At 41.6% G+C, this 72,089-nt stretch overlaps 1 protein-coding gene across 1 annotated transcript; it reads left to right on the top strand.

Moving 5' to 3' along the window:
* Nucleotides 1–27,526: 27,526 nt before the first annotated feature.
* TMEM47 (transmembrane protein 47) lies at nucleotides 27,527–61,235 on the top strand. The gene is made up of 3 exons (XM_073358061.1): nucleotides 27,527–27,955; nucleotides 45,030–45,170; nucleotides 59,530–61,235. The coding sequence occupies exons 1-3, from the start codon at nucleotides 27,730–27,732 to the stop codon at nucleotides 59,706–59,708; spliced, it is 546 nt and encodes a 181-aa protein (XP_073214162.1). The 5' UTR covers nucleotides 27,527–27,729; the 3' UTR covers nucleotides 59,709–61,235.
* Nucleotides 61,236–72,089: the final 10,854 nt, after the last annotated feature.

The raw sequence follows: 72,089 nt of genomic DNA, 5'->3' as shown, positions 1-72,089 counted from the left end.
TTTCAAAGGTGATTAGTAAGTTTGGATGCCCAACTTAAGACACCTTAAAAGGCCCTGATATTCATAGGGCGAATGCTCCCCTTCACTGTGTCACATGACAGACACTCCAAAATTGATGGCTGTGCCCCCAAATCATCAGTCACTGTAGAAAATCTTGGCTGTAACCTCACTAAGACTGTCTAGACTAGGGGTGTGATTCCCAGGACACACCAGCACACTCCTGCTACCTTGAACCAAGCTAGCACACTAAAAATAATAGTGCAGCCATGGTAGTACAGGCAGTGATGAGCAGAGGCCTGGCCTAGCTACCTTAAGTACAAACGTACCAGGCCTCTGTGGGTATGTACTTGGGGCAGCTAGTCCATGCCATTGCCCATGGTACTATGGCATTATTATTTTTTCAGGTGCTAGCTCAATGAGAGCTATTGAGAATGTCCTATTCTCCTATTCCCATCCTAATGAGAGCTATTGAGAATATGTTTATGCAAGCTGGGAAACACACCCCCTACCTCCAAGTGTAGACATAGCCTTATGAGACCAACTAGCTAACCAGAGCTTAAAGCTTTGGATGGGGAACAAGTTCAGCACTGCTGTTCTCGATGCCAATCTTCTGTTGAAGCCAAGGGTTACATTTGGTCTTCAACAGGGCTGAGTTAATTCTTCCAAAACAGGTGGTTTTTTTCAAATATTCAAATTTTTAAACAAAATATTCTATTTTCTTCTAACAAACATACTAATGAACTAGTTTCATTTCAGCTTGAATGTTACCCAAGAGCACATTTCACAAAAGCAGGAATTTCAAATTGCATAACTATCAGTTCAAATGCTGAACTGCAGATTTGAATATGCAATGTGAAATGTGTGCTGCATATGATTAGTTGCAGCAGACATCCAGTCAGGGAACAATAACTGTCTGTCTGACTTGATCATGGGGTGAGTTCAAACTTTCGCAACAAACTCATTGAACAGTTGGCAGAACATTAAAGTTTGTTTGCTGAAGAACTTGGGAAATAGTTCTGAACAAGTACATATGAAAACTTAACAAAAAATTAGTTAATTATACTGGTGACAGGACAAGATCCTGCCCGTCTTCTGTCCGGTCTACACAGACTAGTCAGAGACCTTCCGTTGTTAAACACCACAGTGTAGTTTATTTGCACTGTTCTTCCCACCACCTTATCCAAGCTCCATATCATTTACAGCATCCATTGCTCCTCAGCCCTCCACCAAGGATCAGAAAGGGAAGACATCTCTTGGTTCTGGCTTTGCTAGCCTGCCTCTCCCACTAGCACTTCCTTCCTGTGCTGTCTTCTAACCTCTGTGTTGATGTGCTAATTAGCTCCTTTGTCCTCCACAGCCCATTCTAATCTGCTAATTAGGCACAGTCAGGTCCATGGGAGGGAGTAAATTAATTGGTGTTTAAATGATCAGAGGGCTGGCTTAGCTGATGGTTCCCAGCCCTTGGCACAGTTCACCCCTCTCCCCAACACCTGCCCCTTTTGTGGTATGAGGGAGACTCTGGTGCATGTTTATCTCGAGTGCACCAGGTTGCAGCCCCTTTTTCAGCTCCTCCAGAACCTTCTCCTTAGGTTCTAGCTGCACTTTCACCTGCACCTTCTAATTTATGATACCCTCTTCAGGAACCTCTTACTGGTGCTGGCCAAGGTGGTCATCTATTCCACCAGGAGGAGGATGCTGGATGAGGAGCTCTGCAACTGTGGGTACTATTTTCATTCCTCCCATCAATCATGTGTCTGGGCAGAGTCCCTCTGGGCTGCATCCACTGGCTCCCTACACACCTTTGAGCAGCAGTGGGCACTATTCAAGGTTCTCTGCTTGGTGTCCCCTTCTGGCTCCCTGATTTTGAACCTGTAACCCTCACTCCTAGTCCTGTTTTTCATTTGTTGACCCCGGAATTATTTAATTCCTGTGTTCCGTAGCTCCTCCCCTTAGGATGGGGAATGGGCTTCTATCACAATACTCCACCAAGCTCTTCTCCTCAGCCTCAGAATCATGTTTCACTACACCATGCTTATTTGTATCAATCGGTTTTTAAATGTATCAATAAATCACAACAGCTTTTCCACCAACTGTCTGGCCTCTCAAATCATAGATTCCACACCTCCCAGATTTCAGATGACACTAAACTGGGAGGAGTGGTAGATATGCTGGATGGTAGGGATAGGATACAGAGGGACCTAGACAAATTGGAGGATTGGGCCAAAATAAATTTGATGAGGTTCAAGAAGGACAAGTGCAGAGTCCTGCACTTAGGACGGAAGAATCCCATGCACTGCTACAGACTAGGAACCGAGTGGCTAGGCAGCAGTTCTGCAGAAAAGGACCTAGGGGTTACGGTGGACGGATATGAGTCAACAGTGTGCCTTTGTTGCCAAGAAGGCTAATGGCATTTTGGGCTGTATAAGTAGGAGCATTGCCAGCAGATTGAGGAACATGATTATTCCCCTCTATTTGACATTGGTGAGGCCTCATTTGGAGTACTGTGTCCAGTTTTGGGCCCCACACTACAAGAAGGATGTGGAAAAATTGGAAAGAGTCCAGCGGAGGGCAACAAAAAATATTAGGGGGCTGGAGCACATGACTTATGATGAGAGGCTGAGGAAACTGGGATTATTTATTCTGCAGAAGAGAAGAATGAGGAGAGATTTGATAGCTGCTTCCAAAGAAGATGGATCTAGACTGTTCTCAGTGGTAGCAGATGACAGAACAAGGAGTAATGGTCTCAAGTTGCAGTGGGGGAGGTTTAGGTTGGATATTAGGAAAAACTTTTTCACTAGGAGAGTGGTAAAGCACTGGAATGTGTTACCTAGGGAGGTGGTGGAATCTCCTTCCTTAAACGTTTTTAAGGTCAGGCTTGACAAAGCCCTGGCTGGGGTGATTTAGTTGGGATTGGTCCTGCTTTGAGCAGAGGATTGGACTATATGATCTCCTGAGGTCCCTTCTAACCCTGATATTCTATGATTCTAACTTTTGCTGCTTTAACTGATGTCACATAGATTTTAAATTAACTGCATTCCATTCTGTTAATGTAGCAAAGAAGAAAATGCCTCGTTTGGTCTGCGAATAATGTCTCCTTTTTGGTCTTCTGATGTTCAGAAGAAAATAGAAACACTTGAAATAGACATCAAAACTGTGAGCAATAATACCTAAGCCACCTGAGCTAGGGTTGAGAGTTTAAAAGCTCTTTCTAGTGTTCAGATAAAGGACAATTCTTGGTTACATAGCAAGATTGAAATTTCAGCAAATAATAATAAAAGTTGCAATCTAAGAATACTGGGATTTACTGAAAGAACACGAAGTGGATACACTTTTGAAAAATATTCCATTATTTTTGGATAGTCTCTTGAATTTTAAACAATTCCCTCCTTTAAAAGTGGTGAAATTACTACATAGTCCCATGATGGGGGTAGATTGTGTGATTCTTAAGCCATTTCAGTGACACTGATGTGATTGCTTGTTTAAGTGCTCACCAGTGTGACTGAGGGTAGCATCATAGAATTGTAGGACTGGAAGGAACCTTGAGAGGTCCTCTAGTTCAGTCCCCTGCTCTCAAGTCAGGACTAAGTATTCTTAGGAAATTCTGTGAGGCACAGCACAGAATCGAATGCAGAAGGGGCAGCCTCGGCAAGGTCAAAGATGGATTTATGCCACCTTTGTGTCCACCAAATTTTGTGCCAGGCTACAGCTGGCTCCTCAGCCACCAATGCGACTTAGAGCATCTCGAGGGGTTGCTGTATGTTACTGCAGCCTTCTGTGGCTTGCTATGGACTGTTCCATTCTGTAGTACACTCTGACTACGTTCCCTCTCTCCTGCCTCCCTCCCCCCCCAAAAGACCATACCCAGCATGCTCTGGGCTGCTCAGGAAGTTGGAATAGGGCTCCTCCGTCCATAGGGGACCCTCTTAAGATAAGGCTTGTTCCTGAGCAGCTCCCTTTGCAGCTTCTTTGCACCACCAGGGGAAGAACTGGAGCACTCTTCGTCTGTCTGTGTAGGGATTACACCGTCAGAATCCGGTTATCTTTTTGATCAGCTGAGGGACAGGGATACAACAGGTCATTATAGACATTCAGGAAAAGAGAGTGCCACTTTTCCAGGAATAATAGGTTCTTATATTGCTGGAGTGTACACCGCCATCTTAGGTTTGAAGATGTACACTTAAGTATGTTAGAACATAATTTAACACGGAAACTGAAATACCAGCTGTGATTCCAACTAGGATGTGGATGATTGTTCTGAAAGGGCAAAAATAAAAATGCATTTTGCCAAAGATGATGCTAAATGGATGTGTTCTAGACATACACTGACAACTGCATTTTAGTGATGGATGAGGTGATTCGTGTGTGTGTGTACACACCTGTAAAGCCATTCAGTCCTGATCCTTCTTCCACTGAAATTATTTGGGGTTTTGCCATTGTTTAGTTACAGCAGGCTTAGGCCCTTAGTTACCATAGGCTAGATCCACAAAGGGAACCTTGGCTCAGCACTGCACCACCTAATTTTTAGGCACCATCCATTAGGTGCCCAGGCTCTTTATATAGTAGCTGGGATTCATAGCCATGCATCCTCTCCTAGAGTTAGATATCTATGGCAGATCACCATTTCCTTGCAAAAACGGTGGTGATGGCAGTGTCCCTGCTTATGTCCAGTGACTAGAGCACTCATCCAGTTCAACTTCCCACTCTGCCTGATATGGAGCAGGGACTTGAATCCAGGTATCTGCCTCTGGGGTGGGTGCCTTGATCCCTGGGTTACAGAGTATTTGGGGCTTGTTTTTTGTCAGTGTCTCCTGTTGAAAAACTTCCACTTTGTATATATAATTACATATTCATTGGGCCACAGAGACTGTGGATAGCATACTGACATGGGAGAGCTACCACTGTGTTTTGTGTAGGCCCCAATCCACTAGATGTGCTCCAAGGTTCTCAGAGCTCATCTACTGGATTAGGCCCTGCAGGTGATATAGGAAGGAGAATGCCTAGTTTGAAAATCCTGCCAGGGTTTAGGCATGAATTAGGCCCTGGGTGTCAGGATGTACATGGCTATGTGCCTGGCCAACAGCAGAAATTTAGGTGTCTATGGGATGCTGGAAGCAGTAATGTAGGTGCTTAGGGAATTTAGGCACATTCAGGGGTAAGCGGCAGCTGAGCATGAGTTATGAGGATCCACATTTGGGATTTAGGTGCCTAAATTCCTTTGTGCATCTTGGTCAAAGTCTAATTGTACAGGTCTCAGAGGGAGAGAGAAATATTGCTGATGTTTTTTTAACTCTAAAAATTACCTAAACTAGCTTTTCTATACCGAACAATGTGATTTTAATGTACAAGATTTTGGGACCTCCCAAAGCAAGAAGCAAGGGCTATTGATCTGTTTGGAAACTAGAAGTCACCTCTTTCCACTAGTATAAATCTCCCACTTAGACTTCAGACCTGCCACTGGTGTAGGACTCACTATTGCCTACTCTGGGCCTCAGATAAGAGAAATGTTACAGGTGATACTTGTGATGAAAGAAAAAGATTTTTCTAGTGTTCGGGTTTTGTTTTTGTTTTTAATGGCAGCTGTTTGCATCTGCTCACAGATTTAGAATGTTATAACAAACCTTGGGGAAATGGATGAAAATAGGCTTACTGATGAGCTAGGTAGTTTCACCAAGAAATTTACACATCTACAGGTATTGCCACCAAGAAAAAAAAACCCTAATGCTGATGCCAACACAGAGGCCTCATTCCCACAAATGCTGGCTTTTTTAAAGGGGATACTTACTTTACTTGGATTCCAAATGTGGGACACTGAGCCTTCTAAAATTGTTCATTTTTAGAGACATAAATAATAGCGGAAGAAACCTAAAATGAAAGGGGACCCATTTTTCTAATGTTTAATGTCATGCCTAAGCATTTCTGATGCAATCACTGACCATAATAAATTTATGGCGGATATCAGTGCATTGAAGTTAAGCTCAAGTTAACGTTAGCAACAACCTTTGTAATAAGTGTTAATTTGCAGGAATAGCTTGAAGTGGTGTATAATATTAGGACTCCTTGACATTAACTATACTAGTACTGAGGTTAAGCTTTGTGTGGTCCTCAAAAAAAGTATTCTAATAATTGCCCATTTAAGGCACAGCAACTGTCTTCAGTGACATACAATTGCTCCCTTATTAGATCCAGTTCACATTCTTCAAATGAGTAGGTATGATAGCAACCCACTGTTACTGCCACTCACAGGGACTAGAGATGGGTGAATTTTTTTTGCCAGATTCAGGTAATCCAAAACACTACATGAATTCATGTCAACTTTGGTAGTATCCTCCCCACTGAACACCCTGGTGATTAGGCGCTCTCGTGGGATGTGGGGGACCCAGGTACAAGTCCCTTCTTTAGATCAGGGACTTTAACCCAAATCTCCCATCTTAGGTGAGTGCCCAGACCACCAGTACAGGGTGTTCGGGGGTTGGTGTCTCTTTGTCTTTCCTGTTAAAGCTGTTCCACTTTGAATAAATAATTAAATATTTATTGGAGCAGGGACTGGAACCCAGCTGCCCCTCCCCTTCTGTGAGTGACCTAGACACCAGATCAGAGTCATTTTTCACTCACGTGCTCTCTCTCTCTCTCTCTCTGGCCCAATGGATATTTAAATACTTAGTACAAAATGGAACAGCTTCAACAGGAGAAATTGAGAGCCCCTCACTGTAGCCTGGGAGTTAGGGTACTTACCCAGCATGTACAAGAGCTAGGTTCAAATCCCTGTTTCAGAGTGGGGATCTGAATCCAGCTGTCTCATCTCCCAGCTGAGTCCCCTAATCACCAGCCAATTGGCAGTAACAGAATTCCCATGTGCTTTGACTGTAAATCTATCCTGAACTATCATTTGCTTAAAAAAAAATCCAAAATTGAAATGCAATGTTTTTGGTCAAGCAAAACTTTTCCTTTGACCCAAGAGGAAATGTTTCCCAACTTTGATTTGCCAAAAATTCCCAGAAGATTGAGATGACCTGAAATGAGAATTTTTCCCCCAGAATTGTCAGCATACCAAAAACAGTAATTCACACACAGAGCTCAAACAGGGACACTGAGATTCCAATCAATAAGTTCACTCATTTTTCATTATTTTCACATTTCAGTCTGCCTAAGCTATTTTGTTTAGTTTCCTTTATGTGTTCCAAATTAACAAATCAAATAATATTTGTATTCAAACAAACAATTTTGCACTGTAGACACGTTCCTATATCTTCTAATTTATTTATCCTGAACTGTATCAAGGTTAATACAGTTATGTTAAATTCCATTGCCTGTGGATGTAATTATGAAAAAATTAACTTCAGACATGCACTGTTTAACAGGAGCCTCCAGCAGGTGCTGCAGCTGGATACATGTTGTCATATTAGAGTTGTCCCACTCAGGTATAGCCATTAATCTTTACCAGACTGAAAATGAAACCTATGCTTGATGCTGCAATACAGCAGGGCTCACTGAAGGGGGAAAGGATGGAAATATTATTAATATTATTTAGCTCCATAGCACTACACATGTGCATGGTACTTTACAAAGAAATACAGATGCAGTGAGTTTCTTACCAAAAAAGCATACATTCTAAGTTAAGACAAGACCAAGAAGAAGAGAAACTCCCTTGATATCCATGGCATTCCACAACAAATAGGCAAGTGATGGGGTGCTTTAAAAACATAACTCAACAGACTGCTGCTTTTGTAACCCACACACACTGCGTGTAAGAGAGAGAGCGAGCGTGCTCTGCAGCCTTAGCTAACAACAGTATGGCTTGTAGCTTAGTCAGTAGAGACTCGTGCACTCAGCTCCGAAGGTTCGATCCCACCCACTGACAACTGGGGTTTGTTGGTGTTACACTTTGTCTAAACTAATGTCTGTCTTCCTGAGTGAATAAGATTCCCTTCTTTAAAAGGATGAAGATCTTAGCCTTGTGACCCAGCTAATCATATCCTATTATTGAAGAAAGCCATATCAGGAACTAATTTATTGAGTGTAATTATTCAATACACATGTAGAAAACAAACATGAGCTTCCTAAAGGGTATAGTCAATAAAGGAAATGCCTGATTAACTGTGAGTTTATAGACATCTCCGTTAGAGACCCAGAATCAAGAGCTAGCACTCAGGAACAATGAGAATTTGTGCTCCTCTGTGGAGAAAAGTTTGGGTCCACAAACCAACAGGGTATGTGTCCTTTTACTTGTGTAACAATGGTAATATGGGCAACAGAACAATGCAACGTCGGTGCTATGCTTTTAGGAGGGAAACCTCTTAACCTGGTTCCTCCCCTCTTATCCCTGACTTTAGGATATTTTATGCATCTAAAACTGAACCAGTGTAGAATCATATTGGGTCTTTGCACATCACCAGCCTTGGAGTATTTTTTTTAATAATAGTGACAGCTGTTTCAGTGGCAGTTTCATCCATTTAGATTAATTTATGTGTACTGCCCCTCTTTTTTTCCTGCTTTTTTGAAGATATCTACCCAAGAAATATGGGGTTCTCAGTGATCTGCAGGCTATTACAAAATGAACTTTTTTTGTTGCATATCCTACACTTTGTCCCTTTCACTTTACAATGTGTCCAGGTGTGGTTGGGTGTCTTGCCGCATCTTCCACAGTAGTTTTGGTGTTTGTTTATTTGACTTTCCCTCCAGGAAATACTTTGTCCTCCCACTTTTTAGTTCTAGACGATTCTTATGTTAGGAGGTTAGTCTCATTGCTTGTTTCATTTGTTTTTCTCATCTTTACTGTATCAGTGTTATCTGATATGGTGCCTCCTGCTGCTAGAATATAAATTGTAGTACTCTTTCTCTATGGTTTCTTGTGCTCTGACTTGAGTTATAGCTTTCACTAGTATCAGATATGGGTTTATTGAAGATGTTCTGACAACTTATTATCCCTTACGTGTACAGCTATCCTATCTTTTGTTAGTTCTTCTTTTAAGGCTCCCTATTCTCAATGTTCAGCAAGACTGTGAACTGCTGTTATGAAAACGTCAGCTGTTTCCTCTCATTCCTGCAACCTCCTATTAAATTTGCCCTTTTCCTATATAATATTATGCCTACCTATAAATCAGGGATCAAATGCCTCATTCACTGGGGGTAATCTATCTTTTCCACATCAGTGAGGAGTAACAAATGTAACAAATCATCTGCAGCCCGGCCAAAGGCCAGTATTAGGGCATTTAACTGGGATTCTTCTGACTTTTCTATTAAACCATCTAGAATTTTTCAAATCTTTGGATCCAGTTAACCCAGCCATATGAGTTTTGACAATTGAATACTCTGGTGCAGTCTTTTGGACTATGGGTTCCATTGTTGCTATTTTTTTTGAAGCACTAGCAGCTTCTGTGCCTTTAAGTTTGCTGCTATCTTTAGTATGTTATGGAGATAGGTCTTGCCCTTATTTTTTGACTTTGTAGGCAGTCTTGAAGTTGTATTTATTTCTCTATACAGCTTCTGTTCAGGCTCCTTCTTCATCCTTTAGACTTGATATCTGGCTTTCCTTTCCTTTCAGTTCCCACAGTTGAGCATCTTTCTCTTCTTTTTGCTGTAGTTCTCCCTGTTACCTTCCCTGACTTTCAAACTTTCCCCATCAGCGTACCCAGTTGGCAGTGAGGACTGTTCTTTCTTTCTCCATGCTCTCCTTTTAGAGAGAGGGATTCAGTCACTCCTGACACCATGTTGCTGAAGAAGAGAATACTCACACAAATAGCATACTTCTAGGAGAGAAACATCCCCTTGCCCCAGAAGTTCCCCAAATCTTTACTGAAAGTTTCCCTTATTTCCTAGTCCTTTCCACTATTTAGATGCCAAGATCTTTGTGGTTCCAGGATTGGGTCAGTATCCATTTACCATAGTGGCTACTCTTATGCATTCCCTTATTTTACTTATATAGCAAACAGTGCCGGTGCTAGGCATAAGCAGACTAAACAATTGCTTAAGGCCCCAAGCATCACAAGGGGGCCTCTGTTCACTTTTTAATATAAAAACTTGCCTATTTTTGTACTGGGGGGATATTTTTGCTTAGGGCCCCAAATGGGCTAGCATCGGTTCAAATATCAAATGCAAATAAAACATAATATCAACCAAACACAAATGAACACAGCCAAGTAAAACACACAAGTGGAAATGTCTAGAGTGGAAGTCACAGACATTTGGGATAGATGGGAGGATTATTTTGCTGTTTCTTAGATGTCTGTCAGCAGTCACCTCTGAATCTCATTGCCACTTCCAATCCTCACAACAGTCCCATCTCACATGGGAAGCATTGTTCTAGTTCTTTCTTTCTCAAAAGAACTGAGTGAGTTTCCCTACCAGATAAAAGGATGGGAATTAAACTGAGGTCTCCTTCATATCAGTGCAAAGTACTGTCACCAGGCCAGCTCCTTCTACTGTTTTAAGTAAAATTAATAACTACAGTTACAAAATTAAGAGCTTTTTCTAAATAAGAAATCATTCTGAAAAAAAAATAAATACATTTGGAAACACACTGTCTTTTGCTTCAGCTGGAGTGGGCACAGCAAATAAATTTAAAATGACAAACTTTAATTTACATAGTTTTGGAGCCAAGGACATGGAGTGACTCCAGGTAAATATGAAGTTGCTAGTTTATTATGTCCATTTACCTTTGTTCATACATAGCACCATCTGATGTGCTAAACAGAAATATCGGCACTAAGGTAAAGTCTCACAGCTCAATGAGGCTTTAAGATAATTATGGCACAGCCAGCTTGGATTTGATCCATCCCAAGCCTCACAGGATAACACAGGGTTATTCATTTTTTATAAAATGAAATTTTAAAAGTTTACAAAACTTCATAAATTAAAAACTTGATCGCTTTAGATCTCCATATTAGATACAGTGTCATTCTTAAGAATGTTAATCAAGAATTATGGAAAACAACTTTGAAATTCATGCTTATTTTCATTGGTGATGATAAAGCTATATTCTGAAGTTCTAAAATGTTTCTGTTCTTTGCTAATGTATATTTTTGTACTCTATTGGTTGGTTCCCACAGTGTTCTCTAGAAACTTTATATTTGTTCAACCAGGGTAACCTGCACTTGGTTCACCAAGGCATTTAAGATTGTCAAACTTTAAGCAGTCCCACTAATTTCCCTGGGATTACTTGTACTTAATTTAGGCACGTTCTTATAAATACCTTGGTGAATGGAGGTATACATTTTCAGTCGTTTCCTACTAGCTGTGGTAACTATAAAAATCTTTCCCCCAAAGCCAAAAGGGGCTATCATTCACTGGAGACTCTGGATTTGATTCTCATTTCTACTAAGGCCATGGCGGTGGCAAGTAGGGTATGTGTAGCTTCATGCCACAGTGAAAAGCAGGCTGTGTTCACACTGTGGTGTGTCGCTACATGAGGCAGTGAAAAGTTCTGGCCGGGGGAAGGCAGTGGGGAAAGGCTTGAGCAGCGTGGAGACAGTGGGATGCTACACTGCTATGTGGGAGGCACTGCTCGGGTGTGCAGAGAGACATGTAGGTTACATACCTAAAGTTTTGGCATGTCTTTTCTCTACTCACATAGGTAGTACCTCACCATCTACACTGCTATTTATACCCTTGCTGGGGGCAGGGTGTAGCATCTAAACGCTGCTGTAGGTGTAGGTTTCAGAGTAGCAGCCGTGTTAGTCTGTATTTGCAAAAAGAAAAGGAGGACTTGCGGCACCTTAGAGACTAACCAATTTATTTGAGCATAAGTGTAGACATAGCCTCAGGCACCTTGACGCCACTGTAAGCTGCCAGAGTGGTGCAAAGATACTTGGATGTAAATAAGAATGTAGCTCTGTCTTCCTTTAAGATCTTTGATATCTGTGCAGAAATAGAACTCCATTATCTATTACTTAGTAACACTGAAGGGCCCCATATAAAATGGCTTGTACTTTCCCACCATACTCTCTTGTACTGCAGACAGCTTTTAAACAAAGTAGTGTGGTTGCACTGAAGCACAGAACACAAGATCAATAACCAGGGTTAATTTCAAAATGAACAGATTACCTTAGGCTTCTGTTCTTAGCATGCCTTTGGATACACTGCCTCCGGTCAGGACTCGAGAGAGAGAGTGCAAAACAAGCAACACTGGTGCCAACAGTTGGCCATGGTCCCAGTGCAGTCCCATAAGGATATAAAGTTTTAAGGATTAAAAATATATTATTTCTGTAAGTGATAAAGGAAAGGGAACAAACTCAATGCAGACTGGAAATTAAAGAGAATATTTGATTCCTTCTATATTAAAAAAAATACCAGTCATTTGGAGTCAAAAGTAAAAAATGCAATGATACGGTAGAAATCTTTTCATATTCTCTTCATGCTGTGCTATGAGCCTGATCCTGTATTCCTTGCATGCTCAGAACTATTTAAATGAATAAGAGTTTATGATGTGAAAGGAATGCAGGGCCCTATCTATGTCCTTTAATTTCCATGCTAGTCATAGTGATTTTTCTTCAATCTATCATATATTCTATGTATCTATAATTTTCTCTCAGTCAATGACTGCCATAAACTTAGTATATCCAGTGACACCTTTGAAAGCAGATTAGTTACATGGCCCTGGTCTTGTGATACATGTGTGCACTGGAGCATAGCAATTTCCCCTTTTAAATTGGTTTGTACTAAAATTAGTCATTTAATTTCAGATTCTTTGCTAATTGTGTGTTCTGGCTCTGTAAAAGCCAGCTAACTGTTCACCTTGACAAATGTACAATGATGGAGAAGATATCCAAGGGTGCTTTGAATTCTCTCAGTAGACAGGGACTGTGCCTGGCCCCTTTGTTCCTCTATCTGGGGAAGAAAATGAAGGAAAAAGGAAATATTCCAAGTTGCACTCAGGGTTTTCTTCTAACTTCTGTACTGGGAGGCATGCAGCTTGAACATCCACATACTGCAGGGAGTTTAGCCCCCCCAGGCCAGAGAGACCCGAATAGTCAGAGGGGAGAGAAAAGACTTCTGACTGAAGGCTCTTGCATCCACATAGCTGCTCTCTGACAGCAAGGCTTCCAGAAGAGCTGTGTTGTGAGGCATGGGCTCTCCCAGATATTACTGCTTTTCAGTACCTCCTGTTTGTCATTGCTTGGACTGCTTTTCCCTGCAGATTTGGGATGGCACTAACTGGCCCCCAATTCCAGGCTCTCCTCTTCTGCTCTGTCCTCAACAGTGGAACTGGAACTCTGCAGAGCCCTGGTTGAAGGTTTTTGGCAAACTGTGGTGGAAGGAGGAGCATGGGACAAAAATGAACCTCCCTTCTCCTCCGCACTTCCCAGCTGGGATCTGGACTTGGATCCCAGCCTCTCCCAGAAACGGAAGCACAGGGTTCACTATTACTCAAGTTCTCTTACTTTCTTTCTTTTGTTGGGATTGCAGATTAAAAACTAGTGTGATAATACACTGGCAGTTTTAGATTTGGCAGGTGGGGGAAAGTATGTTGGGCTGGATTGATCACTGCATTAATCCAGTTTTATGTTAGTGCAACTTGGTTGCCTTCAGTGGAGTACATGAGCATGGTACAACTGAAGCAGTGCAGCAGTGAATGAATCCCTTTATTTCTTGGGTTCATTGTGACAGTTCTTGAGGTACCCAGGACTGTGTTGACTTGTTACTCCCTGGCTCCAGCATGAGGAAGTCTTGCTTGTGGTAACTGGGTGTCAGCTTCCTAACATCAGCCTTTTAGCCACTCAAGCACGCTCCTCTGGGCTATGCAAGCCCTGTATTTGCCTTGCAGGTTAATAATAGGTGCACCAGAGTCCCCGAGTCTCCTTGAATCATTCCCGTCTGATATCCAGCCCCTGACACTGGCTACTCAAAGGAGCAGTCTATCCCAGTTTACCAGTTTTACCTTAAATCACTGCTCCTTTACAACACACAGCATATGTGAGCACTTATAAAAAAACAAAGTAGGTTTATTTAAGAAAGAATTAAGGTTCAACTTGAAATGAGAGTGTGCTGGAAAAAATGGTTACAATACCAAAAAAATCATAAAACATCACCTAGGGCCTATACCTTATTAAGTTATCTTTCTTAACTAATAAAGTAGGTTTGTCCCTCTCCCTTCTCTCCCCCCGCCCCACCCCCCCAAAATCAGTTTGTTGCAGATCTAGCTGGCTTCCCAGGAACCAGTGTACGTTCTTTCACACTCTAGAAGATGTTTACTCAGTGAAGGGATACAGAGTGCCTCTTCCCACTCTGTATTACGCTGAAACAGTCTTTTGTCTGTATTCATAAACAGGGCAATTAATGTTCTAATGTTTGTTTGTTTACATCCAAGTGGTTTTGATTGTTTGCAGTTGTCTCTGATGGTTTTCCACTGATAGTCTTGGGACTGAGCACAGCTAGACAATTGAACCTTGCATTATATCACTGGCTAACCAGGACAGGGTGACAACTCTCTCCTGCTTGAATGGACCATCACTGAGACATAGGCCCTGTGGCTAATTTTTACATCCAACACCATAAAACATATTTTTTCAGTGTAGCTGTAGTATTCCTTAAATATTACTCATACCCACATCTTGCAATGATTGAGTCTTGACAAGTTACACGCTTTCTGTAGATACCTTACTGTGACACTCTGTATCTCGGGGGAACACCCTCCACCCCCATGTTCATCCTTATAATATGATTGTGTGGTATCCAATGCAAAGTTTGTCGTGTCGGGTGTCTTCAGCGGGCTCATGATGCACTGAGCATTGTTGTTATAGTAAAGTTATAGGTTATAATTCCATGTATATAGTTAGGAGGCTGAAAATGTGTCCTCGTGGCTTAAAACAAGCCCAGGTAAAACTCTCCAGGAACAGTGGGGCAATTCACACCTCATCAGGGCATGTATGGGACAAACCCAGCCCAGTCTCATAGGAACAAAGGACCCTGGCCTAGGCAGCAACAAAGAATCTTTTGGACTCTCCAGTGAGTCACTCCCCTTCCCTTGGTCATTCAGGGACTACAATGAGGTAATGCTTACCTGACCCTGAAAGGGGGGCCAAAGCCAAGAGGAAGAAAGAACATGATAAAAGGGAGAGACATTTGCCATGCTCTTTCTCTCTCTTCCACCTCCATGTACTGACATCACCACCAAGTGACTGAAGTGCTGATCAAAGGGGAGAGCCTGGCTGAAGGGCAACCAGCCAGCCTGTGGTGAGATGCATCTAAGTTTGTAAGGGCACTGAAAGTGTTAAGATCAGCTTAGAATGCATTTTGCTTTTATTTCATTTGACCAAATTTTACTTGTTGTGCTTTGACTTATAATCACTTAAAATCTATCTTTTGTAGTTAATAAATTTGTTTGTTTATTCTACTGAAGCAGTGTGTTTGGTTTGAAGCATGTCAGAGACTCCCCTTGGGATAACAAGCCTGGTACATATCAATTTCCTTGTTAAATTGATGAACTCATATAAGCTTGCAGCATCCAGTGGGCATAACTGGACACTGCAAGACAGAGATTCCTGGGGTTGTGTCTGAGACTGGAGATATTGGCTAGTGTCATTCGGTTGCACAATCCAAGCAGCTCACATGCTAGAGGCTGTGCGTAAACAGCCCAGGAGTAGGGGTTCTCACAGCAGAGCAGGGTAAGGCTGGCTCCCAGAGTCAAGGATTGGAGTGATCTAGCAGATCGCTGGTCCAGATAACATCAGGGGAACGACACACTTACATGTTATCTTTTATGTGTAAATACACTGCAAGATATGTTTGGTGTAGTGATTTTGACAGGTCTCAGATGAGAGTTGTTTGCAAAGAACAGGGGACCCTTTGCCAAGGGGTCTCTGGCTTACACTTGCATCTTAAGGGGTTTGGAAAGGTGATCACTTCAAGGAACTAAAATGATTAAAATGCATTTCTAAATGGAACAAGTTGACAACTGCCATCAGTTTCATTTTCAGTGCATGTTCCCTCATATTGCTTCATTCAAAGTCTATGCTAATTTTTAAACAATAATATTTACATATAACACATGGCTATGACTGCTAGAGGGGAATAAGTTTGGCAACATGTTCCACCAAACTTACTTTCCCTACCTAATCCCCTCTTTAAAATAATAATTACAGGATTAATGAATTTCCCCTTCTCGTCTTTGGCATTTTTGATGTGGCTGTTCCATTGATACAACACAGGGATAGATCCTCATTGATGATAGATCAAATGTATCTTTGCTTTATTGATGATACTAGGGGATTCTCCATGGCCAGCTGGAGTCCTAATGGTCCATCTCCTAATGGCTGGAGATTTGAGCTACATGCCTAAATGGACAGTGGAGAACTCTGTTCAGTAAACAACACAAATAAGTTGAGTAGCTAGCTACATGGAAAATGACTCATACTCATTTAATTTCTGGTTTAAAACCAATTTTGAAATTTGAATTTTGTTGGTAATGTTTAACCCTGAAAATAGAGCCCTTTCTAAAAGACTGATGAGTAATAAAGCTCTTAAAAAGTAGATAGAGATGAAAAAGCATTTTTGTGATCTCATTTCCCTAAAGACAATACTTGCTGAAACTTTGTATTTGATTCTATTTGAAATTTTTCAGGATCTTACAATTTTATCACCATAGATTTTTAGCCACTGTACTGATGATTGCAAATTTCCCTTTACTTTTATTTTTACCACTTCTTATATGACTGAGAGAATCCAGTGGAATCTTGTTTATTAGTAGCCTTACTATGAACAGGATAGCAATTAGTGATGCAATTTACCGTTTGTGGACTCTGTCAAAAACATTTGATGACTGTCATGTGGAAGAGGAAGGAGTCAGAAAATAGAGTTGTAGGACTCTTTGCACATTCGGAATAAGATAACTATGTGTGCAGAAGTGAACTTGATTGATGGGGAATGTAGGAAGACACTGAGAGGAAGACTGACAAGAGGAAAAGTACTCTAAAAAGAAACCTAAGTGCTGCTTTCCCTTCCAACCATTCAGTACAGAATTATAGAATCATTGATTCTTAGGGCTGGAAAGGACCTTGAGAGGTCATCTAATCCAGTCCCCTGCACTCAGGTCAGGACTAACTATTATCTAGACCATTCCTGATAGATGTTTGTTTAACCTGCTCTTAACAATCTCCCAGGATGGAGATTGCACAACCTATTTAGGCAATTTATTCCAGTGCTTAACACCCCTGCTAGTCAGGAAGTTTTTCCTAACATCCAACCTAAACTGCCCTGGCTGAAATTTAAGACCATTGCTTCTTGTCCTATCCTCAAAGGTTAAGGAGAATATTTTTTCTCTCTCCTCCTTGCAACAACCTTTTATGTACGTGAAAACAGTTATCATGTCCCCTTTCAGTCTTCTCTTCTCCAGACTAAACAAACTCAATTTTTTCAATCTTCCCTCATAGGATATGTTTTCTAGACCTTTCATCATTTATGTTGTTCTCCTCTGGACTTTCTCCAGTTTGTCCACATCTTTCCTGAAATGTGGCATCCAGAACTGGACACAACACTCCAGCTGAGGCCTAATTAGTGCAGGGTAGAGCAGAACAATTACTTCATATTTAGTTTGTGATTCACTATGACCCGCAGATCCCTTTCTGCAGTACTCCTTCCTAGGCGGTCACTTGCCATTTTGTATATGTGCAACTGATTGTTTCTTCCCAAGTGGAGTGCTTTGCATTTGTCTTTATTGAATTTCATCATTTTCATCATTTTACTTCAGACCATTTCTCCAGTTTGTACAGATAATTTTGAATGTTAATCCTATCCTCCAAAGCACTTGCAACCCTTCCCCGTTTGGTATCATCCGCAAACTTTATAAGAGTACTCTGTATGCCATTATCTAAATCATTGATGAAGATATTGACCAGAACTGATCCTTGCAGGACCCCACTCGATATACCCTTCCAGCTTGAATGTGAACCACTGATAACTCTCTGGGAATGGTTTTCCAACCAGTCATGCACCCACCTTATAGTAGCTCTATCTTGTATTTCCCCAGTTTTTTAATGAGACAGTCAGATGACTTTGTGACTTTGTGCTTACCCATAACTATTTCACATTTGGGGACAATGTATACCTTCAGGTCAGCGGCACTGCTATGGGTACCCGCATGGCCCCACAGTATGCCAAAATTTTTATGGCTGATTTAGAACAACGCTTCCTCAGCTCTCGTCCCCTAAAGCCCCTACTCTACTTGCGCTATATTGATGACATCTTCATCATCTGGACCCATGGAAAAGAAGCCCTTGAGGAATTCCACCATGATTTCAACAATTTCCATCCCACCACCAACCTCAGCCTGGTCCAGTCCACACAAGAGATCCACTTCCTGGACACTACAGTGCTAATAAACAATGGTCACATAAACACCACCCTATACCGGAAACCTACTGACCGCTATTCCTACCTGCATGCCTCCAGCTTTCACCCTGACCACACCACACGATCCATCGTCTACAGCCAAGCTCTGCGATACAACCGCATTTGCTCCAACCCCTCAGACAGAGACAAACACCTACAAGATCTCTGTCAAGCTTTCTTACAACTACAATACCCACCTGCTGAAGTAAAGAAACAGATTGATAGAGCCAGAAGAGTTCCCAGAAGTTACCTACTACAGGACAGGCCTAACAAAGAAAATAACAGAACACCACTAGCCGTCACCTTCAGCCCCCAACTAAAACCCCTCCAACGCATTATTAAGGATCTACAACCTATCCTAAAGGATGACCCAACACTCTCACAAATCTTGGGAGACAGGCCAGTCCTTGCCTACAGACAGCCCCGCAACCTGAAGCAAATACTCACCAACAACCACATACCACACAACAGAACCACTAACCCAGGAACTTATCCTTGCAACAAAGCCCGTTGCCAATTGTGCCCACATATCTATTCAGGAGACACCATCACAGGGCCTAATAACATCAGCCACACTATCAGAGGCTCGTATACCTGCACATCCACCAATGTGATATATGCCATCATGTGCCAGCAATGCCCCTCTGCCATGTACATTGGTCAAACTGGACAGTCTCTACGTAAAAGAATAAATGGACACAAATCTGATGTCAAGAATTATAACATTCATAAACCAGTTGGAGAACACTTCAATCTCTCTGGTCACGCAATCACAGACATGAAGGTCGCTATCTTAAAACAAAAAAACTTCAAATCCAGACTCCAGCGAGAAACTGCTGAATTGGAATTCATTTGCAAATTGGATACTATTAATTTAGGCTTAAATAGAGACTGGGAGTGGCTAAGTCATTATGCAAGGTAGCCTATTTCCTCTTGTTTTTTCCTACCCCCCCCCCCCCCCAGATGTTCTGGTTTAACTTGGATTTAAACTTGGAGAGTGGTCAATTTGGATGAGCTATTACCAGCAGGAGAGTGAGTTTGTGTGTGTATGGGGGTGGGGGGGATGTGAGAAAACCTGGAATTGTGCTGGAAATGGCCCTCCTTAATTATGCACATTGTAGGGAGAATGGTCACTTTGGATGAGCTATTACCAGCAGGATAGTGAGTTTGTGTGTGTGGTTTTTGGGAGGGGGGTGAGAGAACCTGGATTTGTGCAGGAAATGGCCCAACTTTATTATCATGCACATTGTGTAAAGAGTTGTCACTTTGGATGGGCTATCACCAGCAGGAGAGTGAATTTGTGTGGGGGGGGTGGAGGGTGAGAAAACCTGGATTTGTGCTGGAAATGGCCCACCTGATGATCACTTTAGATAAGCTATTACCAGCAGGACAGTGGGGTGGGAGGAGGTATTTTTTCATATTCTCTGTGTATAAATAAAGTCTGCTGCAGTTTCCACGGCATGCATCCGATGAAGTGAGCTTTAACTCACGAAAGCTCATGCTCAAATAAATTGGTTAGTCTCTAAGGTGCCACAAGTACTCATTTTCTTTTTGCGAATACAGACTAACACAGCTGTTACTCTGAAACCTGTCAGATGAGACAGTATAAGAAGCCTTCCTAAAGTCAAGATATACCAAATCTACCTCATCCCTCCCATCCACGAGGCTTGTTACCCTGTCAAAGAAAGCTATTAGGTTGGTTTGGCTTGATTTGTTCTTGACAAATCAAGGTGATAAATAACAGTCAGCATGATTATCTTCTAGGTATTTGCAATTGATTTCTTAATTATTTGCTCCATTTTCTTCCAGGGTACTGAAGTTAAGTTGACTAAATTGGTTAGTCTCTAAGGTGCCACAAGTACTCCTTTTCTTTTTGCGAATACAGACGAACACGGCTGCTACTCTGAAACTGGACTGATCTGTAATTCCACAGGTTGGCCTTATTTCCCTTTTTATAGATTGGCACTATATTTACCATTTTCCAGTCCTCTGGAATCTTTCCCATCTTCCATGACTTTTCAGAGATAATCACTAATGGCTCAGATGTCTCCTCAGTCAGCTCCTTGAGTATTTTAGGATGTAAGAGTGGGAGTATGTTCCTTATTTCCATTTTACAGATGCAAAGGCTGAGATATAGAAGTGTGAAGGACTTGTCCAAGGCTATAGAATGGGTTAGCTGGCAGAGCCAGGAACAAAACTCTAAGCTTCTGGCTTCTATCCATGTCTTGTGAGTAGAGCTGGCTGGGAAACAAGAATTCCGTTTGGCAAGGATATTGGCTATTCTAAGATGGGTTGATCTCCCTCTCTGGTTTTGACCAAAAATTCAAAGTTACTTTAAAAAGTTAATGACCAGCTCTAGTTGTGAGTCCCCACATAGTACTTTATTCAAGTTGTGAATTTTTTTTTCTCATTGCCCTTTACTAGACCACCCTAAGCTTGCAGATTTGAAGGCATTGTTTTTATAAAAACAAAAAATAACAATAAACAAGCGTGCAGTCTCTAAAAGCCATGCCATCTCTAATAGCAAGTGAACACCAGAAAACAAATGAATTACAGGCAAAAACAGAGCAACATCAATTCAGCCAATGAAAAATATATTTTTGTTCGTGCTTACAGACACATGAGAAGTGCTGATATATGAGTGAAGAAATGTGCTCTGTCAGAAATACAAATGACAATGACTTAGGGGAAAAGATTTAAAACATTGTGAAAGAAATTCCAACAGGAATCAAAAAGCAGAACAAATGCTCTTTCTTAAATGTGCTGACTATGAGGATTCATGGTAATGCACTTGACCATAAGGAGTGATGATATGTCAGGAGATAATAGACTCCTTATAATCACAGCTTCTGCAGAACAAAGACATCAAAATATATAGTAATGGTGCCAATCATCCCCATTATGGACTAACCATAGATACTCACTTTGCAATATGTGTCACTATAACATTCCAGGGTTTAATCCAGACCAGTGAGGGGGTGGATAACCTCAGCACTGCAACCATGGGTGCCTCACAATTCCTTGCTCATGTAGCTCCCATCTAGGCCACTCACAAACAGACTTCCAGCATGCAAGTCACACCCTAAGTATCTGTGTGTAGGTGCAGCTTCCCAGCCACTCTTCAGTCACACTCTGGCTTCCATTAGCTTTGGTTACCACATTCAGGGTGACCCCAACACACTCACAGTCCCAGATTTCCCCCACAAAATGTGTGTTCTGTGCTGCTCTGTCCAGTCCTCCCCTTTTGTAATAAAAAATAAATATAAAACGAGCACCGTATACTTTGTAATTCTGTGTTGTAATTGATATCAGTATATATGAAAATGTAGAAAACATCTAAAATATTTAAATAAATGGTATTCTATTATTGTTTAACAGTGCAATTAATCACTATTAATTTTTTAATCGTGCGATTATTTTTCTTAATCACTTGAAAACCTACTTACAAGGCACGTTTTGTACAAAGATTATTACAATAGTGTGTAGGGTGTGAATACAAGGGTGCATTCCATCACAGCCACCAACATAACCATTTCCTATCCTTGCTACAACTTCTGTCTATTTTGGTCATAGGATAGTTCATGCTTCATCTCTTCTTTTCACAAGGTAGACATACTTTGGCTTCATCATAGTCTTCAAGTTACAGTTCACCTTATGTATTTTTTTCTACTGCCTTCCATGCTCATACTAAGCTAACAATTTTCTATGCTTCTTTCTCAGTATTTCTGCTGCTTCTTGGTGAGTCACTCTGTTTTTGCTCATATGTCATGGCTAGTAGGACACTAGTATCCAAAACTGGTGGTGGGTTTTTTTTTAATAAGCAAAAAAGGCGGTAGTTCTTCATGACACCATTCAATACTCAAAGGGCTTCCCGTCTAGCCTGCAGTGATAGATTCACCGTGGGTAAGAACCATGCCACTCCTTCAGCTGGTAGCACGTCTCCTGTTTGGATGAGCGGGAGGGATAGCTCAGTGGTTTGAGCATTGGCCTGCTCAACCCAGGGTTGTGAGCTCAATCCTTGAGGGGGGTCTCCTGAGGTCCCTTCCAACCCTGTGATTTTATGATGCTCCTTGGCTTAAGAATCTAATGTGGTACAACAAGCGCTAGCAACGTCGGCCACAAATAGTGCTGAACTGAAACACAAAGGCACTTTATGCATGGCACCAGACATAGGGGAAGACTGTTACGTTAGAATAACTATTACTACCGTCTTAGGGCCCAGTCCTGCAACCCTTATGCATTTGTGCAGTTCTTATGCCAGTAGCCCCTCTGAAGTCAATAGAACTACTTGCATGAGCAATACTTGTGTAAAAGTTGCGAGACTGGACCCTTCGCAGGACTACTTCTTACATGCAGTCGTTATACAACATGTTGATCAGTGGGAATGGAGTGCACTTAGCACCTTACTGGAGTGGACACTAACTGGCAAGTGCTGCTCTCCTGAAGTAAATACGAGTTTTGCTTATGACTTTGATGGGAAAAGAATATCTGTCTTTGTCAGTTTCCCTCTGCAGTGTGTGTATGGGTAAATCACTTCAGCTTTTTGCTGACCGCAGAGGAATATTGACTTAGGATTCCTGGGCTCAAATCCAGGTTCTGGTGGGAGTGTGATATGGTTAGATTCTTATTCCTTCCTCCCCCCATCCGCACCTCCAAGCTTGTCTCTCACCCCTTCAACTCCTATCTCCCCCATCATAACTCCTGCCACCCTCTCCGGCTGTCCATCCCCCAACCAGCTTCTGTCTTTCTGCCTGTACCCCCTCTGCTTCTATTCTACCTTTCTTTCCCCATCCCTTTGAATTCCAGTGGGTCTGTTTCCTCCATCTTCTCCTGGACACTTCAGGGGGACCCATAGGAAGTACGGGGAAGACAGTTTCCCTACCCTGTGTTCCAGAGCCCCATACCACAGCAGCCAGGAAAGGCGATTGCAGGAAAAGGAGAACCCCCCGCAGCCCTGGGTGGAGCATGCTCAGTTGTTCATGCACAACACTATCCTGTCAGAAACAGGAGGTGTGAGGGATGGAGTACAGTCAGTACATATGGACTCTTCAGGGAATTTAGCTAAACACTAGCAAGTCTCTGTGCAGCATGTGCAAACTGGGACTTTTCAAAAACCTTACCACTCGGCCATATTTTCATGGGGATGATAAAAAGCACATTCCTGGGAGAATTTCTCTTTGAAATTTCAAGTCCCTGCACATGCATGGAGGTGCTGGAGCTTCTCAGTGAAACAGGCATAAGATTTTTTTTTTTAACATGGGCAAAACCAATTCCCCCCCCTCACCCACTAATCTCATTCATGGAAATGGCCTAACCATTTTAACTGAAACTTTAAAAAAAAAAAAAAAAAAAGGCAGCCTGAAACAGACACCTGACATGGAAAAGTTCAGTCCAAGCTGTTAAAGTTATAAGCAACTCAAAAGAAGGTCTTACAATGGAAAGTGCTAGGCCAACATTTCGCAAATGCGGCCACCGGGAGCTTTTCTTGTGGCCACAGCCTCCTGGGCAGTGACTTGGGGGGGGATGGGAGGAGGGAGAATGGGGTGGGGCAGGGAGAGAGCAGTGGACCCTCCCTCAGGGCCACCAGCAGGGAATGGACCCTGACCCCTTGTGGAGCCACAAACACCGGAGGAGCAGGCAGCCAGTGAGTTCCCACCTTTCCGGGGCAGTGAGGCTCCAGCTTTGGGCTTCAGCTCTGGGGTGGCGGGCGGCAGGCTTCAGTCAAGGAAGGGGCTTTGGGCTCCAGGTGCTGACCCTTGGCTCACCACCACCCCCACATCACCACTGGCCCCTGCTGTCTCCCTACCCACTTCCCCATTCAGGGCTTACTTTGTCCCCTGGTTTGCCAGGGTTGAGTAAATCTGCTGTGAAAATTGATATTTGTATATTCGTTAATATCACTTTTCACAGCCTCCCAGCAAGCTAGTAAGTCTGCTGTGAAAAGTGATATTAACAAATATTACTTTTCACAGCAGCAGACTTACTAACTAGCAAGTCTTTTTTAAAAAGGCAACCAAAGAAGCAAAAGAAACAACAAAAAAACCAAGAATGTGCAAAGTACCTTGTATATGTTTCTGTTCTGTTTAGATCCAGTAAAGAATAGAGGCAACTGTACATTATTTTTATTATTGAGTTTGCAAAAAGAAAATCTACATAAATAAATTATGATGATTTGGACATGTATATTTGTTTTTCTTAAGTTAATTAAGTATTTTAGGAAAGAGTGTCACTCTGAGCCCACCAAAAAAATTGTTGTGAAAACCCCGGAGCTAGGCAACACTAAAGACAGCATGACCATCTCCAACTATAATACATACAATTTCCCTGTGCTGCTAACATTTTGCTGACATTTACCCCACTCTCATGAAATTGTGGAGGAAAAACTGAGCCGTGATTCTTCATATCATCCCGGTTTGGAACAGTGTGTCTAGCTTGGCCCAAGTACACTCTTCATCCATTTTTAATCCTGTTCTCATTTTCTAATTATATTTCCCATATTCTTTTAATTAATAATTATTATAAGATGAATGTAATGCTGAGGTTCAAGCAAGCTGATTGGCTATTGTATAAATGACTTCTACCTACTAATTGAAACTGCCCCAGTCATTAAAAAAATCCATACACCTATTTCACACTCCCTTCCAACTTCATCCTAAAATAGCAAAATGATTCAAAACAGGGTATTTCCTTGGGATTAATGACTGGCCGAGATTAATGGGCTTCAGCTGTACTCCACAAGGACACAAATTTCTCCTACATAGAAATAAAAATCTTAACAACCTGTTTAAAAAAAAACCTTTTAATTCTACTGTTATGATTTGGTTTTCACCTTGAGCATTTTGAAATGGATAATGGTATGCTGAGGCACAGGGGAAATTGTAGAGTCCATGAATCTCCTTGAAAATTAGAAATGGTTGCAAAATATGACAATTATATGTACTGCAATGCACATACATGTTACCAGTCAAGAACCAGACTCCATTGTGCTAAGCACTGTTCAGACCTATAATGAAAAGACTGTTTCTGCCCCCTAAAAATTTAGAATCTAAGTAATATGATGCCCGCCCCTCCATCTCTCTCTCTGGGCTTGAGTATAGGAACACCTAGTTCACAGCACACTGGGAAGGAAATCTAATTCGCACTAGTCTGCCATGCACTAAGTATCTGTGTGGACCCTGCACGTTAAAAGTTTGGTAGTGTGCTTTGATCTGAACGGCTTTTGCAACATCTCAAGAGGATATAAATGGAGGAAAACAGGAATTTGGGAGGGGAGGGGTTAGGTTGTCATCTAGATTCTGATCTCTTACCTATTATGTCACTGGCAAAATTCCTATGGAGTTCAAAAGAAGCAGGAGGAGGCCTTTTAGAGAAAAAATGGAGCTTTAAAGAAAGATGGATAACTTGCATGCAAAATAATTAGTATGACCTAGGGAACAGTTCCTTGTATTTAGAGAGTCTGATTATTGCTTCCTTGAGGTGCTTTCTCCTACCTACCCATTTTTCATAGTCCTACCTCAAATGTACATATAATGATATACAATCAATATATTTTTAAAAATCTGGAACTTTAATCAGTTTATTAAAAAAATAATCCTTGCTTGACACCAGAAATGTTCCCAGGCTGTTTCCATCTTTCTCCTGTAAGTTGATGTGGAAAGTGAAGTGAATAGGACCAGTATCAGTGTTTAATAATGACTCAAAAACATATGCCCTTGACATTCACAGCACTATAATGCTAATTACACACACACACAAATGGAAACAAAACTGCCCCACAGTACCAATAATTTAAGACTGAATTTGAGGTAAGAGATTCAGTTAAAGAGAGGGAAATGGAAAACACTAGCCACAAACACACCCTTTGGGGTTTAGAAGAGGCAGAGGGTTTCATCCTTAAAAGAATGAATTATAGTCGACATCCTTCGCTGCTAATCCTGAACCAGAAGTGTTCTTTCATTTCTTTGTTAATATACTTTGCAAAATAATTGTGTTTGAAGTAGGCCTACCAGTTGGGGGCTGTTAGCCTTACTTCCAAACATAGCTTCAAAGACATTCCTCCTCACTCTTGTTTTCGTGCATGTCCGCTGGGTTCATTTCCCTCCCTGCCCGAAAATGATTCAGACTAGTGTCCATAGGAAAAAAAAAAAGGGGGGGGGGGGGAATCGTCAAATCTGAACCAGACTGTGACAACCCCCCCCCCCCCAGCATTCTTTAAAAAAACCACGATAGACGGTATCTTTTCAAGTGTGGTTTTGGTGGATTAGTTCTCACGAAATGAAATTTAGGGTTAAAAAAAATCTAACTACTAGATTAGCAACTGCACAATCTACTTTTACGCATCACAGATGCTTGAGATCATAGGTGTAAATCGAGGTCACCTCCCACTCAAGTTATGAGCGGAGAGTTCCGGGTATGGGGTGTCTGGGTGGGGTGCAAGGGGAGATCTCGTCTGCACGGAGCTGTACTTTCTTATTTGCACGGTCTCTCAGCGGGGCTGGCAACTTTCCCCAGAGAAACCTTGTGAATTTAATGGTCCCGAAAGGGTTTTGTTTTGTGTCTGAACAGCTTGTTAAACAAATGAATCCGACCAAATTAAAAAGAGAGAAAGAAAACCCCTAGGTGGCGTAAATTGGAAAACGGGATTGATTTGGAAACGGTGCGAATGGATTTCCAAACTGCTCAGGTTCAAATCGCCCCCGGGAGCAGATCTCTAGGGGCTGCCAGGCACAGCCGAGAAGAAAGGGAGCAGGGGACGCAGAGTGGGAGCGAGGGGTGAGCAGGGAGGCTGCCCAGGGTGGGGAAGGGGAGAAGAGCTAAAAGTTCCCAAAAACTTTATCGGGGGGAGAGGATCGTAGCGAACCAGGCGCAGGAGGCGGGGGGGGGGGAGTTAATCTGCGTTAACATCCCTGCACAGCCGCCCCTTTCCCCACCACCACGGCCCTCGCAGGAGCCAGGCGAACAGGCTGGGGCGACTCTCCCCACAATTGGCTGGGGAGACCAGCGTGTGCCGGAGAGCAGGGCAGGGCCAAGCGGCTCGCCGCCTTTCTTTCCCCCGCTCCCTGGAGGAAGCCCTGGGCGTGACGTGCGTGGCTCGGAGGGGGGCCCCGGTGCAAGCTCCCCCGCCGCCCCCCCGCCTTCCCGAGACGAGGGGAGGGGAGGGAGGGGAGGGGAGGAGTGAGCTGGGCAGAGCCGGGGAGCGGGGCTGGGCGCGCTCAGAGAGCCGGGGGACTGGCGGGAGCTGCTGCTGCCGCGGCCGCTGCTGCGCGTGGTGACCGGGGAGGGCTCGGGGCAGGGGTCCAGCCTCCCGCCCGGCCCCGCTCCCCGCCGCGGGCTGCAGTTCACCAGCGCGGCTCCCCCTCTTGCCGGGCCGGTGTAGCGGGCGGCGGCGGCGGCTCTGCCCCGGCCCCCATGGCTTCAGCCGGCAGCGGCATGGAGGAGGTGCGCGTGTCGGTGCTGACCCCGCTCAAGCTGGTGGGGCTGATGTGCATCTTCCTGTCGCTGTGCCTGGATCTGGGAGCCGTGCTGAGCCCGGCCTGGGTCACGGCCGACCACCAGTATTACCTGTCCCTGTGGGAGTCCTGCCGCAAGCCCGGCAACTTGGACAGCTGGCTCTGCGAGTCCACCCTGCACAGCGGTGAGCTACAGCGTCCCTGCCTTCCCGCTCCCCGGCAGCTCCCCGTCACGATCCCCCCCTTCAGCCGCCCGTGCCCCCCCGTACCCAGCCAGCACCTCTACCCCAAGTCACTCCGACCTCGCCATCCCACCCTCCATCGACCCGTATCCAGCACCCCACCCTGCAGCCGTCCAGAATATCCACCCATACCCAGCTTTCCCACCCATTAGATCCTAGCCACGCCACTCCGACCTAGCACCACATTGCAACCCCAGTCCTTCCACCCTGCACTCTATCCTCCTCTGCCTGCCTATCTGCCACCATTGTCTCCGAATCCCAGTCCCCCTCCACAGCCCGGCTGCATCCCAGTCTCCCTCTCTGCTGCCTCCCAGTCCCAGCCCTCTCCTCCCTCTAGAGATGCGTCCCAGTCTCCCTTGTCTTCTCCTTTAGCGCTGCCTCCCAGGTTCCACTCGGCCATGCTGCATCCCCGTCCTGCACCTCTCCTCCTCCCCATCCATCTCGCTAGTTCCAAATGGATAGAAAGTGATATCTGTGAATAATGCATATGTGCAGAGAGCTCCCATGTACCACTCATGCCCTTTCTCTATTTTGTGGTCAGGGAGGCAGGAGCGGATTAAGAACGGGTAGTTTCTGTAAATCAGCTAGGTGGCTGCATTTGTCTTTGTTATGCCAAAAGGTCCTGAGTTTTGGTTAGTTCTGGTTTTTGACCGGTGGTGGTTGTTCACCAAAGAAGGAGCAATTATTGGAGAACAAGGGTTATATCACTTCTCCCCTCCAAAGTGACCAGCAGGATCTGCCTGTAAAGTTGTGGCTTCCAGCCCAGTGATCTGCAGATCAGCCTAGGGTGACCAGATAGCAAGTGTGTAAAACCGGGCTGGGGATGGGGGGTAATAGGCATCTATATAAGAAAAAAGCCCCAAATATTGGGACTGTCCCAATAAAATCAGGACATCTGATCACCCTAGATCAGCCTACAAGAAATAGTTTTACTTTTTTTTTTTTTTTACTTTGTCCTGAGCAGACACCCTCTGGATTCTGTCCTCCCTTTGCTCCTCTCTTCCCCCCTGGTTATGTGCTTCCCTTCTTAGAAAGTGTATGTCTTTTCCAGGAAAAAGAATGAGGAGTACTTGTGGCACCTTAGAGACGAACAAATTTATTTGAGCATAACCTTTCATGGGCTACAACCCACTTCATCGGATGCATGCAGTGGAAAATACAGTAGGAAGATAGATAGATATATACACACATACACAGAGAACATGAAAAAATGGGTGTTGCCATACACACTGTAAGGAGAGTGATCAATTAAGGTGATCACTCTCTTATTGTGTGTATGGCAACACCCATTTTTTCATTTCCCAGTGTGTATATCTATCTATCTATCTATCTGTTTATAGCTATATATCTTCCTACTGTATTTTCCACTGCATGCATCCGATGAAGTGGGTTTTAGCGCATGAAAGCTTATGCCCAAATACATTTGTTGTTCTCTAAGGTGCCACAAATACTCCTCGTTCTTTTTGCTGATACAGACTAACACGGCTACCACTCTGAAACCTTTTCCAGGAAAGCTACCTACCTGCAGGGCCGCGGACAGGAGAGGGGTAAAAGGGGCAGCAACGTTAATGCGCTGTCACTGCCCCTTTTGCCCCCCAAGGGCCACCAACGTGGGGCGGGGGCAAAGTGGAGAGCTGCCCTGGGGCTGGCGATTTAAAAGGGCCTGGGGCTCCGCCCTTTAAATCACCGCCAGAGATGGACTGGCGCGGACCGGGCAGTGTAGAAGGGCTGTCTGGGGGAGGCTGACCCCCAGCCCCACCCCTTCCGCCCGGAGCCAGGCCCCCATACCTGCAAGTCTTTTATTTTACTTTCACCCCTGCCTTTTGTCTCCTTTCATGCTCCTTTCGCCCTATTATCACTTCTCTCGTTTTGGTTTCTTGGTGTTTCTTCAACTTTTTGTTCATGGATGGGGGGGAGCGGGGACACCTTTCCTACTTAAAAACTGCTTGGGATACTCAGAAACAGTCTGTGAATGAAACAAACAAGCTGCCTCTTAGATTTCACTCATTTAAAAAAATCTGCTCTCTTATGGGTTTTTCTAGGCTTCATTGCAAAAACTTCTGGAGTCCCAATGGAAACATTTACAAGTTAAATCAAAACCTGCACAGAAAAAACTGCAAAAGCATCCATTTGGGTCAGTCTTTGCCCTCAGATTTTTGGTAACCATGCAGGGAAGAAATCATCATCTGTTTGCCTGGTTTTGCACTGTATGTTTTTAATGCATGGATTTCTTCTTTTCCTGGTTTCTCTGAAATCTTTTTGTAGTTCTCAGAACCAATCTAAGCTCTGCTTGAAAACAATATTACAGAATTCCCCTCGTTGGTTGTCTTAAATTATTTTATTCATTGTCAGTGTCTGGGGTAACATTTGGTGGGGTTTAGTGTTATTTGTTTTAGACTGTGTAATGCAAAAATTACTCTCAAAAATGTCATCTTGGTTCAGTTACCAGGGAATTTAAACAAACTTTGGAGGACAGCTTTCTTTTCTTTCTTCAGTATAAATGTAAATTTATGTAGGAATGTCAGCTTCGAAGTGTCTCCTTAGCAACGTGAATCCTTTGCCCCTTCTCTGTCTCTTGAAATAATATCCCCTTGATTGCATAAAGACTTTTCAGATGGCTTTATCTCCCCCTTTTCTTTCACTGTGTGTTTGCCCCTTCCGCACAAAAGAATGTGGAGAATTAAAAGAAGCTGGACAGTGCAAAGCAGCATTTGAGGGTTGTTAATCTGTCTCTAATTGCTTTGTCAGTCATCTACCTTTTCTATTTTTATGGAAGACAGAGGGAGGCAGGTGGGTGGAGAAAGGGGGATGGGTTAGGATGTCAAATGCAGTCTTGCTGGACACTGCATGTTAAAAATTAGGACAGATCTGCTGCCCTCGCCTGACCTTTTCTCCACCCCTTGCAAAAATTCTTGACTGTTCGATTCTATTCCAGTTCTTTGAAACAGCTTTGCTCATTTTCCTTTAAGGAGAGCCAGGTTTCACAAGCTACTGGGGAAGAAGTGAATGATTGTTTTATTTGAGGTGACTAGAACAAGACCTTTACTTTCCTCATGTTTGGCACATGATCCTATTCTCAAAGGGAACCTGAAATATGAGAAACTGAGCTGTTCTTTCTGCCCCGCTTCTCTTTAGAGCCAGATACAACTCATTAAAGTCAATGGAAAGGCTCCTGCTGAATTCAGTGAGAGTTAGATCAGACCCATATTCCATGACATCATGTGTTCTTGCTTAATATTTGAAGTGCAATTTCTTACTACACGAAGAATATTAAGCAGTAGAGTTTGGAAACTTTTGTCATAACTAGACTTAGGGTTCCCAACTGCTATCAAAAGAGCAACTTTGTTGTGTTTATAGCAAGGAATTTACTGAGAGTGATTGCATGGGCTGTAGCTGAAAATAATCCCTTTTGCCTGTTTTCATCCATGCCAGTGCTTCCATCACTTGGCATACAGTATACATCTGTTCTTGAGGATTTTTTTTTAAATAATTTTAACCAAGCACCCCATGTCTTTCTTAGCATTGTTATACTTAGAGCTTTGTGAATACTTCCTAGTATTGCCAGCCCTATGTGTTCAAAAATCATGAGTCAGGCCAACAAAATCACGAGATTGGCTTAAAAAGTATGAGATTTTTACAAAGTGTAAATACATTTTAGGGTTCTTTGTATTTGCCTCCTGGCTTTGGAGTCTTTAGGGTTCACTTGGATGATGTTTTCAATTTTTTCTCAGCAACCCTGAGGGCTAGAACCTTAATTTAGTTTTCAAATGAAAGTTGATATTCTTACCTAATCACACATCTCCAGAAGCTGGGGCTTTAAGGAAAAGTCACAAAGTATCACAAGACTTGCAATACAATTGCAAGAGTTGGTTATGCCAATTTAGTATTTTAGGAGTTGTGCTGGAATACAAATTTTGTCTGGGGCAAAAACTTAACACGCAGAGTTTTGCCTATGTGCAAATATGCCTGTAATTTTTTTTTAAAATTCATCCTTCTGATTTTTAAATATGTGGGACTAACACCAAGGATTTACAGGATTTGGATGCTTTCTTTGGCTTTATTTTTAAACAGACTCTTGCAGATTATTATTCTGATGTGGGTTAGGCTCTTCTTAAATTGTAATGTGTTTAAGGCAAAAGAAGTCCATGTTTAAATAGGGGTTATTGACCATGCACACTTAATTTTTCATGACTTTTCTATATAATTAAATGCATCTTATATAAAAATGGTATGGTATGTCTAAATAGCTTGTTCTGCAGAACCATGAGATACTTGGGTTTTTTGGCTTTTTTTTTAACAGTAGACCTTAGCCAATATAGTCTGTCAAATCAAAAATACATAAATATGAACTGATAAATAGATCAGTTCTGAAGGAACCATTTATAGCAGGTAAACATTGTGTATTTTGGTTTAAATATAGACACATGTATTTCATAGACCAAAATGGTTCGTTGGGGAGCATTATGGCTTATTGCATCAATAATGCACATAAAACTCTCTATGAATATAGTTAACAAGTGTAAAGCCTTTCTGGTTTATAGGGCACATATATATTCTTTTTAGTAAACCACCTAAATACACATATTTGCCACATTTAATTTCCTTTAAGAAAATTATACTCTTTACAACTTTCCATGAAGGTTTAAAAGACAAAACAACCCCAAGGGAATAAATACAACAAGGTCTTTATAGATCTTTAAATTTAGTATTCAGAAGTCATTGAAGATAAGATGATAATCCATCCTTAACTTGGAACATAGTGCATATTAAAAATTATTTAACTGTAGATGTATGCTTAAAATCCTATTCTAATGTAGTAAGCTGTTCTTAAAAAAATAAAGTAGAACTGACCTTGTTTGGTGTCAGATCACTTGCATGAGTTTAACCTAAATTATACACTAGGTGAAAATTTCTGAACTAACATGGTCAATAGTCTTGGATGACACATGCATGCTTATTTTGAACCTGATCAATTGTTTCAAAGCAAAGTTGCTAGCTCAAAAGTGACTTTGTCCTTGGAAGCTATGGATCTTTGCGTTAAGTGAGTAGGTATTGACACATATTTGCAGCAAGATGGGCAGTCACTTCAGTATCCTCTTCTGGCTTGCTATAAAGTAGCATAAGCAGAACAAATGTAATTTTATTAAGTCTAAAAAAAAAGGTAGTTAAACAGGAATGGAAAATTAATACTCAGTCCCATTGCTAACATGAAAACTTTTGTACATCCAAAAAAAGTTATATGCCAAAGTAAATAAAACACAATTTCTCTTTTCTGCCTTGAGAGAAAATTGATTTTTAGTGATTTTTCTTTAGATTTCCATAATTCCAGAACATACACATTTCCCCCACCCCTCAAAGGAATAATACTGACCTATAAGGATACAAACATTTTTAGCATTCTTTTCTGTCAGTGGCAGAGAAACATTAATCCTCATATAGTAATTCAATAGATCAGGTTGGAGCTAAGGGGCCTGTTGGGTTATTTAATCCATCCTTCAACAAGATCACCTCTTTTAAATTGGCAGTTTACGTGGACTCAGCACAAAAGTAAAATACTTACTTCAAACCTGCCACCAATGAAGTTCTGTTAATAATAATAATAATTAATAATTAGTATTTATATAGTGCTTGAAACATATTTGAAGTGCATTAGAATCACTAACTAATTAATCATCCCAACAGCCCCATGATGTAAATATGTTCCCTGTTTTATGGGTAGGAAAACTGACAAAGTGACTTGTCCAAGACCGAGATCTGGCTAACAGAACCAGGATTAGAGCTCAGGACCTTTTCACAGCAAATCCGATGCTCATTCTTCTAGGCTACACATGTTCCCACTACAGCATACCGTGAAACACACTGTTTCAGGCCTTTTGGTGTGACATAAGCAAACGTTCTCCGGTCACCTAAGTGAGAAGTATATACATGGAACCCAGCAATACTCTCACTAAGCAAACACACATGGGGTGTGTGTGCATGTGTTCGAATAAAGAAAGACACCCAACAGTGTTTTTTAAAGCAAGAAAAATATTTTCAATAAAGTTTCTCCTAACCTACTTCAAATTACTGCCACTGCTTTTGTGCATTATCACTTTTACAATGATAATGCTTATTCTTCTATTAAAGTGTGCTTATTTGAAAGAAAAAAAAATCTGGTTCCAGATGCTCTTATGCTCTTAAAGCTAGTGATAATAGAAGTGGCTAAATATTTGATGAGAGTTATATTTAGAACCAAGTGGACTGTAACATTGGCCAAAGATGATCACATAGGATCCAATCTAACAAGTAGGAGTGAGTAGGGTCTGTCAGGTTGTATTGCTACATTCATTTTTTGCTTGCTCCAGATTAGTAATATAAAGACCATCATTTTGATGGAAAATGCTCTTTGCGTGATTTTGAAGTGCTAATAGTTTTTCCACAGGGTACATTGGAATGAGTTTTACAAATGTTAGGAAAAAAATTGCCCGTTCACTTTAAGCACTCTGGTAATTCTGGTAAATAATGATAATTCTGGCAAATAATGACATTCATACTGCAATGTGAAGTGTATTTCTCTCATCTTCCCCGCCCCCATTTCTAGTTGTTGAAATATTACAAGCCAAATGCAGTGGTGTGTATATAGGAGCTCAGAAAAGGAGAGATTAGATTCTTTTTACCTTGAAAAGTAGTCTTCAGTCTTTGTCTCCCTCCTTTTCTCTGCACTAGCCACATGTAATTCTACGGTTTCTAGCTTTCTGTAGTTATTGGAATGAATGCCCAGCAATTATTTTTAACACCGTAAACATTCTATAAGAATCTCAGCGCAAGGTCATGTATCTGGTGCAGAAAATTCCCAGGCATACATTACACGGTGAATAAATTATAGATTACATGATTTCCTGTAATACTGTGCTTGTCTTGTAGTCTGAAGATTGGTTGGCTAAAGTAATGTCTGATGTATAGCACCTTTTAAAAAAAGTGTTAAGCATTTCACATCAAGTATATCTTCTTTCATCTGATGAAAACACTTTCTTCCTCATCACTTAAAGAATAGTCCCACAAGGTCTTAGAAGCTTGTGTTCAGTGGGGTTGGAAAAGTGAGAGCAGCTGGCTTGAAAAGGAAACTTTGTATCCAGTTGTTTTGGGGGATTTTTTTATTAAATAAAAATTAAGTTTTACTTTGCTTGGAAGCAATACATCAATGGCCAAATGATCAAGTGCATGATACATCTCAAGTTGTTCATACATCTGTAAACTTATGCATCCTGGTGCCCCCCCCTCCTTTTTTTTTTTAACATGCAAACCTGTATTATTTACAGACTACTAGATGCTAATATCTTTGGGATAGATTTGATCTTTCTTCTATGAAGACTAAGGGTAAATGATTAGAGCTAGCTGGATACATACAGCACAGCGCCTTATCATAGAATATCAGGGTTGGAAGGGACCTCAGGAGGTCATCTAGTCCAACCCCCTGCTCAAAGCAGGCACAATCCCCAATTTTTGCCCCACATCCCTAAATGGCCCCCTTAAGGATTGAACTCACAACCCTGGGTTTAGCAGGCCAATGCTCAAACCACTGAGCTATCCCTCTGCCCTAACAAGCAGCAATCACACCCATTGACTGCAGTGTAGACATATCCTAAGTCTAATTGAAAATCAGTGGGACTTAGGCTCCTAAGTCATCTAGGTGCTCTTGAAAATTGTACTGCAAATTCTGTTTGAGTTATGTGAAACTCCTCTTGTCTTAGGCCCTGGTCCTGCAAGCTGCTTTGTGCAAATGGATCTTTGCACAAACCCCCACTGATTACAGTGCCATTTCGGATAAACACAGGGTGCTGCCTATGTGGGGCAGTGTTGTATTAATTTAGATGGAATAAATGGGCAAAAAGTGTTAATGTAACCCAGTCACTGTCAAACATTAAACATGTTAAATATGGTCCAGGGTTTGGCATGCAGAGACCTTGGCATTGTGGCAAACAAACCATTAAAATTCTTTTAAAAGTTTTACTAAAGATACAGAAATGAATAAGGAAAACCCATTAAAGCATTTGGAATGTAAAATAAGACCTTTTATTTTAACAACATTCCTTATTCTCTTTCCCTTTAGCTGGAGAGAATCTTGCAAGGAAAAACCCCCTAGTTTGACAGTCTTTCTGATGGTGTTAAAGATTGGGTGGCCTAGTGCCTGGTTTTCGACTGGAAAGTCTTGTTGAAAATGGGACCTGATAGTGTCCGGTCAGATATCTTTCTTGTTCTAAGATAGCAGCAGAACTTGGTGGTATTAGATATTTGGTTTGTAAAAATACTTCTGTCTTTTCCCATGAATGGCTGCTTTCAGTGCATTTGTAGACTTAGATAGCTGTACTGAGTGCCAAAATTCAGTTTCATGTCACAAACAGAGCAATGACTCAACAAAGTATTTGTATTCAACCCTAAGAAAACTGTTTATACAGCCACAATAGTGCAGGTTCACAGACAATGGCTTCATGTAGGCAGGATTGGCCTTAGGTAAAATATTCCCAAGTGCCTAAGAATCTGCTACAACATACAAAGATCAAAAGGGGCAGCACCAGTGATGCATGATGATGGGAACAATATAAGCAAGTAAATAGCACAGAAAAGTCACCTATAGTAGTATGGAGTGCTTGTGTAAGGGACTGCTATGGAGGTTTGCTGATGGAGTGACTTCACGGGGGTGTCTGTGAACCTCTGCAAGATGTGCAAAGGATCTGTGTGACGAGAGCCATAAGGAGAGATGCTGCAGATCCATCTTTATTTTGATCTTGATGACCCCAGTATTCTGTGCTCATAGCTGGGGAGATGGACTGCATAGCAGACCCATGGCCTGGCCCTGGCTTGGTGGGGATGGAAAGGATGGAAGTGGATTTCACGTTGCTAACAGCTCTGCACTCTGCCTGCAGAGAGTCCAAATAACCTTTCCAAGAAATTCTTTGCATGTACTGTGTGCCACTCATGCAGAGCCCAGATACTTGGTGTCTATGTGGGTGGAGTAATTTCATCACAAGAGCTTTGTGGTGGTCATGATATTCCTTTTCCACCAATAACTCCACTGACTTCAATGGAGTTACTCCTAATTTACTTGGGTATGAGAAGAGAATCAGGCCTAGCATGTTAGTCTTTGCATATGGATAATCTTAAGAAAAGAGATGACAAGTTTGCTGGTCAGATAACTTTTTAGAAAGGATACTCTACTTTGTTTTGCTTTAATGATGATTTGTTTCTTTATGGTTAATTTGTTTTTGGAGGTTTGTAAATGTAGCAAAAGGAGAGGTATATAGCTATTTATAATTGCACAAATCGCTTGACATTTTAAAGTAATTAGAAATGTCTCATCTTATTTGCTTTATTGGTTACTTGCTCTCACACTCAGTGGGCTATACTTAATTTCTTTTGCATCTGGTGTAGGAGTGTCAATAGTTTTTCTTCATTTCACTTAGCACATTTTTTCAGGTTCATCATTCTTTGATCTAAATTCTGTATTACAAACTCTGAGGATGTGTGCTGTTACTTTAAATCTGTAGCAGGATGCTAAACAGGAGGAGGCTGGGATGTGTCCTAGGTATAAGTTCTAGGACTGAGAAGCTCAGAGAATAGTGTTAGAGAAAATACTATTTTCCTTATTCTAATAAAGTTTCTTCTTGTTCAGCATTGGAAGAAAGAAACACTGTCACAATGACACAAATAATTTCTCTTATTTCATTCCTTACAAGCAGAGGGCTCAATGGAGAACTTTTGTACAAATCAAAGGACCCATCCTTGGCTTCATCCTATTTTCCAAAAGAGATTAACTAAGTTTATTTACAGTATATGAAAGAGCTACTGTATGTTAACATTCAGTATATTATGTATTTTCACAACCACATTCAATTCAGAGTTCTGTGGATAGAAAAATATTTTCTTTTTCAGGAATTCCCCAAAACATTGAAGAACTGAAACACACAACATTTGCATGGCTCTTTCACATATTTACAATGAATGACCTCTTTATTAAAAGGAAATACATTTTTTTATTCTCGGCAATTTGAGACATTTTATCCTTCTTTTATGACTTCTGCTGATATTATCCTAAAACTGAAGTATTATTTTGGCAAAGAAATTGAGCAGATAAAACTATTTTTAATTAAGAATGAAGAACTTAAGCTGACTGCTTAGGTTCACTTCACTTTACTGGGTAGCAGGGTGGAGAGTGATACTTTTCAAGGTCGAATTAACACCGTGCTTATAAATAGCTTAGAAACTGGCAGAATTTCTAAATAGATATGAAACTGAAGCTATGCTCAGCTAGGAAAAGGCAAAGACTTAAATATGAGTTGCACGTAAGTGATTAATGTAAAAGGGGCCAGGACTACTTATTTTTATTTTATTTAATTGAGAAGAGCATTTATATGTTAAAGGCTCATTTTCTGTTTTGTATGGCATATTCTGGATAATGAAAATATGTATGAAATTGTTCCGGTTAAAAATCATATATACTTTGCAAATTTTGTGATACCCCTAAAATAATAAAATTATTACTAAATCTTTGTTATAACAACACCCACCAGGATCAGCGTAGGGGTGATTGTTTCCTATGGCATGTATAGTGTGTCCCCTTAAGGGCACAAATCTACATCTAGATTTTCAAATACATGGGTAGCTGTGCATTGAAAGAAGTGTAATTATTGGGGCTGCTCAGTACACCAAACGCAGCGTGCAAGTGCACCACAACTTGGGGGCAAGCTCTGTTGGTGCTTCAGTAGTTAGGCCTTGCAGGTGCTAGCCCTGGCGGGTCCCAGTAAGTACTAGGACTGGCAGGAAAGGGAGGGGTTGCAGATAGCTGAGGAACACAGCCTGGGGGCTAGTCTAAGCTACTATGCTACATTGGTGCATCAGCACTGCTTCTGCTGAAGATGTGATATGTCAACAGGAGAGCGCTCTCCTGTCAGCATAATTACTCCACCTCAACCAGAGGAGGAAGTTATGTCGGTGAGAGAGTGTCTCCTGCCCACTTAGCGCTGGTGTGGACAGTGCTTAGGGTGATGTAACTTGCATCGCTCAGAGGGTAGCTTTTCACCCCCCTGAGTGACATAAGTTACATCACCTTAAGCAGTAGTGTAGACAAGCCCTTAAACAATTACAGTTCTAGTGAGCAATGGAAGTTCCTGTTTGGGCCTCTGGGGCAGTCAAATCGAGAGACAGGGCTCCTCATGCCTAGTGCCTGAGGTGCCCTTTCCAGTCCAGTCTTTATTTGAGCGCATAGAAGCTTGCAGGGTTCTAGGCCAGGCTCAGTTACTGTATCTTATGGGGGCCTCTCTGGACTGGTTCTCTGCCCAGCTGTTGCTTCTCCCCCATAAGTACCATGCAGACCTACACCTGGCTTTATCGTCCAGCATCCCAGCCTGGACACAGGTGGCTCTGTGTACAGTCCCTGGGGATTCCTCTCTGCATCTAGCTTCTGTGCAGCTTCTGGCTAGCCATGCAACTTCTGCTTCAGCTTCCCTGACCTCAGTGGCCATGTAGCTGCCACTTCCAAACAGAGTCCAGCCGTTTCCTGGTTCAGCACCATTCCCATTCCCTGGCCAGGGGAAAGGAGATATGCAGTGGGAAGAGGGCTGATGGCAGTTGTAGTCCCCCTGCTTAGTATATCTATCCCAGAGGCATTTCATGAGGAATGTATAATTATATACTAGGTATGTTAATTGTGATCAAGCAGGTGGGAATTAAAGGACACATTTAATGTAATAATTCTGTACTTGTTACTAACAGCAACTTAGATTTTCAAAACTGAAAGAATTTTAAAACCTAATTTACTTTTCTTTTTTCATTTCTCTCAGCTTGTCCAATGAAAATCAGTTAATTCAGTTTCACTTTTGTTCATGACCAATTTCAGGTTCTGGGTGTTGCAATATTTGGGTTGCAAACACTTTATGAGTGAAAATAACTGTTTTCTTTTAAGTGTTAAAAATACCCTGGAAATATTTCAGGTGGGTTTAGGTTTTTAAAAAGCTATTCTTTCAAAATCTAAGTATCTACATTTGGGTTCAAATTTAAGGAGAACATTCTTTTAAATCCCAAATTATATAAGATATCTACCATTTAGGCATAATGAAAAAATTAGCACAATTTCTAACAACTTTGTTGTAGTCACCAAAGTCTTGCTCTGTTCGTTGATGTGTAATGTTGTGTATCTTGCTGTGATGTACTGTACTATTACAATGTACGTGGATTATGTTTCAGAACCAATACAACTAATACTGGTCAATAAGGCCTCAATTTTCAAACTTTCAGTCACATCCATCACTTTATACATGTGAGCAATCACACTGAATTTAAGGAACTACTCACATATATAAAGTAACTCCTGTGCTTGTTTGCATGATTGGGTTTTAAGTCTTTGAGGAAGCAAATTTTGCATGTCTCTAAAATAGACTTTGTAGTGTAATACAGGGAGTCATCACTCTTAATCATTTCATGTATATATAAATGGTATGAAATAGTTAAGCTTAAAAAGAAGCAATTTTATACTATTTTATTTTGTACTGGTAATGCATTCATGTGACATCAACTCTTAAGTACTAGTGATATAGATAGAAGAAACAGAGAGAAGAAATCTTGCTGTTAACTGATGTTCTTGCTTTGTTACCATTTATTATAAATTATTTCACTGCAATTCCGTAGATACATGTAGTATAAAAAAAGAGTTCCTTATAAAACGGAACATATATTTATTACATAAAACTCTCATTTTTAAAGGCATCTATTCCCATTTTTGTTTTTCTGTATAAAAGCGGTCCAACAGTCTGCATATTCCTTTTAAAAATATTATTATGCATGTAGGATGAAATTTCCCTCTGTACAGAGAGCTCTGAAGGCCCATGTTCACTTAAGTCCCATTTAAGCTCTCCTTTATCACTAGCTGCAATAGCCTTCAAAACTTGAGGATTGAGATTTTTTCTAAGGGGATTTTGATGCATCACTCTCGTTTGGTCATCTATGCAAATCTCAACCCAAAATTATTTTGTGCACTACATAACATTTGACTGTGTTTCATATTGTGTCATCAGTTTTTAAACAGAACTCCCTATTGAGTCCAGTCGGGAGTTCTGCTTAAAAACTGATGTTACTATATGGCCCTGTGAGTGGAGACTTTATGAACCAAGATACAAAAGAGGCAGTCCCTGTTGGAAATCTCCACCTCTCCCCAATACATTTGAGTCCAGAATTCTGCCTGTAGTTAAAATAACTGTCCCTCAATTAATATTTGGGAATGAATAGACAAAATTGAAGTTCTGCTGTTCTGAGCTGATTGTCAACATCACATTCTCAGTCCCCATGTCCCGGAAGTCCATTCCCCTTGACTAGTCCAAATCTCTTAGTTTGGAAAATGGGTGTTTGTCAACATTGATTTGTCTGCTTACACCCACATCAGTAATGAAACATGGTGGTATCGTTGTTTTTAACCTTTCCAAAATCCATAATGTGTCTGAACTGGTGGCTAAGATGTTAGCCCAAGTTCTCATCTTGGACTTGGACTATTGTTACCACTTGATTGGTCTTCCTGCCTCATCTATTACCCATTTGCAATCCCTTTGGAAAGCAGTAGCATTCTTAATTTTTTCATCACCTTGTAGCTCCAGTGTCACACATCTTTATTTAAGGAGACATTCTGGCTTCTGATCATCCTGAAGATAACATTGTCACGGAGTCCCCGGGCAATGCTCTGGAACTGCTCCCTACGAAGCCAGGCAGGACTCTGGGGAAGTCTCCTTTCTGTGAGCAGACTGTCTTCAGGACACACATCTCACACAACTTCCACCTTCTTGGGTCTGACCTCGGAGCATCCTCTGCCCCTCCGTGTGCTTCCCACAGCGAGTCCACCCAGGTGGGGTCCTGGAGAAGCCAGAGGGTTCTGCACCCCAACTTCGCAGTCAGACGTGACTCTCAGCCAGCCAGTAAAACGGAAGGTTTATTAGACGACAGGAACATGGTCTAAAACAGCTTGTAGGTGCAGAGAACAGGACCCCTCAGCTGGGTCCATTTTGGGGGGGCAGTGAGCCAGACAACCAAGTCTGCACTTCACTCCATGTCCCCAGCCAGCCCCAAACTGACTCTCTCCAGTGCCTCTTCCTCTGGGCTTTGTCCCTTTCCCGGGCCAGGAGGTCACCTGTTCTCTTTGTCTTCAACCCTTTAGCTCTCATCTTGCAAGGGGGGAAGGGCCAGGCCATCAGTCGCCAGGAAACAGGGTGTTGGCCATTCTCTGTGTCCAGACCCCTGCACACACCTGTCCTCTAGGGCTCTGCAGTGAAAATACATCCTTATCCCACCACCTAGATACTTAAGAACTGCATAGGGGAAACTGAGGCACCCCCACAATATTCAGAGGAAACATTAAGAACAGTCCTGCTTCGTCACAAACATGTAATCTCTTATTATTTGTAAGCATTTAAAATTTCCATTCCCTAGCTTCTCCATATGTATGCAATTTGGTTTATACTTGCACTCTTGGGTGAGCTTTACTTTCTGGGCTAGAGGAATTACATGTCTTGTCTTTGTACCTGTGCAATTTTTAAGTGTAGGGTTTTCTCTGATGTGGTTCCATGCTGGTGGGATGCTCCTCCATTTGATATCTGTAGTGTTACTATGTTTATATATTCGTTTTGTACAGTACTCTGTTACTGGGAGAGTGTCTTATACATCAGTAACAATAATCATTTAACAAAAATTATAATAATTTACAATTTTCTTTGTCATATCAGCATTAATCAGTCAGTCCTTGTAACACTCCTGTAGGTAGATAAGACAGTATTTCCATTTTACTAATAGTAAAACACAGAGAGAGAGAGAGAGAGAGAGAGAGAGAGTAAATAACTTCTTTAACTGCATACTGAGTCAGGGTAGGAGACTTGAAGAGTTCCTGGTTCCCAGATCCATAGGCAGTCCAATATATGAACCTCCGTCACCGAGAACCTGTCTTCATTGCTGCAGATTTCTCTAATGTGACTGCATCTATATAGTTACACTGGCGAAGACCCATTAGCGAAGAGATGCTCCACTCCTACATGACTTACTGGTGATTTACTGGGCTAAGTCATGCAGGTGGTAAGTCCCTCTTCAGGTTATTGCAGAGTGTCTACTTTATGGGTTTGAATCGGTTGTGTACTATGTATATATTGTTTTTATGTAATATGTATTTACACTCTTAGTTTCTTTCATTCATACTGTAGGTGTCCTTCTAACTAATTGTTGAAACCCAAATGTGCTTAATTTTGAACACATTTTGCTTGCTTGCCTTTTAAAAAAAAAGTTAAGGGTTCTGGGCAATTTATTCTTCTTGATTTGATCTTATTCTGGTAAAGTTTGATCTCTAAATCCATGCTGAGAATGAGGTCCTAAATCAGTTCTTTATTAACTTTGTACCAGTCATACACTTTGCTTTTCTATTCCAACTGAAATATCAGCACTAGATGTGCCAAGGAGTGAGAGAGCCAAAGTTTCCATAGCTCTTTCTGTCCCACTAACTCATTGTAGGGATTTGTGTTGGTGATTATCTCTCTTCTAGTTCTGAATGACTGGAGTTGTTGCTATGATCCTCTTGCTTGATCTGTATTGTTGCAGTGGGACTAAGGTTGAAATCTGCTTCTTTGCAGATGGTCAGCACAAGGCCCCCTCAATTTTAGATTAAACCTTCAAATTAGGATTGCCTTGCCCTCCGCACAGGGGTGGATTTTGCAGTGTACAGAAATGCATGATTCCAGACTGCTGAGATGTTTGTGAATTATCACTGGGCTTCAGATTCTTAAACCTTGGGTCAAGTGCTGTAGCTATCTTTAGAAATCTGACATTGGTACCGTCTTTGCGTTTTGTCAAATCTGCAGTGAAAGTGTTCTTAAAATGAACACGTGCTGAATCATCATCCGAGACTGCTATAACATGAAATATATGGCAGAATGTGGGTAAAATAGAGCTGGAGACATACATTTCTCCCCCAAGGAGTTCAGTCACAAATTTAATTAATGCATTATTTTTTTAACAAGCATCATCAGCATGAAAGCATGTCCCCTGGAATGGTGTCCGAAGCATGAAGGGGCATACGAATGTTTAGCATATCTGGCACATAAATACCTTGCAATGACAGCTACAAAAGTGTCATGCAAATGCCTGTTCTTACTTTCTGGTGACATTGTAAATAATAAGTGGGCAGCATTATCTCTCGTAAATATAAAGAAACTTCTTTTTCTTAGTGATTGGCTGAACGAGAAGTAGGACTGAGTGGTCTTGTAGGCTCTAAAGTTTTGCATTGTTTTGTTTTTGAGTGCATTTATGTAACCAAAAAAATCTACATTTGTAAGTTGCACTTTCACGATAAAGAGATTGCACTAGAGTACTTGTATGAGGTGAATTGAAAAATATTGTGTCTTTTATCATCTTTACAGTGCCAATATTTGTAATAAATATAATATAAAACGAGCACTGTACACTTTGTATTCTGTGTTGTAATTGAAATCAATATATTTGAAAATGTAGAAAAACATCAAAATTAATAAATTTCAATTGGTATTCTGTTGTTTAACAATGTGATTAAAACTGCGATTAATTATAATTATTTTTTTAATTGTGATTTTGTTTTAGTTAATCGCATTAATTGACAACCCTCGTATTAACCTTTATTCTACATTAGGGGAAAGCTGTGATTTAGATTGGACTAAGCTAACACATGTTAACTAATCCTGACCTAACCTTGTCCTTTCTCCCTAAACTGGAGAAAGCCAAAGACTCAACTCCAGCAGTTGTTACTCAGGCAAAACCCCCAGTTGAATCTTGAGAAAGGATTGCAGGATTTGCCTTTTAACTTGCATCTATCATATGAAGCATTTAAAAACTCCTGAAGGATTTGTACTCATTTAAAAAAAAAATGGTTGTGAGTTTCCTCAGGTCCTGATATGTTCTGTACCTGTCCTTTATAGTTCTCCTTTTCCTCTGTAGGGCAAGTGTTTGTTGTTTTGCTGCAATTGTTTTTATTTCTTTCTCTTTCTAGACTGGCAGATAGCGACTCTCGCTTTGCTTTTGGGCGGTGCTACCATCATTCTCATAGCTTTCCTGATTGGTTTGATCTCTATCTGTGTGGGGTCTCGGAGGCGGTTCTACAGACCACTAGCGGTCATGCTCTTTGCAGCAGGTAAATAAATTAATCACTTCCAGAACTGTGTTTAAAATTTTATTCGTACAGCTTTACTTTCATGCAGTAGATGTCCACTGTAGTCATACAGAGACATTTAGTTTGTCTTATCCCAAAAATACCTAATACTATTTAGCATACCAATTTTGTAATATGTTAATAATTTTTACATTTACATTCTTGCAGCTTCTAAATCCAATGCAAATAAATATTGTCTGAAGTACCTGATGCATGAGGGACTGCAGGTCAGCTTTTTGAGGAGGTTATTTTGTGTTGCTTCATGTCCCCCTTTATTCTTCTTGAAGCCCATTCTGATAAATTTTAATGTTCTTTTTTAAAATTTGAGATTGAAAAATCAATTCATAAGGGTGAATGAACCCTTGAAGCCATAAGGATGAAAATAAATAGGATTAAATTTTAAAGGTGTTTGTTTCTGCTCCTGCACCACGAGAGGAATTAATTTCATTGTTTAACTCTTAATTATTAATTTTAACAGTTGTCATATACTTTAAAGCTCTTCTTTGATTTTCAAAGCACCAAAGTGGAACAGTTTATGCAAAGATACACGGAGACCTTAAGAAAGACCTTTGAAAAAAAAATAGGCCCCAAGAATTCTGTAATAACTGCCATACCAAATCCTATCCTATTATGCATTCTGGTGTTTTTCGGCTTGGCCAGTAAACGATATATTTCCCTCCGCCTGAGATCCACCAAGCATGACTTCCCTTCATCCTGTCAATCATATCTGTGCTGGAGCCAACAGATTAAGCCTCTCTGATAGCCCATAATGAAGAGACTGACAGATACATCTAGTCTGCTAGATGGATTTAAAAAAAGCCATTTTCAAGGATATGAAAAGATAGGCCCTCAGAATGTGGAGGGTATTTAGAGCTGAAACAAAGCTCTGGGGAAGGATCTTGCTGCCCCCTGCTGTATGTATTAATACAGTTGGCCTGCTACAATTTAGCAGGAATAGGGACACGCTTTTATGCATGCATGTAATATAACTGTTTTCTTTCTCATTTGCTTCTACTGAGAAAATGCAAAATAGGTTCAGAAATTTTGAGTAGAAATGGATCTTTTTGATCTGTGTGTGAATAAACTGACACATGCCCACTAAATGAATGCACTAGTCTCTTTTTTAGTTTTTTTTAAACTCACCTTCAACCATAACATTATAAAACACTCCAGGCAGTTAATTTCTAGGGAAATGGGATTATTGTACTTCTCTGGTGGTTTCTCATTTGGCCTTTGACTCCAAGTCTCATAATACTGTGCAGTAATTGCCCAGAAATATACTGCCTATCATGACTTATTGCTTAATTAATATGTTATTAAATTTGTAGCTTTTTCTTTTTTTATAAAAGCCTTGCTTTCTCTTTTCATGGAGACAGGGGGAGAAAGAATCCCAATGTGTACCACTGGGATTAAAGTAAATTTGCTTGTTTATTACAACAATTCTGCTCTTAACACTTACCTACATCAGTATGACTATATTAAAGCTCTACCTTGTGGAAGATAATTTACCTGTTTCCTTTACCCTAGGTTATTAGTATTTAAGAGCCATGGCCCAAAATGTGTTGGAGGGAGGGATATAGTGAGGCTGAGAAGAGCTGCCCTGTGCAACAATGTTGCCTGGCAAATCGGTGGGAAATAGTTTTGGGATTTAATGCTGACGTTGTCATTTGTTCCGAAGGGTCACAGCTCTTCTTTCAACTATCTTTGGAGTTGGACAGGGGCCAGGGAGCACCTGCGAGACCTGTGATGCTATTGAGGACATCTAGGCTGGAGCACAGAGGTGTTTTCCCTCCATGCAGATGTCTCTAGATTCAGATTGTCTTTGTGGATTTCAGAATATTTTAGAGGTTGGAGGGTCCCAGCTCCAGGAACCTGCATGATTATGGTTAAGAATTTATTCCTTCTCCCTTCAGATGGAGATATCTACTCCAGGCAGAACAAAAGAAGTGCCTAGAGCCACAGACTGTGTGTGCTGGGGGCAGATGAGAATGTGTAAGGATGGGAATCAGCCCACCCCATGTCACATGGTGGCCTCCAGAGACTTTAGATTCTGGACAATTGTTGAGGGCTTTTGTGATTGACTACCACTTTGGTTTATTTTTTTTCTCCCAGCAAAAGGCCTTAGCTAGTAAGTATGTGTGTGTAGTAGGATACTTGGGGAGTAGGAAGGCAGAAGCACAACAGATAGTGAAGCAACCCTGGCTAATTATTGAGAATGGGCCAACACAGGGCAGAAGGTAAGCTAGAACAGCAGATCGGGATAGCTTACATGTTAATACACATCTGAAATTAACAATGGGTAAGTAGAGGAGCAACTGAGGACAAGGTATATTTAAAAAAAATAAGAACAAAAACAAGCCCCTCTTCTGCAAAACACTGTGAAGCAAACAGGATGCTAGTCAATCATTCCCTGATCACTTTGCTTGTTTGTATATCCCGCTACCCTTGGTATGTCTTGGCCTTTTAGTTTGTATAGTCTCGAAGGCAGAGGCTGTCTCTTCCTGTGTGCCACACCTGTAATAATAGAGCTCTCATCCAGATAGTGGCTTTTGAGCACTGGGCAATATAAGAAACGACTAATAAAGTGAGCAGGCAAATGCTGCCCCCTGTTTTCAGGATGTGTCAGAAGCGCTACAAACTGAAACTTGAAGCGTGTCCTCAAAGGGATTACCATAGTAGGGCATGAGTTCGTTGTGAGTATGTAAGCACAATCTAGTTTTAGAATAATGTATATTTCATTTGTATTTTGAGTTACACTCTCTGGTAGGAGCTCCCCTCTTGGGTAACTACTTGTCATAGAATCATAGAATCTCAGGGTTGGAAGGGACCCCAGGAGGTCATCTAGTCCAAGCCCCTGCTCAAAGCAGGACCAATCCCCAACTAAATCATATTTGTTCCAAACTCTTACCACCCAGGACTGATTGAAGTGCCGTGCAGTTGATTAGCAGAGCCGCTAGCATCCAGCTGGCAGCATGTATTCAGGTGCCCCTCCTCCCGCTGCTTCATGTTGCTCCTGCCCTCGGCCTTGGAGCCCCGGCTGCTCCTGAGACGCTCCTGCTGGCTGTGCAGAGCGGGTGGGGAGGGGAAGGGGGAAGGGGATACTGATGTCAGGGTGTCCCCCTGCCCCTGTACTCCAGCAGGGGAGAGGGGACAGCCTGGAGGGTCTGAGGTCTGAATGCTGTTCCAGGTGGTGAGTGAGTGCCTTTACCTTAAAGAGAGAGCGCACGGTCTCTCAGAGTCTTCCCCAGCACATACAATCTCTGTCTGTCTCTGTCTCTCTCTCTCTCCTTTCTCATTCACACTCATGCACGCATGCAGTTTGTGTGTCTCTACACACACCCCTCCCAACACATACTTGTGTTATTGTTGTTTACTTCTTGGTACTTCCTGCAATGCACATATATTCTCTGTAATTTTAGTCTTTCAAAGTGTGTTATTTTAGTTTTTTGACTGGTCTATGCATTTCATAATTTTTATTTCTCTTACACATAAATTGAATTATTTGAATAGTGACTTCTAAAATGCCTAACCTTTCCTGGCTGGAGTGATTATCTCTATGGTAACTTTTAAAATATATATATTATATCTAGGTTTTTTCGTTTCTAGTCGTGGCGTACAGTACCTCGGTGCACATAATAAAATTTATTCCACACATGGATGGAAAAAATTAGAGGTAACATTGGTCAGGGCTCCTACTTATCTTTGTGTTCTGACCAATTCTTGTATACAGTTTCTGTGACATTACGGAGGATACAATCTGGACCGTTGGACAGCTGTGTCCCCTCAATTCTCCAATCTGGGGTACCTTTTCCATTGCTTTGCCGGGAGAGTAACCACTGCTGGTCTGCTCACACACAGTTCTAGCATGTAAATTACTCCAAGTTATACTGTATGAGTGCTATAGCCAGCCACTCATCAATGACACTGCAGGGAAACACCAGAAAACTCCTAGTCCCAGACTTTCCCCCAGAAATGTGCATCTTGGACAATACAAGCTCATATAAAGTCAGTAATTTCATGAAAAGAAAATGATATGCATGAATCCTGTTATCCCAAATGAAGTTTCCCAAACACTTCAGTCCAACCACACTGGTTTAGATAAAACAGATTTATTAACTGTTTTACAGAAAGATAGATTTACAGAAAGATAGATTTTAAGTGATTACAGGTAATGAGGCATAAAAGTCAGAATTGGTTACAAAGAAATAAAAAGTAAAACACAACTAATACCTAACTTAACAAGCTAAATGACTTCAAAGCCAAGGTCTCTCTCATCACAAGTTCCTCCTGTCTTAGTGGCTGAATCTTTCAGTCAGGATACCTCCCCAGTCCAATGCTGCTCCTTTGTTCTTCAGGTGTTGGGGATGCCATTGGTAGAGAGAAAGGAAGAGATGATTTGGGGCATTTGCTCTCTCATCTTGTAGTTATTTCTCTTGTGCAAGAATCCTCTCCAGCTGAGGTTCAGGAGACAGAAACTCTGTGTGGACAGGAACCTCAAGTTGCTTCTTTGTCAAAATGCAGATTCTTTGCCCACAGCTTCTCTCATGCTAAAGAGTGGCCACTTATATCAGGTGATGGTCCATTTGATCTCGTGGACACCTGGCTGAGGCGTTGGCTAGCCTTTTGTTTCTGGGGAAGTGGTTTGTGACTGCCCTTCAGAACATGCTGGAACATGTAATATCTCACAGTGGAATCTTATAACTTTACATACTATGTGGCCACACATATTTTACCAAGACAATAATGATCAGCAAGTCATGAGTTTTCAAATGATCCCTCACAATTCATACTTTGTACAAGTTTTATCATGATCCTCTAAAAGGCATGGACGTAGGGGTACACACTGTCACAGTTTCATACCTAGAGACTGCCTCCCAGCCCAAAAATCAGATTCTTCTCCTGCACCCAGCATAATCTCTTCTTCCAGTTGGAGGAGATTGGGCAGCAAGAAGTAGGGTAAGCCTTCTGCTTCCAGACAATGGTTGGCTAGAGAGCTGGCAGGAAATCCCACCCCGTTGATAAGTTTTAGGACTGAGTCAGGGATTTTCTTTAAAGGCCATCACCAACACCTTGAATAGTACCCGAAAGCCCTGTTCAGACTGTTTGGGACCAGTTCTAGCTGAGAGACCCTTCTCTCTCTCCTTATACAATTCCAAGGCAGCGGAGATCAGTTAGGAAATGCTTGCTTTCAGACACTGCATTTCAACACTTCATGACAGTGTGCTGGGCACACGCTCCCTCTCCAAGGGCCCATGTCTTTGAAATTCACTTCCCTTCTTGGCTCATTAGAATCCAAATCTAGTGATTATAAGGGCATGATGCACAGGATTTGGTTGACTTTGTTCTTAGTTGTTTCACATCGTATATCTTGCATGTCTGCTAATCTTTGAAATTACAGCACCTACCAGTTATTACTCAGTATGTGTGTGGGGGTGGGGGGTGAGAAGTATATTTATATAGCAGTACCTCCATTTTCATAAACATTTTCCAAATAGAAGGCTGTATTGACTGTTGTTCAGCGAAATCTTCTTATCTTAACATTTTTGAACAAGATGAAAAAAGCTAGTGGATTACTTTTTTCCTATTTTCAGAAGTGTTGTTCTTCTGCATATACAGTGTTATAAAAAATTCTGGTTCAAATGCAACTTCCTGGAGAGAAGTCTTGGAAGTGCAGTAGAATACTTCATAAAAACAAGCCCTGCAGGGTGGCCTGGACTTGAATATTTCAGTTTGTAACCAGGACTAGCACATTTTGAGTAGCAAGAATTTATTTTAAGCTGTTTTTTTTTTCTTGGGCTACTGAACGAATCAGCGAAGCCAGGTCAGGATGCCAGGAAGTCAGACCAGGGGAACAAGAGCAGAAGCAGGATAGATCTCAGTTGTTCACACAGCTGCCTGTTGCTGGCTTATGTGATGTCAGCGGACCAATTGGCTACTCTGGGATTCTGCCAATGGGATGTCTGTCTCTAACTGGGGCTGGGCTTTGTGGGTTGTGGATCAGACATTGTCAGAAGGCACCAGGTGGAGGGCTAAAGTGTGGCTGCTCTTGTAATCCCTGTGGACCTGTGTTTGAGGCCTGTGAGTCATGACAGAAACTTTCCTAAATGTACTGATTGTAAGCTTAGTGAAACAGCCCAAACTCATAGATCAAGACAGTTCTTAAATCAAAGAGAGCAGCAACAACCACCTGGAAACACAGCTAGTGACAACCAAAGTCAGAGGGAGATGCTGGATGCTCAGCACTTCTCCAAATTAGGTCACTTGTTTCTCGGTCTGAATATGGATTTACAAACCTACCTCTAAGCTGCTATTTTTACAGTTGTAGCCATGGAGCCAGTTGTTTAACTCCTGAAGAACTAATCAAGGCAACTTAATGAAGTCGGTGAATTAAACAAGTGAGAGATTAGAATAGCAAACTTGAGAAGAGTGAGAAATAGTTTTCTTTTAAAAGCTAAGAGCATGACTGTGATAATTCTGCTCATGCTGTGGAGTACCATACTTCACTCATGCTCTCATTGCCTTCAGTGTAGAGTAGGTGGTAATAACTCGGTGTGAGTAGCAGTATCACAATCAAGTCCTAAATGTTGAGAGACCAGTTGGTTCAAGGAATAGTGTGGTTCTTTTATTTTCTTCTGTGCTTTCAATTAAGGACTGGATCCAGCAATTGGATCTATATGCATGGACTGTTCTGTTTGTACAATGTTCCAGTGGTTTGGGAGCAACAGAAATAGGGTGATTACCTGTCTTGAATTGGGCGGGACAGTCCTGAAATGTAGAGTTCAAGACCCAGTCCTAGGCTGAATGACTCTGGGACAGCATTTGTCCCCAATTCCCTGCGGTGCTGCTCTGTGCTCAGGGGCAGTGTCAGCCTCCTCCTAATGTAGGAGAACAGAGGTGGGCCTTAGCTCCTCCTTGCCAGGCCAAAAGCCAGAGCCAGGCAGTCGTAAGAGCTGCGCAGGGAGCCCGGGCCACTGTGGGTAGCCCTGGACCCTCCACCTGCCCTGTTAGGCATACCCTGGGCAGCGCCCGGGGGTGGGGGAGGACATGGGCTGGGGGTTACTGTTGGGCCTCCCAGCCCCCCTCCCTTCCGGCTTCTGGCATAGCCAGGGGCAGGGCCTCGGGGAAGAAGAGGAGCAGGGGGCAGGGTCAGAGAGGGGGTGGGGCTTCTGCATGTGTTCCACTTTCGTCTTTTGAAAAAGTGATCACCCTAAACAGAAGATTTTTACTGTTGATAGCTGGTGGCCCCAGAACAATCCCTTAGTGGATGGGCATCCATGTCACAGAAATCTGTATCTACGGTGGCCAAAGAGAGAGAGAGAGAGGCCAAAGACTGATTGGCCAAGAAAACCCCTCTTACTTTTTGGTCTCTGTCGGATATGAGATGCATTGGCAAGACAGGAGCAGTAGCACAGAAGCCAGCAAACAGAGCTGAAAACGGGAGTTTGAGTGGGAGTTGTAAGGGGAGTTTGGGGGAGGGACTGCGTGGTTGTGTGTGTGTGGGGGGGAACGGGTGGTTCCTTGACAGGAGCTTAAGAGGGAAGCCTATCACAGCTACAGAAGCAGCAGTGGTAGTGACTCAAGGAATGGAAGAGATAATGAAGATGACCATGGAAGCTGTGGCATGCATGTTATCCTGGAGCGGTACCTGGACAGTGCTTTGTTTGTATGATGAGCTGCCTGATAGAGCTGATGGTAGCGAAGTGCTGAGGTTTGGATTTTCAGGTAGAAAATATGATTGAGTTTTGAAGGGGATTTAAGCTGATGATAGCTGGAAGACGAGAGTAGGCTGAAGGGAAAACTCAGGACTGGCAGATGCAAGCTGGGCTGGAGAACTGAGAGTAGATTGCTGGATAAGGAAAGTGGCCAGTGGAAGCATGTGATTACAAGAACTAGCCAGAGGAAAAGACTGGCTACTGAAGGAGAAATAGAGCTCAGGAACAGGTTTGCTGAATTGGAAAATGAAGGGGCACAGCAGGCAGTAACAGACTGTGGGAGGGCAAGGAAGAAAAGAGCAGCTAGTTCTACAAGAAGAGAGGAAAAGTCGATAGAGATAGCCAGAGTTCGGAGCCCCAGGAGGCTAGAGGATGACTTGCAGAAGACTGCAAGAGAGAACAAAAGATACGAAGACTTGCAGCCAGAAGGAATGGAAGGAGGAAGGCCAGAGAATTGCAACCATCAGGAAGAGGCAGGTCTATGTGATTGGGGACATCCTACTAAGAAGGACAGAGGGACCTGTTACCGGAGCTGATCTGGAAAACAGAAAGGTGTGCTGTTTGCTGGGAGTTAAGATATGGGAGCAGGAAATAATCTACCGATTGTCCTTCATGTGAGAACAAACGACACAACTGGATTCTCGCTGGAATGCATCAAGGGAGAGTATGCCAGGATGGGGAAGATCCATTAAAAATAGAGACTCAGGTGATATTCAGTGGGATTCTTCCTGTCCCTAGAGGAAGAGAATGAAGGAGAGAAAAGATTATGATAATCAACAGATGGCTCATGCAGTGGTGCTATAAGGAGGGCTTTGGGATGTTTGATCACTGAGAGGCATTCATGGACAGAGGACAGTTCTTCTGGGATGGACTCCACCTGAGTAGGGAGGGAAATAGATTTCTGGGATGGAGGTTGGCACAACTGGTTAAAAGCTTTAAACTAGGAATTCATGGGAGATGGCTGGGAGATGTTAATGCAGTCTCCACACGTGATTCTAACATTGAGTGGGAGGACAATCAAGTAAGAGAGGAGAAAGCAGTGGAGAAAGGAACAATAGGGTAGGAGAATGGACGTCAAGAGAAAAGAAAGTGCCAGTACCAATGACACTAACAATCAGGTAGGTGATACTGGCAGTAGAATGACCATACCTAATCAGGGAAACAATCTGGGTGAAGCCCAGCAGAAACAACTAAGATATCTGTAGGCCAATGCAAGGAGCCTCGGTAACAAAACTGAGGAAGTAGAACTTCTGGCACAGAAGAGAAACCAAATATAGGGATAACAGAAACATGGTAGAACACTAGTCATGACTGGAATACAGGTACTGAAGGATATGTGCTGTTCAGAAAAGACAGAAATAAAGGTAAAAGTGGTGCAGTAGCATTGTATATTAATGACAAGGTAGACTCTAAAGAAATTAAGTGATAGAATGGATAAAACAGTCTTTCTGGGTCAGAATCACTTTGTGGGAAGAAAGGCAACAGAGGCTCCACTGGGTTAGTACTTGGGGTCTGTACTGGGATCCGTTTTGGATATGAATAGAGACCTCTTTAATATTTTAATGAAATAAATACTACTGGGAATTGTAAGATTATGGGAGGTTTTAATTTTCCAAATCTAGATTGGAGGACAAGTGCTACTAATAATGTTAGGGCCCAGAAATTCCTGAAATGTGATGACTGACAGATTTCATCACCAAATAGTCCCCGAACCAACAAAAGGTGATGCTATTTTAAATTTGGTATTGGTGAGTAGTAAGGACCTCATAGAAGAACTGATTGTAGAGGATAGCCTTGGTTTGAGTGATCATGAGCTAATTCAGTTTAAACTAAATGGAAGGATAAACAAAAATAGATCTGCAACAAAGGTCCTTGATTTCAAAAGAGCTAACTTAAAAAAATTAAGGGAATTAGTTAGGGAAGTGGACTGGACCAAAGAAGTCAAGGATCTGAATGTGGAGGAGGCTTGGAATTACTTTAAGTCAAAGTTGTAGAAACTATCTGAAAACTGCATCCCAAGCAGGGGGGAAAAGTTCACAGCGAAGGGTTGCAGACCAAACTGGATGAGCAAGCATCTCAAACAGGTGATTGAGAAAGCAGAAAGCTTACAAGGAATGGAAGGTGGGAAGGATCAGCAAGGAAAGCTCCCTCTTGGAGATCAGAAGATGTAGGGAAAAAGTGAGAACTGCCAAAAACCAAGCAGACTTGGACCTAGCTAAGAAAATGAAAACCATAGTAAAAGATTCTGTAGCCATATAAATAAAAAGAAAACAAGGAAAGAAGTGGGATCACTAAGCACTGAGGATGAGGTGGAAATTAAAGATAATCTAGGCATGGCCCAGCACCTCAACTAATACTTTACCCTACTTTTTAATATGGGTAATGAGGAGTTTAGTGGTAGTGACAGGGTGGCTAATAGAAATGAAGATATGGAGGTAGAAATTTCCACATACGAGGTGGAAGTCAAACTCACACAGCTTCATGGAATCAAAGTGGAGGCCCCAGATAATTTCCATCCAAGATTATTAAAGGAACTGGCACATGAAATTGCAAGCCCAATAGCAAGGATTTTTAATGAATCTGTAAATGGAGAATTGCTAATATAGTTCTTATTTTTAAGAAAGGGGGAAAAAAAGTGATCCAGGAAACTACAGGCCTGTTAGTTTGACCTCAGTTGTATGCAAGGTTTTGGAACAAATTTTGAAAGACAAAGTAGTTAAGAACACAGAGGTGAACAGTAACTGGGATAAAATACAGCATGGTTTTACAAATGGTAGATCATGCCAGGCCCACCTCATCTTTCTTTGAAAAGATAACTGATTTTTTTTAAGCAAAGGACATGCAGTAGGTCTAATCTACCTGGATTTCAGTAAGGCATTTGTTACAGTTCCTGTGGTAAATTATTAGTTAAATTGGAGAAGATGGGGATCAGTATGAAAATTGAAAGGTGGATAAGGAACTGGTTAAAGGGGAGACTATAACGCGTCAGACTGAAAGGTGAACTCTCAGGCTGAAGGGAGGTTACTAGTAGAGTTGCTCAGGGATTGCTCTTGGGACCAATCTTATTTAATATTTTCATTCATGACCTTGGCACAAGAAGTGGAGGAGTGCGCTAATAAAATTTGAGAATGACACAAAGTTGGGAGGTATAGCCAATACAGAGGAGGACCAGAATATCTATCAAGATGATCTGCATAACCTTATAAATTGGAGTAATAGAAATGGGATGAAATTTAATAGTGTAAATTGCAAGGTCACATATTTCAGGACTAAGAACAAAAATGTTTGCTATAATCTGGTGATTTGTCAGTTGGAAGCGACAAAGGAGGTGAAAGACCTGGGTGTAGTGGTTGACCACAAAATGACTATGAGTCACCAATGTGATGTGGCTGTGAAAAAAGCTAATGCAGTCCTAGGATGCATCAGGTGAGGTATTTTCAGTAGAGACAGGGAAGTGTTAGTACCGTTATAAAAGGCACTGGTGAGACCTCATCTGGAATAGTGTGTGCAGTTCTGATCTCCCATCTTTAAGAAAGATGAATTCAAACTGGAATAGGTGCAGAGACGGGTTACAAGGATGATCAGAGGAATGGAAAACCTACCTTATGAGAGAAGGCTTGAGGAACTTGCCTTGTTTAGCCTAACCTAACAAAGGCTGAGGGGAGATATGATTGCTCTCTGTAAATATCACAGAGGAAGAGGAGTTATTTAAGTTAAGCACCAATGTTGACAGAAAAACAAATGGATATAAACTGGCCATCAACAAGTTTTAGGCTTGAAATTAGGTGAAGGTTTCTAACCATCAGAGGAGTGAAGTTCTGGAACAGCCTTCCAAGGAGAGCAATGGGAGCAAAAAAAAAAAAACCTAACTGGCTTCAAGACTAAGCTTGATAAGTTTATGGAGGGGATGGTATGATGAGATTGCCTACCATGGCATGTCGCCCAACTGTTACTGCTAGTAACAAATATTTCCAGTGGTTGGAGATGGGACATTAGATGATGAGGGCTCTGCGTTACTACAAAGAATTCTTTCCCAGGTGTCCGGCTGGTGGGTCTTGCTGACATGCGCAGGGTCTAACTGATCACCGTATTTGGGGTTAGGAAGGAATTTTTCCCCAGATCTGATTGGCAGAGACCCTGGGGATTTTTTCACCACCTTCTTTCAGCATGGGGCATGCGTCATTTGCTAGTTTGAACTAGAGTAAATGATCGATTCTTTGTAACTTGACATCTTTAAAATCATGATTTAAGGACTTGAATAACTCAGCCAGAGGTTATAGGTTTATCACAGGAGTGGGTGGGATTTAAGGACTTGAATAACTCAGCCAGAAGTTATAGGTTTATTACAGGAGTGGGTTGGTGAGATTCTGTGGCCTGCAATGTGCAGGAGGTCAGACTAGATGATCATGATGGTCCCTTCTGGCCTTAAAGTCTATGAGACAGTGTTGGGTTGAGATTCATTGGCAGGACAATTTTGTGCTATTGTTGTTGCACTTCCTGTTCTGCCAGTAAATCGAGGGCTTTAGTCTCTAGTGCAGTCAAATTGGCATCTTTTGGTAGCACTAAAGCCATTTACTTAAAAGAGGAAAAGAGTGCACAGGGAGGATCTAAAAAGCAAAATGAAAATGATTTTTGTGCAATAAATGTTTAAACACCAGGATAATACAATTAAGATGTATTTCATTTTACTATAATTTTGCAATGTAACTTCAGACAGAATTCTGGAATTCAGAAAAGTCATTTTTTTAGTGTAATTTTAATCTGGCACTGGGCTCACAGAGGATTATCTCTAAATAGCGTTCTTATTTTTATTACATTTAATACATTTCTTTGTTTAAAAAAATGTGGTGTTATATCAGATAGCTCTGTGTTTTCAACGATATATGCCCCAATGCTGCAATTACTTAAGCATGTGCTTATCATTGTGGTTGTGAATAGTCCCACTGAAATCATGGGGCTGCTCCTGTGCGCAAAGTTAATCATCTACTTAAATGTTCATGAGATCAGGGGCACATTGTGTATTTAGGATGAGAAAAGGTTGGAAATCACATTGCTCTGGTGTCTTTTCTCCTCTTGTGCACTTGCAGTTCATAGAGTTTAAGGTCAGAAGGGACCATTAGATCATCTGGTCTCACCTCCTGCATAATACAGGCCATTACATTTCACCCATTTATCCTTGTATTGAACCCAATAGCTGGTTGTCTCAATTATGCTAATGGTAGTTATGTACCTGCATTAGGGAAGGATGGACCATTATAAAACTGAGCTCTCCAAACAGAAAATTAGGTTCTTCATCCATGCATGCACACACAATGCACTCTCACTGTAAGCATATTCCATTTGGTCAGGATACAACACAATAGTTAACCAGGTTTATTGAATTCCATTGCAAATGTGTTTGGAGCATATTCCTCTTGCTGTATGAAATCTTCTGACTCTCTCAGGGACAGTATCATAGAAAATAATGATTTTTAAGCATCTCGCTTCTTAGAATTTTCTCTGTTTCATCAGTTTTGAGCCAGAGCCAGACATATTTTTCCTCTCTGTATTTACTGTATGCAGCAAATATTTTTCCACATATTAGAGTTTTATGACTTCACAATAGGTGACAAAGCTTTATGAATTCCTTTGGTAATCCATATAATATATTATTAATCCTGATTATAGTAGATGATGTCTACATAATATATAATTCCATAAGAATTATATTGTAATTGGACATATTAATATCGCATACTGCTCGTCGTTTAGAATAAATTGGTTGAGTGTGAACTGTATTTCTTCAGGTTCCTTTATTCCTCCTCATCTTCGATGTGTTCTATTTATAGTATCCATTTGATTAGTCAGTTTAGTTTTATTACAGAGAAAATGCAAACTCCAGACTTAAAAAGGTAGAGAAAAGGAAATTGAGAAGAGATTGGTGTTACTTCAAATCTCCAGGGAACAAATAGAATCATATCATTATCCAATAGCAATAACATTTGTTCATCTCCTGGGGAATATATTGGAGTTGCTATACTCTCTATGGATTAAATAAAGTTTGTGTCAGTTTATTTTTATGTACAAGCAGAGCAAAATATACAAATAAAAATTGGACCAAAGGTATTTTTATAATTACTTTTTAAAAAATACAAAAAGGTAAATGACTTGCTTGTGTATATTACCAAGTACCCTACATTTAGCCAATTAAATTACGCAGTTATGCAACTTAACAACTTGTTAAAGCTGCAAGACTAAACAATACAAAATCAGATGGTATTACACAGAAATAACATGTTGGAGTGTGTCTGGGGGGGGGGGGGTAACAGTTTTTTTTTAAAAAGGAAGGAGGAGATTGGAGGACGGACAGAGGGAGGGGAAAAGTGGAGAGGTGAGGTGGAATGGAAGTCTAGCATTATTTGAGCTATCTCAACATTCTTTACCCAAATGTATCAAGAAGCAGGATCCAAATTTCTTCCAATTCATGTAATTGCTCTCTGTGTTGATAGGCTGCTATTTCTTTCGCTGCTAACTCAAATAGGTTCATGTAACCAAAGGCATTTTTAATGTGAGTGTTGGTAATGTAATGTTTGTGTTTTTATGTAAACGAGTAGAACCCTCTTCTGACTTTTGGTTAATTTCTCTTTCAGTTGTTCTTCAGGCGTGCAGCCTAGTCCTTTATCCAGTCAAGTTCATCGAGACAGTCAACTTGAAAATATACCATGAGTTCAACTGGGGCTATGGCCTGGCTTGGGGTGCAACTATATTTTCATTTGGGGGTGCCCTCCTTTATTGCCTGAACCCTAAGATCTATGAAGACTACTACTAGTGCCACTTTAGTTTGGGGGAAAAAAAATGGAATAACAGAAGGGTTACTCCATCTTTTCTAACTCGCTGTTTTTTAGAATACTTGTGGAGCATTAAGCAGTCGCTCTGTTGATTTAATAGCCTTTGCCTTTTGGCCGCAAACACTATAACTAGCTTTTACATCCATTTAAGAGAACTGCAAAAATTAAGATTACTGATCTTACACAGGCAAACGTTGCAAGCTGCTGATACGTTAATGTCATTTTTCTTGACAACAAGCGAAGGATCTACATGACAGCGATCATTGCGAGGGACGTTGCTGGAGTGAAAATGCAGTGCCTGCATCTGCCATCGCCTGCAGGGGAGCAGCTGGCATAAGCTCTATTTAGAAGTTTCCTTATATCGTGGAGGATTCAGATGTCATGATAAGCAGGTGGTGCCATCTTATATCGATAAGTGCTGTTGGGCCCTGGTCGCTTGCTAGAAAAAGCTGTTGAGAAATTAGTTGCAAATGACCATGTGTTGGGGGCAGTGAATGTAAATGATAAATGAATTTCGTAATGTCTGCATTGGACAGTTTGCTGAAAAAAAACCCGGGAGTTTATGCATTAGCAAGCCACATCTTCCCTGCCAACTATGGCAGATCCCTGAAGGGAAGTCAAAACCTGGAGACACGTGCTTCTAATTATGTGGCTGGAAGTTGTCTCAGCTCTGAGTATTGTGGGGTGGGACGAGGGGTAACGGGGGCCTCAAATTTCCCTGTGGCAAATAAAATGAGCTGCATTTGTCTTCATGCCCTTTTAATTTCCAAACTGTGCAGTAGAAATACATGAATAACAAGTCCAACTATTTTTATAGAAGGCATTTGTTAGTATAAATGAGTATATATATGTAAACATATATAAACATATGCAGAGGAAGAAACACATTACATCTCAAAATGGTAATATTTGCTGTGGTGCAGTGGTTAAAGCACTAACTTTGTATGCCTTCTTAAGAGTCTTGGATCGCTATCTCCATTTAGGGTCAGTAATGCAAAATAAACATCTTAAAATTGGTTGCTTTCTCTGTATGCCCTTATGCTCTGTTTTGATGGGAAATATCTAAAAGGTCATATACATTTGAGGTGGAATTAAATCTAATAGCTAGTAGCTTGATACTTATTACAAGTATTTATTTTTTTAAAAAAAAGCTGTTTAATGGAGAGAGACTACCACTTTCTAAAAATCCAGTTAGTTTCTGTCTCTAATTGAAAGAATGTAGCTGAGATCCAGTTACGTACAGTATAAAAATGTTATCAGTACAGTATGTACTCAAATATTTGTTTCAGAGTAGCAGCCGTGTTAGTCTGTATCTGCAAAAAGAACAGGAGTACTTGTGGCACCTTAGAGACTAACAAATTTATTGAGCATAAGCTTTTGTGAGCTACAGCCCACTTCATCGGATGCATTCAGTGGAAAATACAGTGGGGAGATTTATATACACAGAGAACATGAAACAATGTAACAACATGAAACAATGGGTGTTACCATATACACTGTAACGAGAGTGATCAGGTAAGGTGAGCTATTACCAGCAGGAGAGGAAAAAAAAAAAAACAAACCTTTTGCAGTGATAATCAAGGTGGGCCATTTCCAGCAGTTGACAGGAACGTGTGAGGAACAGTAGGGGGGAAAATAATTATCACTACAAAAGGTGTGTTTTTTTTCTCTCCTGCTGGTAATAGCTCACCTTACCTGATCACTCTCGATACAGTGTATATGGTAACACCCATTGTTTCATGCTCTCTGTGTTTATAAAATCTCCCCACTGTATTTTCCACTGCATGCATCTGATGAAGTGAGCTGTAGATCCTGAAAGTTTATGCTCCAATAAATTTGTTAGTCTCTAAGGTGCCACAAGTACACCTTTTCAAATATTTGTTTTTCTCCGAGTGTAAAGGTTGATTGACATGCGTCTATTTACTACTTGCTGAATGTTTCCCACTTAAAACTTCCAGAGTCTATACAAATGAAATGAGACCCAAATTAAACTAGGGTGGAATTTTTAAATTGACTTACACAGCATAACTTTTATTTTTGTTTAATATTTGCTTATTTGGGTACTTTGAATTAATTGTGAACATATTTTTATACAACTCTAATATACAACTTTAGAAATAATTATTTTTGTTAATTGAGAAATTTAAAATATATCCTAGTTGGGCCTCTGTAAGAACAGGGACTTTGAAGCTGTAAAAATGCTTTCGTATTGTTGATGTATTGCTGGTTCTGCAAAAGGATTGCAGAATTACTTAACATTAGGACCACATCCTATGTATTAAATGTACTCGCCACAGTTTTCAGAGAGAGGCAATTCAGCAATAGGTATAGAAGAAGCGTAAACCTGCTTGTAGCCTGTTGTTAAAAGTATTTCTGTCAAACAAGACCCAGTTCTTAGCCAACATAGGCCTCTCTGGGAGAGAATGTGTAATATCACAGGAGAATAGTCCACATCAGCACTTTTCCCTGGATCAGTGATGATTAGCTAGACTAGGATGACAGAGCAAAATGATAGCTTCACTTAAATGTTTTTGTGCATCCTGCTGAAGAGTGAGGGCAAAAGGACATGAGGGAAAGGAGGAGAGCACCTTTCACTTTCTTGCAGGCAGCTGAGAATCTTTGGAACTCTGCATTTTTTCCTGCGTGACTTAAAGCCGAGGCCTGGCATGTGGTTAACTGCAAATCTTTCTGGACTGCAGCGTAACGCTGCTCTTATTTAGCTGCATTAGGAACATTGTGTGATGGAATGGGAATTAGGCTAATTTTAAGAAGCCTACTGTGAGTGGATCTCTGTTCCTTTTTAGGGGAGTGGTGGTTTGGTGCTGACCGTTACACAGCATTTTGCTTCGTACAAGGAGAGGAAGCCGTACAATGCTCGACCTATGTCATATCTACTAATCTTAATAAACTCTCTTTCTCTTTCTGTGTAGCTAGAGAGAAGATATTCAGTGGGCTATTGCATATACACATAAGTTGCACATATACTGGAGAAAACACAATTCATAACACAAAAGGCCTTTAGGCAAAAATTTTCAAACTTGAGTGCCTAAAGTTAGGATCCTGTATCCATATTTAGGCATCAAAAATTGGGGGGGGGCTTGATTTTCAGAGGTTCTGAATACCTACAACTTCCATTGAAGATAATGGGATCTACAAGTGATCAGCACATAATCACATAATCAGTTCCCTGCCATTGCAGCGGCCGTGGGCATTGGTGGCATCTTGGTCTCTTCTGTTCTCTGCATGTGGGACAAAGTTTAGTTTCCTGAGGACTGAAATGTTTTGTTCTAACTCAAAGGCATCTGAGTGAAATTTAATGGCCTGTGTTATATTGATCAGTCTAGCTGATCTAATGGTCCCTTCTGGCCTTAAACTCTATGAAACTAGTTGGATTTGTGTGTGGGGAAACTTCTCAGAATCAGGTCCTTTTTATTTAGGGGCCTAAGCATGGAATTAGGCACCTAATTTTAGCCTATGCTGCTGCTTTTTCCTCTACCATGGCCAAGATTGCCAAATATTGAATGTTTTGGCACCAAACTAAAAGTAAATACAATGTAAAGCTGAAATATTTTTTCTACCCATAGAATAAAACACTCCTGTGTTGGAGTGTATTTACAATAGACTTATCATTTTTATATATTATTCTTATGTCATGCCTTCATCATTTCAGTTATATTTGGCTTTATCTCACTAGCAAGGTAATTTTTCACACCACAAACCCATTGTTTCTCTTCCAGATATATATAATGAACTTGCAAGCAGGGCTAGTTATTTTTATTTTTTAAGCTTAAAGTATACTATCTGGTGCAACAAGTACCAACCCACTCTTTTGAATTTCTTGCACAACTACATTTAGCTTTTGTAAGTTCAACATGTAAATTTTAAAGACATAAATATAGAGACCTATGTGTTTGAAATATGAATGATATATGGATTAGCATGTAACTGTATATTATTAAACATGCAATGAACTAACTGGTAAGTGAAGTCTAATCTTATGGCTAGCAATGTAATTTATTCAGACTGTATTTTTGTACAGAACAGTGCACACTAACCTGTTGCCTGTGTGTCCTCTATAATGCCTAAAACTGTGCCTAGAGATTTCATTTGTCTTTACAAATCAATCAACTAAATACTTCATGCTGTTGATGGTATTAGTTTCTCTAATGTTGTTCTCTGTTTATTTTTGGAAAGTGTATGGTATGTTTATTGAATGAATCCGTCAAAATGTGGTTCATTTTTAATGGTCATTATTAGGGGGAAAAGACAAGTTTTTTTATCTAAGCTGTTTTAAGTTTGCTGTTTTATTACCATTTTTGCATTTCACAACTTTTGTAGCTTACAAGAAGTTATATGTGAAAAAGTAACTAAAATAAAAAAAAGGTTACCCGAACAAAATGCACTTCTTTTTGCCCTGTGTAGAATATTTAAACACTGAAAAGTTCTGCCGCTGTTTTTGTCTGTGTTTACTTAAATGAATTTGTCTGGCACTTAGATATCACAATAAGGGCAGGTTTATAAAAAATAGAGCCAAGTTCTGCCCTCGTTAGTATCCTGTGGGGTTGACTGTGGTATACATCTCGGCACTATTCAGCCCCAAATGCCTTTATGTAATATGTTGTAACCTTTGAATGACACAGCCCTTTAACTTATTAAATAAAAAGCAATGTACTGGCATTCAGAATGTACCACTCCAACTACTTCAATGGTAAATTAATCTGCGATATTCAGTATTCTTTTCCATATTTCCAGATTATACAGTGCTATTTTCTGTATGAACCTGAAGTATGTGTTACTTTTTCACTTTTTGAATAATCTTTTACACTATTCTTCCCTTTTGACCTGGAGGGGAGTATTGAACTGTGTGTTAAAAAGCACAGCTTAAATAAAGAAAACATGTATTATGATCTCCATAACATTCAGGTTACAGCTTGTCAACCTCTTTCTCACACTGATATGCTGAGATCTACTTGAGTGCACTCCATGTGAAAATGCTCGTTTCACCTTGCAAACATAGTGCAGTGTGCAGCATGCCACAAAGAGATGGACAGTGTTGCCCATGCTTGCATCCAAACAGTTTTGAAGGCAACACCATCTTGCTTTGAATCTGCCAAATGTGCACTCAGCCACCAGCCTGCAACTGCCAAGTATTTTACTGAGCTTTCTTTTGCCAGGTTCTTTGAGCTCAGAGTACGGTTTCATGAGCCATGGCACGACAGTGTAAGCAGGGTCCACTGTCATTAGTGGGCACAGAGACCCCGTTGATGATCATGTCATTTGGAGCAAATAAGGTCTCTGCTTCTCCAAACAGGTAAATGCCAGATCTTAGCACCGTGGCATCATGCATCTTGCCAATACAGCCTGCTCTGGTGTCCACAAACCTGCCCCTTTGGTCGGCCAAGGCCTGCATAGCAATTACGGATGTAAATATTGGTTAAAAAAGTTAACCGGTTAAAGGATTAAAATGATATCATTTGATCGGTTAGCTGTTAACTGATTTCATTCCACCAGTAGCACGGCGTGGGGCAGCAGGGCTCCTGCTGGGGCTGGGGCCCTGCCGGTCCACTGCAGCTGGCAGCTGGGGCTGCTGCAGCCCACCCGCTGGCACAGTGTGGCCAAAGCCGGAGCTCCGCCAGTGTAGCCAAAGCCGGGGCCTCTCCAGCCCACCAGCCAGAGCCGGAGCCCCAGCAGTGTGGCCGGGGCCACTCCAGCCCACCGCCTGGGTCTGGAGTCTCACCAGGGTTGCTCCAGCCTGCCTGGCCTGGCGCAACTGCTGCTGGGGTCACGCCAGCCAGTCACCAGGGTTAACGGCTAGGGTCCTCTTAACAGTAAGCCGAATGCTTACCAGTTAACCGGTTAACCATTTACATCCCTAATAGTAATGGAGTAGTATCCTACAAAGGATCCTTTGTAGGATACTACTCCATTGCTATGCACGCCTGGGCGCCAAAGAGTTGACATAGTTGCTTGCTCCTTGTGGAGGGCAAACTGTGGGCACATGTGTAGCAATTGTAGCCATGGTGCAGTTTGGGAAGCCTATTCTCACAAAGCCAGCAGTTATTTTGGGCACATTAGTTTTACCCATCACTTTTGGGTAAACCACAGTCCTAATTGCATCACAAGGCTCCATAACGCAAACAGTTCACTTGGGGTCTGTAGTAGTCTGGGGTAGCCAGCTTCCAGATGTCCACAGCAGCCTACTTCTGGAGTGGTATGGCCTCCCTCGTGTGTGTCTCCTGGCACGGGGAAGTTGGTGCATGCTCCTCACACAGCTACACAAAGGTGTGTTTCCTAATGCAAAAGTTCTGGACCTACTTTTAGTCATCTCACATCTCCATGACACTGAGATCCCACTAGTCTGTGCTTGTGACCCTGCTTCAGAAAGTCCAGTCTGTGTGGAGTATTCACAGCTATGACAGCACACATCAGGTGCATCAACTGTTCCAGAGCTGTACCTCACTCCGAGACGGTGAGGCATTCATACGGCTGCAGCGTGGACGTTAGGAGGTGAGCTTGGCAAGTGCAGGTTCATGGGCTTGGATGCCCAGAGCAGGGTACACTATGCAGCGCAGACATATCCTGAATAACTGCTCTCCAAAGCAAAACAGGGGTGGATAATCTGGCCCTCAATAATTTGAAAGGCAACAGACCTTTTATGGAGTATGGATGGATGGATGAGAACTACATCTGGGCACATGAGAGGGTGGGGAAATGAAGTGGTGGGAAAAGAATTCAGAAGAGAAAACTGGACCAATAAAAGAGGAGGACTGGGATGCCTTAGAAACCTTGAATTTTAGAAGAGAGGGACCGCGGGGTAGTAGGAAGGTAGTAATAGTACACTAGAAACAAGAACATATATGCTGCTAGAGTGCGAGATGGGAACATGGAAACAGAAGATATGCATAGGTTCCATCCTATGGGTTGTGAAATCCTTCCAACCCCAAAGGGATGATGAAAAATGCCCTTCAGAATTATTTTAAATAAAATTTGCCACTTCAAAAACCTATTTCTATATGTTTTGGGAGTACTTCCCCACAACATGTTTCATGATGTGGAAATTCTGAAATTCTAAATTCTGACTGCGTATATAGTAGAATGTTGTTTTCTTCTGTCTCTCTTATTTCATTCCTCTCATTTTCCTTCACATTTACTGAAATACAATAGTCAGAAACTTATTTTCAAAAACAAATTGGCTTCAAAGTGGCCACTGGAAATTAAAGGGGCACTGAGGTTTGACAGGAGGGTGCATTATCTCCCAGAGGAGTGCTACATACACTCCTCTGGAACTAATAGCTCCAACAAATGTTTTGACCTGCTAAGGGGGCCATTCTGATATAGATGTGCCAATCTTTTTACAAATGTGTATAGTGTCAGGCAGATGAGGCAATTATACCACTCTTGGGTGGGGGGACATGGGGTAGGGCAAGGGGTTTTTATGACAAACCTATGAAGCTTTATTGAACTAAATCTCCTATAATGAGTGAATGAGTTATCAAAAATTAATATAAAGATACAAAGAACTTTCCCCTCCAGCTAAATGTTATAATAATTACACTCCCCATTTCCTATTTTATAACTGTGCTTCTTTTTTGACTCATTTTTCTCTCCTCCTTTAGGGCCAATGCAGAGTTTATGCTGCTCTGATAGTGAAAAGGGGCCAGAAGAGCCACAATGTCACCACCAGGGAAAATCCCCAGCATAGGGCCTTCCCTCAAAGGCAGAGAGATGGCATAGCTGACTCTACATCACCCATCCTCCCAGCCCCAGCAGATGGCATGTGCTCAGGAGGAGGGGGATAGAATGCTCCTAATCTCGGCTGCTGTAACGTATTTTAGGACAGGTGGAGAGATGGTGTGTTTAAGGAAGTGAACTGGGACCCAGCATACTTGGGTTCACCTTTTGGCTCTGCAGCAGACTGCCAGGTTGATCTTGGGTGAGTCACTTAATCTCTCTGTGCCTTAATTTTCCCGTCTTCAGCGTAGGGAATAATAGCATTTTCTGACACCCTAAGTGTTGTGAGGATGAATACATTAATCTGTTCGATGCACTTAAGACTTGTCTATATCAGGTACATTTACACCAGTACAAACCCCCCAGTGTAGATTCAATTCTATTCTCTATTGGTTCTTATGCCGTGCTTGTCACTGTAGTATTGTGTATCTTTCAGTACTGCAGCAAACAATGGGACTAACATCTGTCACACGTTTGTTCTCATCCGCTCCCCAGAGGGAGGAGAGTGTGGTAAAGTGTCTTGTTCTGGATTTTTTATTTACATGTTGCTATATATTTATGGTAGAAAAAGCAAAGTCAAAGAAATGCACCTTGCACTTAGAGCAGAAAGTGGCGAAGTTTGTGATGGGTCTTAGTTTCTCTTGGAGTTCATGCCACAGTCTTGGGCTGATGCCTGAGAAATTTCTGTCTCTGCATCACCAGTGTTAAACTATTTTAAACTGGGATAAGTCACAGCAGCGAAAATTCATTTTACATCAGTGCAGTGCATCAACACTGGGGTTTGCACTGGTGTAGCTAGACTGGATACAAAAAGCCATACAATGGACAAGTCCTCAGATATGACAATGATGGGTGTGTGTGTGTATGAGAGCGGGTGACTGGATGGGCCACACTGAGGATGCTCTATTCTGGGCAGACTGCAAAGAATAGGGCAGACAATCCCGAAACTGGTGGTTTATTCAATAATTAGATTCACCAAGCCAGTAACAAAATAGCTTCTGTAGTACCACGCTGGTTATCAAGAAGCCAAATACAGTCCCCTTTAAGCATGCCAGCTCTTGTCCCCCACCTAGAGAGCCAAGTCTAGTATAGTGAGTGGTTCTTGAAAACCAGATTCATCATATGTTAGGTCCACCTGTCCCAAAGGACAGGACACCGATTCTCAGGTCAGTATGAGTTTCAAATCTTACCCAATAATCATGCAGATGCCAATCCTTTAGTAACTGAAGGTTTTAATAATAAAAGGAAAAAGAAGGAAGAGCACTGCAGTGGTTAAGATATCAATATACACACAGATATGTAAAAAGTCCTCTGGTCAGTTTCATAGCTGAGATGGTGAGGCTGCTGACTTGTAAAAGTCTTTCTGGAATCAATGTAAAAGGTTCTAGTCCACTAGGCAATCTAGGTATAATGTTTGTTCAAGCTTTTCCATGAAAATTCCAGGGTAAATCCAGAGTAAACCTGGGGATCTCAGTCTCATGCCTGAGACCTTTCTTGTCTTAGTTTAAGCAGACCTGAGATAAAAAGGATCAGGCCTTTTCTTCATAGTCTTCTAACAAGCTGATAAACTTCTTGACAGCAATTGTCACAGCAGGACCTTTCCCCAATGAAGAATAGACAGTGCAGAGTGTTGCTATTTCCTATGCATTCAGGTAAATTAGTTGTATTCATTAACACAATGCAATTAGCCATTCAAACAATCAAGGCAGTTCATTATAACATACATAATTAAGCTGAAGACAATGTAAATAATATTAATTCCTGTAGAATCTTACAGCTTTGACCTTTGAGACAATAGAATACAGTAATGAAGCATTATAAGACAGGAACAGGATTTTAGCATCTACAAGCTAATTAGATCACATTGTTAAACTTCTAACAAGATATGGGTAAACACAGACAAATGAACTTAACATCTACCCTTGATTTATATTACTACAAATAAATGGGTTAATGATTGCTGGTCTAGGACATCTCTTTGAAATTCACATACCAGTAGATTGTCTTGATTACATTTCAATGCCTCTTGTTAAAATATTATAGGTCATACACAAGTTGGGCAGTTTGTCAATGTCACAGTGTTTGTCCCATGTAAGTATATATCTTCATAATAGAAAAATTAGAGTAGCCCTGAGACTGCTCTAATTTCGATTGGGATGAAATACCCACCTTTCCCAACACCGTAAATTCCTGTGCCGAGTACAGCTGTGGCAGGAGGGAAAATCAGAACCATTGCCTTCATCTCTTGTAGTTGAGGCCAATTTCTGTTTTATCTCATAGTAGTTCATTAAAGAGGAAAATATCAGGTTAAAGAATATTAGAATCATAGAATATCAGGGTTGGAAGGGACCTCAGGAGGTCATCTAGTCCAACCCCCTGCTCAAAGCAGGACCAATCCCCAATTAAATCATCCCAGCCAGGGCTTTGTCAAGCCTGACCTTAAAAACTTCAAAGGAAGGAGATTCTACCACCTCCCTAGGTAACGCATTCCAGTGTTTCACCACCCTCCTAGTGAAAAAGTTTTTCCTGATATCCAACCTAAACCTCCCCCACTGCAACTTGAGACCATTACTCCTTGTCCTGTCATCTTCTACCACTGAGAATAGTCTAGAACCATCCTCTTTGGAACCACCTCTCAGGTAGTTGAAAGCAGCTATCAAATCCCCCTTCATTCTTCTCTTCTGCAGACTAAACAATCCCAGTTCCCTCAGCCTCTCCTCATAAGTCATTTGTTCTAGACCCCTAATCATTTTTGTTGCCCTTCGCTGGACTCTCTCCAATTTTTCCACATCCTTTTTGTAGTGTGGGGCCCAAAACTGGACACAGTACTCCAGATGAGGCCTCACCAATGTCGAATAGAGGGGAACGATCATGTCCCTCGATCTGCTGGCTATGCCCCTACTTATACATCCCAAAATGCCATTGGCCTTCTTGGCAACAAGGGCACACTGTTGACTCATATCCAGCTTCTCGTCCACTGTCACCCTAGGTCCTTTTCCGCAGAACTGCTGCCTAGCCATTCGATCCCTAGTCTGTAGCGGTGCATTGGATTCTTCCGTCCTAAGTGCAGGACCCTGCACTTATCCTTGTTGAACCTCATCAGATTTCTTTTGGCCCAATCCTCCAATTTGTCTAGGTCCCTCTGTATCTTATCCCTATTTGCCACCGTATCTACCACTCCTCCTAGTTTAGTATCATCCGCAAATTTGCTGAAGTGCAATCCACACCATCCTCCAGGTCATTTATGAAGATATTGAACAAAACCGGCTCCAGGACCGACCCTTGGGGCACTCCACTTGATACCGGCTGCCATCTAGACATGGAGCCATTGATCACTACCCGTTGAGCCCGACAATCTAGCCAACTTTCTACCCACCTTATAGTGCATTCATCCAGCCCATACTTCTTTAACTTGCTGACAAGAATACTGTGGGAGACCGTGTCAAAAGCTTTGCTAAAGTCAAGAAACAATACATCCACTGCTTTCCCTTCATCCACAGAACCAGTAATCTCATCATAGAAGGCAATTAGATTAGTCAGGCATGACTTGCCCTTGGTGAATCCATGCTGACTGTTCCTGATCACTTTCCTCTCGTGTAAGTGCTTCAGGATTGATTCCTTGAGGACCTGCTCCATGATTTTTCCGGGGACTGAGGTGAGGCTGACTGGCCTGTAGTTCCCAGGATCCTCCTCCTTCCCTTTTTTAAAGATGGGCACTACATTAGCCTTTTTCCAGTCGTCCGGGACTTCCCCCGATCGCCATGAGTTTTCAAAGATAATGGCCAATGGCTCTGCAATCACAGCCGCCAGCTCCTTTAGTACTCTCGGATGCAACGCATCTGGCCACATGGACTTGTGCACGTCTAGCTTTTCTAAATAGTCCCTAACCACTTCTTTCTCCACAGAGGGCTGGCCACCTACTCCCCATGCTGTGTTGCCCAGCGCAGCAGTCTGGGAGCTGACCTTGTTCATGAAGACAGAGGCGAAAAAGCATTGAGTACATTAGCTTTTTCCACATCCTCTGTCACTAGGTTGCCTCCCTCATTCAGTAAGGGGCCCACACTTTCCTTGGCTTTCTTCTTGTTGCCAACATACCTGAAGAAACCCTTCTTGATACTCTTAACATCTCCTGCTAGCTGCAGCTCCAGGTGTGATTTGGCCTTCCTGATTTCACTCCTGCATGCCCGAGCAACATTTTTATACTCTTCCCTGGTCATTTGTCCAATCTTCCACTTCTTGTAAGTTTCTTTTTTATGTTTAAGATCCGCAAGGATTTCACTGTTAAGCCAAGCTGGTCGCCTGTCATATTTACTATTCTTTCGACACATTGGGATGGTTTGTCCCTGTAACCTCAATAGGGATTCTTTGAAATACAGCCAGCTCTCCTGGACTCCTTTCCCCCTCATGTTATTCCCCCAGGGGATCCTACCCATCAGTTACCTGAGGGAGTCGAAGTCTGCTTTCCTGAAGTCCAGGGTCCGTATTCTGCTGCTTACCTTTCTTCCCTGTGTCAGGATCCTGAACTCGACCAACTCATGGTCACTGCCTCCCAGATTCCCATCCACTTTTGCTTCCCCTACTAATTCTTCCCGGTTTGTGAGCAGCAGGTCAAGAAAAGCTCTCCCCTTGTT

Source organism: Lepidochelys kempii, chromosome 1 (assembly GCF_965140265.1).
Source record: "Lepidochelys kempii isolate rLepKem1 chromosome 1, rLepKem1.hap2, whole genome shotgun sequence".
Taxonomy (NCBI): domain Eukaryota; kingdom Metazoa; phylum Chordata; order Testudines; family Cheloniidae; genus Lepidochelys; species Lepidochelys kempii.
The sequence above is the reverse complement of the archived record's forward strand: the minus strand, read 5'-3'. Positions and strand labels throughout refer to the sequence as shown.

What these genes read in the sequence shown, in the direction of transcription:
- TMEM47 (XM_073358061.1), top strand. Translation starts at nt 27,730, where the DNA reads ATGGCTTCAGCCGGCAGCGGCATGGAGGAGGTGCGCGTGTCGGTGCTG. An exon ending in CGAGTCCACCCTGCACAGCG is followed by an intron (nt 27,956 to 45,029) that starts GTGAGCTACAGC and finishes TTCTCTTTCTAG; the next exon opens with ACTGGCAGATAGCGACTCTC. An exon ending in GGTCATGCTCTTTGCAGCAG is followed by an intron (nt 45,171 to 59,529) that starts GTAAATAAATTA and finishes TTTCTCTTTCAG; the next exon opens with TTGTTCTTCAGGCGTGCAGC.